We start from the raw sequence: 64091 nt of genomic DNA on the forward strand, positions 1-64091 counted from the left end.
TTGTCCTCTTGAAGGCAAATCAAATCCTCTGTGTTGAGGACTTCATTATGGTCAGCAACAAGCTCCTCGATGTCATCTGCATCCACTTCGAGTCCCGTAGGTGCTGGCAGACCTTTTATTACAACAAAAGGCACGAGTCCGATGATTCCACGGACGGGGAATAAAACGCGACAAAAGAAGGCATGCGGGGCGATCCATCCAGCACATTCGCGATCCCGGAAAGCACCAAACTTACGCCATCGCTGCTAACAATCACCTCGGCAAAGCAAAGTCTTGAACTTGCCAGCACAAGACACAGCGATGCGTCATAATCATGTCATTAGTGACGTGACAGTGACTTGTTGAAATGTCCCAGTATCGGTGATGAGGGGATCAACACGCACATTCGCGATCCCGGAAAGCACCAAACTTACGCAATCACGGAGAACAATCACCTCCGGCAAAGCAAACTGTTGGACTTGCCAGCACAAGCGTCGTAATTTTGTCACTGGTGAGGTGACAGTGACTCGTTGAAATGAAATGAAATGAAATTGAAGTGTCTTCTCCGGCTGGCGGAGGTCGCGAGCGGCGGCCCCGCCCCAGCTGTCAACTCGCACGTGACAATTTCGCTGTCATTAGTCATGTGAAAGCATCGACTAAATAACACCTTTGTGTAAAGCTTTTAGGCAAAGGATGGTAGCAATGGTGAACGGTACCGGGCTCTTTATTTGTAGAATGGTCGTAGAAAGTTAATCTCAGGGAAGTGTCACACAGCGTGAGAGATGTGTCAGGATGAGATTCACATGACGGCCATGGTGTGCATATGTGATGCGACAAACGCACACCGCGTTCGTGTTTCTTAATGATCTCCTTCTTCTCCTCGACGGTGATTATTAGGGGATCATCTTGCATTCATTTCCTAATAGTAAAATTATCTGCAAAAAGCTCCTCTGAGGTAATCGATGCGTGAATTCAGAGAGAGGGGGTGTGGAAAGGTGCGCCGGCTGGAGCGCTGTTCGGTCGTGTGCTTTCGCAGAAGATCCAAAGATCACTCCACCAGATCCGAAGATCACTCCGCCAGCCGTGGTGGGTGTATATCACGAAAAGTAGTGATACTCACGGCGCTGCCACAATGAGTGATGTGTCGTTCGCGAGAGCCTGTTTTCCTAACAAGAAAATGGTGGCCGACTGTTTTGTCCTCTATTCCCCGCCCCCAGTCTTCGGTTAAAGCCACGTGATTGGTCAAGAACGCAGCAGTGAGGGGGGTTAAACATTGAGGTGAGGCAGATGTGACAACCACTTTTGATAGTTTCATTTCTTTTTATCTAGGTTTCCATTTATTTGATCCCCGGGTAACGTGACATAATCGTAACAATATATATAGATATAGATATTATTTTTTTACATGACAATTCCAATGTTGCTTATTCCATACATTTGGGGAAAAAACTCACCGAAAATATTGTTATGATTATGTCACGTTACCCTGGGATCAAATAAATGGAAACCTAGATAAAAAGAAATTAAACTATCAAAATTGGTGGTCACATCTGCCTCACCGTTTGGAAATCTGTGTTCGAACCCCCAAACCTCCGAAGGACAGAGAACGGCTAATCCTTCGTTAGTCTGACATCTAGTGGTCAAATGAATATTTCCGTCACAGCAAATAAAGTGTGTGTGTGTGTGTGCGTGCGTGCGTGTGTGTGTGTGTGTGTGTGTGTGTGTGTGTGTGCGTGTGCGTGTGCGTGTTCGTGCGTGTGTTTGTGTGTGTGTGTGTGTGTGTGTGTGTGTGTGTGTGTGTGTGTGTGTGTGTGTGTGTGTGTGTGTGTGTGTGTGTGTGTGAGAGACACAACAGTTCTGTAACCCATCCATTGTTGTTGAACATGTTTGTGTACATCGAGCAGGTGAGGCTTATGTGGACACAGATGTCATAAGCGGGTGGTCCAAAGCAGACCCCCCCAACCCCCTACCCAAAACACAAACACACACACACACACACTAACACACGTGTACACAAACCAATTTTCCTGTGAAATCCATCGGGTATTTATTTGCATGTGATAAGCATTGAATTCAGTGTTCTATCTTTTTTTTTGGGGGGGGGGGGGTTCTTGGAGGGTGTGGGTGGATCAACTTGAACGCTTGCACATTTACGCTTTCATCATCGCACTTTATTGTGCGACTTGTGCTCGAGGACGTGAGTTAACAGAGCAGAGCAAGCTCTTGTTTCCAAATTACTCGGAACACAATTATTTGAATAGTCAGTGAACGCACCTGCACACACATACAACAGCGTTTGCATACACACATACGTACACACACACACACACACACACACACGTGACTTTTTTTGTCACCGCACCGAATAACCTTCTCCAGGTGGAAGGTTGCCAGGCAACTAATCCAGGTAAGGATGATGCGAATTGGACATCTGCTCCGGACGATATCTGAGCGTGGACGTTCCCGAAACAAAAGCAGCTGGTGGACCCATTTGTCACCTTTTTCGGTATTGGATTGGATTGGATTTGCCTTTATTAGTTTCGCAGTGGAGAAATTTACATTACACAGCAGCAAATTTATGAAAGGAATGAAAGTAGAAAAACAAAATACAGGAGCTGCTGGAAAGGCAACCACTCTCGCGGCGCCATCTTATAATCAATAAAACAAAAAAACTAAATGACAAATAACATTACAACACAAAGACACAGAGAGTTATTCATTCTTCTGTCATGAGCCAGTTGACAGCTGGGCAGGGCCTCCGCTCCCGCCGTACGCCAGCTGCTGTCAATTTCCTCATCACTGACTGTTTGACATTTAAACCCGACGCTGGCACTCACCCAGCGTCGGAAGATACTTCGCCTCGCGCCCTGCCACTTTCATCGTGTAATCAGTACATGATTTGCTTCGCCCGAGGAATGATTCTAGCCACGAACGCGTTTGTTTTATTGCACCGTGTCGTAGGTGGTTCTGCACCCCCGTGTGCCTCTTTGTTTTCTTAGTTAGTGTGGTTGGGTGGATTGCCGCCGCTCACCCACTACCATTGTCATTTAGTCATTCTTTGTTTTGTTCTACAAACTTTTTACCGGGTCCGCGTCTCCTCGGACCCGCGCTTTCTGTTAATAAATCTACTGCCTGCACCAACGCCTCTGTCCTGCTTAGCGATCCACCACCAATCCCTAACGTTCCCGCTCGTCAGCTGCCACTGTCGCCGCCGGATCGTGACAGAATCTTCCGACCAACATGGATCCCGCAGACAGTAACCGTATCTTCTCCATCCTCGCTCAGCAGGCGGAGCAGCTCGGTCAATTGGTGCCCGCCCTCGCGGAGGTCCGCCACGACATCACCCGATTGGCCCAACGGGTAGAAAGACTTGAGACCAGTGGCGCCTCCGCCTCGGGGGCCGTCCCTTGCCAAACTATGAGCCGCAAACCCAACATCCCACACCCCGCCCGTTACGGAGGGGAGCCCGGACGCTGTGCGCAATTCCTGCTGCAGTGCTCCATAGTATTCGAACAACAACCCTCCGTATACACCACTGACGCGGCCAAAGTGTCATATGTTAGCAGCCTGCTTGCCGGACCCGCAGCCGCTTGGGCGTTGGCCGTCTGGGAGCTCCGAGCCTCCTTCCCGGACTTCATCGCCGAGCTACGGCAGGTGTTCCATCACCCGGTGAGTGGGCAGGAAGGAGAGGCCCAGCTGTGGATCTGCCACCAGGGCAACCAATCGGCGGCGGAATATTCAGTCGCCTTCCGTGTTCTGTCAGCCGCCAGCGGGTACGACGACCGTGCCCTGCGGGGGATGTTTCGGCGCGGGCTCAACGCGGTGCTGAAGGACGAACTGGCCACCCGCGACGAGTGCTCCAGCCTTCGCGAGCTGCTCTCCCTCACGCTGCAGCTGGACAACCGGATGCGAGAAAGGGCCCGGGAGCGTGCTGCCCAGGCTAATCCCGAGCCGCTGGCAGGGACCCGAGGGGGCGGTGCCCGGACCTTTCTGCGTGGGGGGCACGCGGCAGTGGAGTCTATGGAGATGGGGGGGCGAAAGGGCCGCTGCGCGGCAGCCGGAGTGACGCAACACCGGCCTGGGTTGCCAGCTCTGTGGGAAGTTGGGTCACCGAGCCCTGGACTGTCCTAGTTGGGGGCTTCCCTGGAAAGCCCTCCAGTGACTGTAAGTTGCCCCGTCCTCCCAAACTACGGCTCCCTTTAAGGTCCGCGGGTGGGTTCACGTCCCGGAGACTTGAGCTGGATGCCGTAATACACGGTCCCACCAGGACCATGTCTGTTCGGGCCCTAGTGGATTCGGGGGCCGAGGGCTGTTTCATAGACCCGCGCATCGTGTCTGCGTTGGGTTGTCGGCTTGTCCAGCTGGGGGCGAGTCGGAGCGTACTCGATCTCGACGGGCGGTTACTCGCCGAGGTTAAGCAAGAAACCGCGCCGCTTCGACTCGTACTCTCGGGCAACCACGTAAAATACCGGCGGTTCTTCGTGATGCCTTCACGCTCGGTTCCCATCGTGCTCGGGTTACCTTGGCTGGGGACCCACAATCCGGACATTTCGTGGGACGGACCTACCATTCAGGGGTGGAACCCCCTCTGCTACGCTCACTGCCTCAGGTCGGCCGCGGGCGGGTCGTCATCGTCTCGCAGCTACCCAGCTGAGGTTAGTAGTTTAGAGGGGGTCCCGCCCTGTTATCACGACCTACGACAGGCGTTCAGCAATGACCGCGCCCTGTCCTTACCACCGCACCGTCCTTATGATTGCGCCATTGACCTCCATCCCCAGTTCTCGTCTTTACAATGTCTCCCAACCCGAACAACAGGCTCTCCGGGACTACATTGACTCTTCACTCGCAGCCAGGCTCATTCGGCCGTCACGGTCACCCTTGGGAGCGGGGTTCTTTTTTAGCGCCAAAAAAGATACATCGCTGCGTCCATGCGTGGACTATCGTGGACTCAACGAAATAACTATCAAGAACAAATACCCGCTCCCATTGATTGACTGCGCCTTCGCGTCCCTCCAGGTCGCGACCGTTTTCACTCGACTGGACCTCCGGAGCACGTACCATCTCATTCGGGTTAAAGAGGGGGATGAGTGGAAGACCGCATTTAAGACGCCTCTGGGACACTTCGAGTAATTGGTTATGCCATTTGGTCTCACCAATGCACCCGCTGTGTTCCAGAATCTGATTAATGACGTCTTGAGGGATTTTCTGAACATTTTCTGTTTTGTATATCTGGATGACATTTTAATTTTTTCAGAATCCCTCGAGGCACATCGCCAGCACGTCCGGCTGGTTCTGCAGCGGCTGCTGCAGAACCGACTATACATCAAAGCCGAGAAATTTGAATTCCACACCTCCTCCTTATCCTTCCTGGGCTTCATCGTGGAGCGGGGGCAGATCCGGGCTGACCCCGCCAAGACCGAAGCGGTGGTAGAATGGCCCACGCCCACCTCTCGCAAGCAACTACAACGCTTCCTGACCTTCGCCAATTTCTACCGCTGCTTCATCCATGACTACAGCCGGAAGGCCCTCCCTCTCACCCAACTCACCTCCACTAAGACCCCGTTCAGGTGCACGGAAAAAGCGGACGCCGCGTTCCGCCTGCTGAAAGGGGCGTTCACTCACCCCCCAGTTCTTCGCCACACAGACCCCAACGCCGCATTCATTGTGGAGGTAGATGCCTCGGACTCAGGAGTTGGGGCGGTACTCTCCCAACGCTCCTCAGTCGACAAGGAGCTCCACCCCTGCGCCTTCTTCTCCCGCCGCCTCAGCCCCGCAGAAGCCAACTACGACATGGGCAACCGGGAGGTGCTCGCCGTCGTATTGGCCCTTCAGGAGTGGAGGCACTGGCTCGAAGGGGCGAAAGAGCCGTTCACCGTGCTTACCGACCACAAAAACTTGGCGGTCATCCGGGCCGCCAACAGGCTGAACGCACGCCAGGCACGGTGGGCGCTCTTCTTAACCCGCTTCTCCTTCACCCTCACCTACTGTCCAGGGACCATAAACACCAAGCCCGACGCCCTCTCGTGGATCCACGAGCCAGCAGCCAAGGAAGACCTCGCGGAACCCATCCTGCCAGATCGTGGGGGCGCTCCAGTGGGAGGTCGAACGGAGGGTCATGGAGTCATTAAGAAGTACCCCGGCTCCTGATAACTGTCCCACAGGTAAACTGTTTGTTCCCCAGTCGCTGCGCTCGGAGGTGCTCCAGAGGGGGCACGCATCCAAGGTGGCGTGTCACCCAGGGGTGAGCCGCACCGAGCACCTCGTCTCCCAGCGATTCTGGTGGCCGTGGCTCCGCGACGACGTGGCGGACTTCGTTAAGGCCTGCCCGTCGTGCGCCTGCGGCAAGGCTTCCCATCAGCCCCGGCAGCTGCCGTCCGCTATCGAGATGGCGACACTATTGGTCAAACGCGTCGTCCGTCTCCACGGGATCCCTGCTGACATCGTGTCGGACCGAGGACCCCAGTTCGTATCCCGGGTCTGGAAGCGTTTCTGCAGGTCCATGGGGGCGCCGGCCAGCCTGTCCTCCGGTTACCATCCACAGTCCAACGGCCAGACCGAGAGGAAGAACCAGGACCTGGAGGCGGCCCTGCGCTGCGTGTGCCTCCATCGTCCTTCGGCCTGGTCCATCCATCTCCCGTGGGTGGAATATGCCCACAACACCCTGGTCTCCTCAGCCACAGGTCGGTCACCGTTTATGTCGGCCTATTGCTACCAGCCGCCGCTCTTTCCCACACAGGAAGGGGAGGTGGAGGTCCCATCAACACAACACCATCGGCGGGCCCATCGTGTATGGAGGGAGACCAGGGCAGCCCTATCACGCACGGCGGCCCGGAACCAGAAGGTTGCGGATCGCCGTCGCCGTCCCGCGCCAGCTTACCAGGTGGGCCAGAAGGTCTGGTTGTCAACAAGGGACCTACGGCTGGCCGGGACCACTCCCAAATTGGGTCCGCGATTCGCGGGCCCCTTCGCAGTGGAGGCCATCATCAACCCGGTCGCGGTCCGACTCCGGCTGCCCGCCTCCATGAAGATCCACCCGGTTTTCCATGTCTCTCTCATCAAACCGTGGAATCCAGCCCCTTGGCCCCTCCTCCCGCCTATCCCCCCCCCCCTGCAGATGGTGGACGGAGGACCGGTCTACGCAGTGCGGGAGATCCTGGATTCTTGGCGCAGGGGAAAGGGCATCCAGTACCTGGTCGACTGGGAGGGCTACGGACCGGAGGATCGTCAATGGGTCCCGCGAGCCTGGAACCTGGACCCATCGCTCCCGTCCAAACCGGGTGGGCCGCCAGGAGGCGTCCGTTGAGGGGGGGGTACTGTCATGAGCCAGTTGACAGCTGGGCGGGGCCTCCGCTCCCGGCGTCCGCCAGCTGCTGTCAATTTCCTCATCACTGACATTTAAACCCGACACTGGCACTCACCCAGCGTCGGAAGATACTTCGCCTCGCGCCCTGCCAGTACTTTGATCGTGTAATCAGTACGTGATTTGTTTCGCCCGAGGAATGATTCTAGCCACGAACGCGTTTTATTGCACCGCATCGTAGGTGGTTCTGCACCCCCGTGTGCCTCTTTGTTTTCTTAGTTAGTGTGGTTGGGTGGATTGCCGCCGCTCACCCACTAGCATTGTCATTTAGTCATTCTTTGTTTTGTTCTACAAACTTTTTACCGGGTCCGCGTCTTCTCGGACCCGCGCTTTCTGTTAATAAATCTACTGCCTGCACCAACGCCTCTGTCCTGCTTAGCGATCCACCACCAATCCCTAACGTTCCCGCTCGTCAGCTGCCACTGTCGCCGCCGGATCGTGACAACTTCAGCACTTTCTGTACACTCTTTGTTTCACACAGCAGTTCCAGATGAAAGAGGAGAGGATCAAAGCGTCTCTTAACCAGTAGATCAGTATCTGGTTTGTTTTATTTTTTTAATTAGCTAGCTTGCTAATCGATAATAATAATAATAATAATAATAATAATAATAATAATAATAATAATAATAATAATAATAATAATAATAATAATAATAATAGTAATGAGTTTTTCTGTAGGTGAGCAGCGGCAGCCACATGCGGAAGCTTTCACTCAACCCGGAAGAAATTCAAATAGATAGAAAGCTAGCTAGCAAGCCAATAGATAGCTAATAGCTAGCCAGGCAGATAGCTAGCCAGCCAGCCAGATAGCTATTGTACAGTATTACAAAAAAAGACAAAGAGGCTTAATACTTATAGAATAGACATAGCACAATATTTCTTACAAATTCTCCATAAACAAAAGTCAAAAGAACAAAATAGAAAAAAGATAGATAGGTAGGTACATAGATAGATAGATAGATAGATAGATAGATAGATAGATAGATAGATAGATAGATAGATAGATAGATAGATAGATAGATAGATAGATAGAGAGAGAGAGAGAGAGAGAGAGAGGGGGGGGGGATGGATGGATGGATGGATAGATAGATAGATAGATAGATAGATAGATAGATAGATAGATAGATAGATAGATAGATAGATAGATAGATAGATAGATAGATAGATAGATAGATAGATAGATAGATAGATAGATAGATAGATAGATAGCAAATCAATAGCGAGGTAGGTAGCCAACGAGATAGCTCGCTAGATAGCCAGATAGCCAGCTAGACAGCTCGATAGCTCAAGTCAGCAACATGATGTCAACAGACCAGGAAGGACCCATTGTCTCAATGAGACATCGTATTATGCCAATCCGAAGCGCACATAGCTACGTCCAACTAAACACCAATCATCATTATCCAAAACCAAAGCTGCTTTGCGTTCATTTTCGCTGCTACGACCGACACTAGGAAAAAAAACGACTTGGTTGGACCAACCAATAGAAAGGGAACAAGCCTCGGGCATTTGCATGACTCTTGATTATCAGTAACTGTCAAATGAAATAGCACAATCCCCCACACACACACACACACACACACACACACACACACACACACACGTACAAATGCACACACGCACCCATTTAGCCTCTGGGACTACTCAGGCAACCATTTGAAGGTCGTAGAGCGAGGCGGTTGCAGTTTTGCAGGCTCCACAAATGCAATCATGTCGCTAGCGTGTAGAAACAGACGGTCGGGTGTTCACGGTGCCGAAACAAAAGGCCATGTCAACGGCCAGGCGATTTTTTTATTTTTAAAAAATACAAACTACAGTAAATATGAAAAAAAATATATACAAATAAATAAATAATAAGAAATAAAAATAAATACAAAATAAAAATAAAATAATAGAATAAAATAAAATAATGGGGTCAAAGTGCACACGTGCCCATTTGGTTATATCATGTTATAAAAAGGCCATACTGTAGTGTTGAACAAAATGTATATTTGTTTTCTATTTGTTGTTGGCAGGGTACGGGGGGGTTACGAGCATCCACATGGGGAGAGAATACTGTAGCTGTAAGCTGTTGGGAAGGTTATCGGCATCACCGTAGCATGATCGGCGGCGACGCTAGGACCAGTTCGGACTACCTGTTGCCAGTCGGCAAGGTAACCGCATGAGGTAACCAGGATACTGACGAGTGTTCGCGCTCCCAGCCTCTCGTTTTAAAACAAATATTGACTGAACAGGAGCAAATAAGCTCTCAGGTAAAGAATGAGGGGGAAGATGGGCTTTGTCACGACGAGCCAGTTCTCGGTGATTAACTTTCATGAGGAAATTTGCTGGCTGGGAATTGAGAAGGTTTCTTCAGTTCAGGCTTCGTCAGTTCGTCAACGAAGCCTTTTGGATAAGAAGCGAAACGCCCGACACCTTCAAAGAAGTACAGATGATGGCTGAAGAAACCTTATCATCGATGGACCACTGCTGTACGACAGAGCTTACACAGACCTAGTTGGGAATTGTTGCTGGGGACGCGGGGGGGGGGGCGTTTACAAAACGAAAGGGATCGTCGCTGATGTTTATTTTTTATTTTTTTGCAATAAACTGTGTGCATAGGAAAAGGGGCAAGGCAGTGTATGCTAATGCTAATGCTATGCAAACATTTTTTTTTGCATTGCCTGGTTGGCTGAAGCACACATTTTTTTGAGACAAAGTTCACAACCAACTGAAGTTGTAGCAACACAGCGGGGGTTGAATCCTTTTTTTCCTGTGAAGGTTTTTCTTAGAAAGCATTATTTTGAAAGGGTCGTCGGCACCGTTGTTGCATCTTGGCTGGTTTACTCGAAGGCTCTGTGTGTTTGAGTTGGCTATTCCTCCCTCAAATTGTCTGTATTTGGCTCAAAATGCTCTTCTTAACCGGAACATCGAAGAGGGAGCATTAAACTCTAACGTTGCTTTATTTTAGAGTTTTGAAAGATTTGATTCGATTTCACTGTTTTTTCATTTTTTCCCCCAAATTGAAACTTTTTTTGAAGACATCTGCATTCATTCCCCCCACTTCTTTCACTTTTTTTGCGAACTCCACCATGCAAAGCAGCTAAGCTAAAGGTTTAAAGGTTCTCCTATATCAGACATGGGCAAACTACGGCCCGCAGGCCACATACGGCCCACTCGGCTTTTTAATCCAGCCCACCGAATTTGTCCAAATTATAGTAAAAACAGTGTCTGAAACTCATGACAAAAAGTTAGCAGACATCAGGGCAGACAACTCTGAAAAGTTGCCTGCCATAATGCTGCCTGCCCTATTTTTCACAACTTGAAACACAGTTAAAATGACTAATCGCAAGAAAAATATTGTTGCAAAGTATATATATTTTTTAAATTAAGGATGTACCTACCACAAATGCTACCTTGCTTAATTTACAGTAAATATCCCTGGCTGAAGATTTTGCTCCAGTTGTCATTTGTCGTCATGGTGCACAATGCAATGTTTGCGTTGCATAATCGGCCACAAGCCACAAAGCGCCTTTCATAACTCTCAAGTACACTTTACAGTCACGGTATAATGTCCGTTTATGTTTTGTAGCATCACAAATTTTGTTAGCTTCTTTTGAATCTTTCTTATGGGCTGAGGTTTTGTGCATCTATTTTGTAAAATTATATGCAAATGCAGGACGTTATAACACTCGGGAAAGTCCGAAGCACGAAGCGGGCTTCTGATTGCCTGCCGTGCCGAGTATGTGTCACATCTCGTCGCCGTCCTGGGCGCGCCCCGCCCCTCCTGTCACCTCCTCCGCTGCTCCCGGGGAGACGGCCCCTCCCATCATCACGCACCTGGGTCCCCACAGCTGATTGTCATTCCCTTGATTGTGCCTTCTGACTATATCTACCGATCGCGCTAGACAGTCGCCGTCGGAGTATTCTGGAAGCTACCCTGCTACTTCCGTGCCGTCAGATCAGCTGTCACCGATCTCGCTCACTCACCTCATCCTGCTGTCATTTTTTCATGCGTGCCTCAGTAAAGACTTATGTTCACGACTATCTGTCTCGCCGTGTATTTTGGATCCGCACTCCCCGCTTTCCTTTCGTCACTCGAGCCCAGCCCTCGAGCCTCAAGTGACGTGACATAATACTCCGACCAACTATGGATCCCGCCGGCGAAGACAGATTTCTCGCCGCCCTCACCGAGCAAACGGAGCGTTCGAGCCAGCTGGCCCGAGCCATCGCGGAAATCAGCCAAATTACCACCATGCTGGCTCAACGCTTCGAGGCGGCTGAGGCACGCATTTCCGCACTCACGGCTAAGCCTTCCCCGCCCGTGAGTAGGCACGCTCCTCAATTTCCTCTTCCCTCCCGCTACGCAGGCGAAACCGGGCGCTGCGCTCAGTTTTTAATGCAGTGCACGCTCGTGTTTGAGCAACACCCATACGCCTGCGTTAGCGATGAGGCGAAGGTAGCCTTCATCACCAGCCTGCTCACGGGAGAAGCCGAGACGTGGGTGCTGGCCATCCGCGAGTCCCGACCGGAGCTGCGCACCTCGTACACGGACTTCGTCGCCGAGTTACGCCGGGTTTTCCATCATCCGGTGACGGAGTCCGAAGCTGAGGGGAGATTACTGGACTGCGTCCAAGGGGCCCGTTCAGCCGCGGAATACGCCGTCGACTTCCGCATCCAGGCCGCTGGCAGCGGCTACGGCGACCGAGCATTGAGGGGGGTGTTTCGTCGCGGATTGAACACCGATCTCAAGGACGAGTTGGCTACCCGCGACGCTGGCACCACCTTCGACGACCTGGTTGCCATAGTCATCGGCCTGGATCACCGACTTCGAGAGCGACAGAGGCAGCAGCGCGGCCGGCGCCTCGACGAGCCCCGAAGGTCTACAACACCTGGCGGCGAGCGTGTGCAGCGCCTGGAGGAATCCCCCGAACCCATGATCCTCGGGGGAAGGAACGACCACACTACCCCGGGGCTCGTCGCACCCAAGGCCCCCAGGCGAAGACCTCAGGTCCACGCAAGTCCCCGTCAAGACGGCGACCACAGCGACCTCTGGAGGTCAAATCCACGACCCCCGTTACGCGGTTGGAGCTGGACAGCGAATTAATCGGCCCGTCCAGCTCCCAAACCGTGCGGGCCCTAGTGGACTCGGGGGCCGACGGGTGCATCATTGACCCCCAGCTGGCGGACTCGTTGGGCTGCTAGCTGATCGATCTCCACCCCCCAAAGGAGATGGTCGACCTGGACGGCAGACTGTTAGCCCGAGTCAACCACCTCACGGCCCCGCTCAAACTCCGGGTCGCGGGGAACCACGTCGAGCACCGCCAATTTTTAGTTATGCCCTCCCGGAATGCGCCGTTGGTATTGGGTCTCCCCTGGCTCAATACCCACGACCCGTCAATCTCCTGGGAGGGTCCCACCATTCAGGGCTGGAGCCCCTACTGCTACGCCAACTGCCTACGGTCGGCTACGGCAGGGCGAGACGCCTCCCGCGGTGGACCGCCTGAGGCCATCTGCCTCAAGGGCGTGCCACACTGCTACCACGACCTGCGGGAGGTGTTCAGCAAGGACAACGCCCAATCCCTGCCGCCCCACCGACCGTATGACTGTGCTATTGACTTGCAGCCAGGGGCTCCATTACCGGACTCCAGACTTTTCCACATCTCACAACCGGAACGGGAAGCCCTGAGCACTTACATAGACTCCTCCCTCGCGGCGGGACTCATTCGGCCGTCACGGTCTCCGCTGGGCGCAGGGTTCTTCTTTATTGACAAGAAGGACGGAACCCTGCGTCCGTGTGTCGATTATCGGAGTCTGAACGACATCACCATCCGTAACAAATACCCCCTCCCCCTCATGGACTCAGCCTTCACGCCCCTTCAATCAGTAACCATTTTTTCCAAATTAGACCTCCGTAGCGCGTACCACTTGGTCCGCATCCAGGAGGGGGATGAATGGAAAACTGCATTTAAGACACCGTTAGGACATTTTGAATATCTGGTGATGCCGTTCGGACTCACGAACGCGCCCGCCGTCTTCCAAAATTTGATCAATGATGTGCTCAGGGACTTCCTCAATGTTTTTGTTTTTGTTTATCTTGACGATATTCTCATCTTTTCTCGTTCCGCAGAGGAGCACCGGCAACACGTCCGACGGGTCCTGGCGCGGTTCCTGCAAAACCGGCTCTATGTGAAGGCAGAGAAGTGTGAGTTCCATGTCCGCTCTCTGTCCTTCCTAGGGTTCATCGTGGAGCGGGGGCAGCTCAGGGCCGACCCCACTAAAACCAAAGCGGTGGTGGAATGGCCGATCCCAAAGACGCGGAAACAGCTTCAGCGATTTTTGGGGTTTGCCAACTTCTACCGCCGCTTCATACGCGGGTATAATCAGAAGGCACTCCCCCTCACTAACCTCACGTCCACCAAGATTCCCTTCAGGTGGACGCCCGATGCTGAGGGGGCATTCAATCGCCTCCGTCTAGCCTTCACCAATCCCCCTGTTCTGCGTCATCCCGACCCGGATCTCCCGTTCACGGTCGAGGTTGACGCATCCGAGTCCGGAGTAGGGGCCGTCCTGTCCCAGCGCTCTCCCACAGACCAGAAGCTACGCCCATGCGCCTTCTTCTCCCGCCGGCTCAGCCCCGCTGAGGCCAACTACGACGTCGGCAACCGGGAACTGCTGGCGGTCGTCCTGGCCCTGCAGGAATGGAGACACTGGCTTGAGGGAGCGAAACACCCCTTCACCGTCTTCACTGACCATAAGAACCTGGCGGCATCCGGTCGGCCAAGAGACTGAACTCCCGTCAGGCCCGATGGTCACTCTTCCTCACCCGTTTTAACTTTTCTCTCACCTACTGCCCAGGGTCACAGAACACCAAGCCCGATGCCCTATCCCGCATCCATGAGCCGGCAGAAAAGGAGGAGACCACCACCAACATTCTGCCGGCCCAGCGCATCCTGGGTGCCCTGAGGTGGGAGGTTGAGAGAAAAGTCCAGCAAGCCCAGGGGACGACCCCCATCCCCAGGGGCTGTCCGAAGGATCGCCTGTTCGTTCCCCCCCCCCCTCTTCGCACGGAGGTGCTCGTCTGGGGGCACACCTCCAGGATTGCCTGTCACCCGGGATTCAACAGGACGATCCAACTCATCGCCCAACGATTCTGGTGGCCGGGGTTCCGGAGGGACATCACCCTCTTCGTGAAGGCCTGCCCGACCTGTGCCTGTGGGAAAGCCTCCCATCAGCCCCCGGCAGGACTCCTCCGGCCGCTACCGGTACCGTCCAGACCCTGGTCCCACATCTCCGTCGACTTCGTGACAGGCCTCCCCCCCTCCCGTGGCAAGACGGTCGTCCTTACCGTTGTGGACCGATTCTCCAAGTTGGCCCACTTCGTCCCGTTAACCAGGTTGCCGTCCGCCATCGAGACGGCTCAACTCCTGGTTAACCACGTCGTCCGTCTCCACGGGATTCCGACGGACATCGTGTCGGACCGGGGACCGCAGTTCGTGTCCAAGGTATGGAAACGTTTCTGTCGGTCCCTAGGGGCGTCGGCGAGCCTGTCGTCTGGATACCATCCCCAGACCAACGGACAGACGGAGAGGAAGAACCAGGACCTGGAGGCGGCCCTCCGGTGCGTGTGCCTCCACAACCCGGCGTCGTGGGCCCTGCACCTACCCTGGGCGGAGTACGCCCACAACTCCCTGGTCTCCGCAGCCGCAGGTCGGTCCCCATTTATGTCCGCCTGTGGCTATCAGCCTCCCTTGTTTCCCACTCAGGAGGGCCAGGTGGATTGAACATCACCTCAGACGGGCCCACCGAGTCTGGAAGGAGACCAGGGACGCCCTGACACGCACCGCATCCCGGAACCAGCGGGTGGCGGACCGTCACCGGAGACAGGCACCCAACTACCAGGTCGGGCAGGAGGTGTGGCTGTCAACGAGGGACCTTAGGCTGGCAGGGTCTTCAGCCAAGCTGGGCCCACGCTTCACGGGTCCCTTCCCCATCGAGGCCATCCTCAGCCCAGTCTCGGTGAGGCTCCGGCTGCCACCCACCATGAGGATCCACCCCGTTTTCCACGTTTCCCTCCTCAAGCCAGTGGAAACCTGCTCCTTAGCCCCCACGCCCACCCCCCCCCCCCCCCCCCCCCCCCGGATGTTGGCCGACGGACCGGTCTACACCGTGCGGGAGATACTGGACTCCAGGCTCATGGGCAGAGGAGTGCAGTACCTGGTCGACTGGGAGGGCTATGGACCGGAGGAACGACAGTGGGTCCCACGTGCCTGGATCCTCGACCCGTCTCTCATCCGGGCGTTCCATGCGGCTCACCCCTCCAAACCTGGTGGGCCGCCAAGAGGCGTCCGTTGAGGGGGGGGCACTGTCACATCTCGTCGCTGTCCTGGGCGCGCCCCGCCCCTCCTGTAACCTCCTCCGCTGCTCCCGGGGAGACGGCCCCTCCCATCATCACGCACCTGGGTCCCCACAGCTGATTGTCATTCCCTTGATTGTGCCTTCTGACTATATCTACCGATCGCGCTAGACAGTCGCCGTCGGAGTATTATGGAAGCTACCCTGCTACTTCCGTGCCGTCAGATCAGCTGTCACCGATCTCCCTCACTCACCTCATCCTGCTGTCATTTTTTCATGCGTGCCTCAGTAAAGACTTTTGTTCACGACTATCTGTCTCGCCGTGTATTTTGGATCCGCACTCCCCGCTTTCCTTTCGTCACTCGAGCCCAGCCCTCGAGCCTCAAGTGACGTGACAGTATGCAAATTTCAACTGCAGTTAGCCTATGTCTGTGTGCTTTGCAACTATACATGTGTACTGTTTGCGCGTGAAGGCAAGGGCGTCCGTGGCGAGTTTGTAGAGCGCAGAGTTTAACACAAGTAGATATTGATTGATCTTCAGTATTTCGTTGTGTAATAATATATTTTGAATGTTGAAAATTATTCCATTTTTCAATAAATGTTGATTTCTTTAACTTTGCACCTTCGATTGAAACTTATTAAAAACAGATGCAATCTTGATAAATCACAGTGCGTATGTTGTTTTAATCTATTTCCATTTCCTCCTCCCAGTATCTGCGATATAGTATGTAAATGCCATATCTTGCATATTCCTTGAGTCAAATGTATTATTATTATTATTATTATTATTATTATTATTATTATTATTATTATAAAAAACCTTTTTACAGATGTTTTCCTCATTCAAATTGGAAAAAATGACAGTAAATGATGTGACGACAATGAAATTTCTATAACGTATTTGAAAGCACTTTTACGGTAAATTGTCATTGACAGTTTTGAAAGGCGCTTAAAATTAAATGTATTATTATTATTATTATTATTATTATTATTATTATTATTATTATTATTATTATTATTATTATGATAAAAAAATAAAAATAATAATAAATACATTTACAAAAATTGATTTGGAGCCAGATGCTTTTATTCCATTAAAGTAAAAGTCTTAAAGTATTTTTTTTTATTCCAGTGTACATAAATTAACAAACAAAAGCGAGCGCGAGGGATAAAAACTCAAAAAACGCACAGTACTATCCGGCTAGGTAGAGAGCTAGCTATTAGCAATACAGCTAGATAACTAGCTATTTGATTCAGGAAACATATTAGCTATCTGGTTAGCTAGCTATCTATTAGCTATCTAGAATTCTATTACCTAGCTAGCTAACTTTTTCTCTTTTTGAGTTATTCCGGGTTGAGTGAACGCTGGAGCGTGTGGCTGCACAACCGTTCTCAATGCGAGGGACGACTGCAAACCGCATCAATCCAAATGACAGATGGGTAGGCAGGTGTGTGCGGGTGCGAGTTGCGGTAATGTTTAGTTAACTATTAACAAAACCTGGCCATTAAATCCATCTCGGACTTCTGCAGCGCTCGCCCGGAGCCTCGGGTGATGACGTACAAAATGGATGGCGATGGAAAAACCAACCACCATCGATGTGCCACTTGGAAAATGATTATCCAAAAGGCGCCAAGGGGGACTGGGGTTTGGGGGGGTGTTTACACAAATTAGCATCCCTGCTTCTGGAAATGTCCATTCTTAATATTCTGTTTGATATATAATGGAGTCAATGTGAAATGTTGACTGTGCGCGTAGATTCATTTTTTGTTGTTAGAGTCTAATTATGTAAATGTTAGTCTTTTCTCCAGTTGCCAAAATTCACCCTTTTCAGTTTGTTGACTAAGAATCATTAAAAGAAACACACAACTCAGGTTTTTTGTAGGCACTTTGAATTTTTTTATTGATAATTTCAGTTTAAAATAACATAGAGGATTGTCGGCCATTTTGTGATCAAGTCAACAAAATGGTGGATTTTTTTCAGGTTTCATTCATATTTTCTCAAATGTGTATCTTAGAGACCATCCCAGCTGACGTTTTGTACACCCTGGACTGCTTGCGGGCACACTCACATTCTCACCTGTAAAGTCTTTACTGAAATTAGCAAGCAGATTTTACGACAGCTTCAATGCTTAAAATATATTTCTAGTTTTCTTTTTATTGATAAAAGAACTGTTGAATGTGTACACATGCAAATTAGATGTCGAACAAGTTTTACTGCTGTTTTTCATCATGCAAAATATGACCCGGGTTGACGGTAGAAGTTTTAAAATGGAAATGAATTCTTTTTTAAACTGAGGAGGGGGGGGGGGGGGGGGTGGTTGGACTGGACTTGAGGTCTCCAGTGATCAATCCGTACTTGCGTAACGCGAGCCGAACGAACAAAACGTCACCTTCAGGTATTGTACGTGGGGCTCAACGTCAAGCAAATACGGGTGAGTGGGAGAAAAGACCACCCTACCTCCCCCAAGGGTCCTCCGGAGACTCCAAATTGCACGCAAGTTGCGCACGGTGGCTCTCCAAACAGCTGGTGCGTCTTTGGCACGCCGGACTTTTTGGGAGGGGGTGGTGGGGGGCGTTAGGTGAAGTTAGAAAGTAAAATAAAGAAAAAGTGGAAGGAAATGGACATCGGCGACAAACTTACCTTGTAAAAGAAGGACAAGAAGAAGGTGATGGAGGAGCCTTCGTATTTGTTTGGCCTCACCTTGTGCGTGCACTCCGCTCTTGTCAGGAACAGGAAGAAGCTTTTATACTTCTACACCCCCATCTCTCTCTCTTGCTCTCCCATTCTCTCTCTCTCTCCTTCTCTCTTAATCTCTCTTTCTTTTTTCTCTCTCTTTCTCCTTCTCTATTACTCTCTGCACTCTCTCTCTTTCTCTTTTTCACTCATACACTGTCTTTTTTTCTATTTCTCTCTCTTACTTTCTCTCTTTTCCCTCTCTCTGTTTCTTTCTCTCTTTTTTTCTTTTCTTCTCTCTCTCTCTGTTCACTCTCTCCGTTTCTTTCTCTCTATCTGTCTTTCTCCCTCACTCTCTTTCTGTCTTACTCTCTCATTTTTCTCTTTCTCTCTGTCTATCTCTTTTTCTCTCTCTCTCTCCCCGACTCTCTTTCTCTCTCTCTGTTTCTTTCTCCATTTCTCTTCTCTCTCTGTCTCTCTTTCTCTTTTCTCTGTCTGTCTCTCTTTCTTTCGCTTTCTCTTTCCTTCTCTTCTCTCTCTCTCTCTCTCTCTCTCTCTCTCTCTCTCCCTTGCCCTCTTTCTCTTTTTTCCCTCTCACTTTCTCTCTTTTTTCGCTCTTTGTCTGATTCTTTCTTTCTCTCACCCGCTTTCTCTCTGTCTTGCTCTCTCCTCCTCCCATCAAGATGGATGACAAGCAGAGAAAGTGCTCGGGGCGAGCGCAGACACCTGTCGTACGGTGCGTTGCCCTGATCCAATATTGACACAAAGGGAGGGGGGAGAGGGGTTGGAGTGAGGTGAACCCCCCTTTACCCCCCCCCCCAAACACACACACACACACACACACACCTTAATAGTCATCTCTCCTCGCTCTCTCTCCGATGTGCCAGGCAATGTCCGTGTGACCTTTTCGCCTATCCGAGCGTCTTGTCGGGATAAGACGATCAACAGGCGTTTTATTGACACTTGCGTTCTTCTGAATGATATCGTATTTTTGTTGCAACAAGAAATTAGGTACGAGTGGGAAGTCTGTTGAGTTAAAAAAAAGTTTTAAAGGATGAGTTAAAAAAAGTTTTAAAGGAAGCGACAGAAATGTCTGTTACGAAAAAAAAATATTTTGGGTAAAATTATTATTGCAGTAAAAAATAAATAGGATCAATGTTCGATTAAACATGACTTTTTTGGGATTTATAGTTAATTGTATTTGAGAGATAAAATTCAGTTGCGCAATATTCGATAAGATGAATACTGGTATAATTGGTACTGGTACAATTTTTCACCATTAAATAAAAAAAAAATAAAAAAAATAATTTTTGCTTTGATTCAGAACATACCCTTTAACCCCCTCTAGCAGACTTATTTTTCAATTATAACCAAAACAATATTTTTTTTCTAGATTCTAAGGTATTTTCAAAAACACAAGTATAGGAGCTGTATCAACCATGTTGTTTTAAAATTTATTTTCGAGGTTGACAATGTGAAAGGCATGAACCCCCCCCCTCAAAAAACAAAAGATAAACATTCGTATAAACATGAAACTTTTTGGGGGGGCTTTGAATGTGTTAGTAAATTATATTTGAGAGATAAAATTCAGTTACGCAATATCCGATAAAATGGTGAGATCAAATTCAGTTGCGCAATATTCAATAAGATGAATACTGTTTTGAGCAATTTTTCACCATTAAATTAAAAAGTGAATTTTTGCCGATTCAGAACATGCCCTTTTACACCCTCATGCAGTTTTTTCTAATTATAACCACAATAATAATTCAAATTAAAGGATAAAATACATCATTATTTTTTTGGTAGATTCGAAGTTATTTTCAAAAACATAAGTTGGAGCAAAAGTCATCAACCATGTTTATTTATTTTCCAAGTTGACAATGTGAAAGGCATATGACCCCCCCAAAAAAATTAGAATTCCCTCATCTGAATCACAACAGAAACTTATTTGGACCTATCTATTATCATAGTCGCTTTTTAAAAACAAATAAAAGAAAAAATAAAACAACAGTAGCCATGAATATAAAGTGTTGCCTGTGTAAATTATAGCCTATACATAAACGTACGTAAACAAAACCAACAAAATGGACGACACGACCGGTAACGCAACGGAGTGGAAGAATACACAACAGTACAAAGAAATACTGTCCTGCCAAAAATACTGGAACTCAAAAGGCCCAATAGCGTTGAAGTACTAAAAACTGGCCTGAAACCCAAGAGACGCCCGCCCACCATTGCTGATAACAGGAAGTTGATGTTAATTTTGACGTGGTGGCGGACAAAAAAAATAAAAATAAAAAAACTATCCTGGAGTTGAGCTCCTATTGGTCAGTCATCGCTGTCCTCCTTGTGTATGCCTCCCAGCCCGACTTCCTGTAAGCCTCAGCAGCGACCAGCCGATCAGAGGCCTCCAGGATCCCGCGTCCAACGATGATGACATCAGAGCCCTTGTTGTAGATGACCTTTTGTGGGGTGGTGTACTGTTGGCCTAGAACATCTCCTGGAAGGGGGAAAAGATAAGCAAACAGGCACCTGGATGACTCATCCAAAAGCGCCACCTTTTGTCTAAATACAATTATTACCCTACCAACCCTTCACCCACCTCAAGGCAAGTCTCATGTTTCACGTCGCAATGTAAAAGAGTGAGTGTACAAGCTATAAATAATCATCCAAATTTGCTATCCCATCAACATAACTCAAACACACACATTTATATTCAACCCGATGGCAACCCAATCGAGTATACACGTCAAGTGAAATAGTCGAAAAGGATCCACACCTAAAAAGGAATAACGTAAATAGATTCAGCCTTTTCCGTTCCGACCAAACGATCGTAAATCAAAATGGCTATAAGTCAAAATCCATTCAAAATGTTAAATAGACACTTGGAGGCTGGCTCAATGACTCGCAAACTCCCCCCCTGTGGTGCCATCACATGGTCGATTGCTGTGTGAGAGAGATGCTAGCTGGCTGACCAAAATTGGCATGCACGTTGCCGGCCTGCTAGTGTGTTGCAGTGCCAGGCTTAGAATAAAAAAAAATCAAAATAGAGTCTGGAGGTTGTGGTCATAAGTACGGGTGGTCGTAAGTCGAGCTGGCCATAAGTCGGATGTTATCTGTACGTAAATATATCAATCAATAAATACATAATACATAAATAAACAAAATTGGAGTCCACCCATAAGTGAAAACACACCCCCAGCCTGCATTTGCACCCCGGGGGTCATGTGGATGAACTCGGGCTTGTTTGTGATCTTGGAGCCGCAGATGAAGCCGAAAACAAAGTCGGAATGCTCGGCGGCCATTTTGACCTGTGGAGACACAAGAATGCGTTTTCAATGACTTCCTGAGTATTGTTGGCGCTGAGCATCATTTGCTAGCATGAAGCTAAAGTGACTTTTCAAGGGGTTTGGTGATATCTGGGGGCACCACACTACATGAAGGGAGGTGGATAAACATTAACAGTTTATTTTAATTGGAGATGGCTTGAAGTGTCCTTAAACATACAAAAGAAATAATTACAAAATTATAATAAATAAATACATAAATATAAATGAATAAATAATAGTCTTTTTTTCCCCTTATCTCGTTTTGGAAAAAAAAAATACAGTGGGATGTAATTTATAATTGTGACGTTTCACACAAAAAAATATAATAACTAATAATTTTGCTTAACAAAACGTATATAGAGTTAAATTTATATAGAATTATCATGATTACATTATTAAAATTTGATTTGCTGGAAAAAAAAAAAACATTTTGAAAAGCTGAAGAAACCACAAAAACTGTCAATATCAATTTATATATACAGGTAACATCCAATTTACGACCGTCTCAACATACGATCACCCGTACTTACGACCACGACCTCCAGACCCACCAGAGGGGGGAGTTTGCGAGTAATTTAGCCTTTGAGTCTGTATTCAACATTTTGAATGGATTTCAACTTGCGACCATTTTGACTTACGAACGTTTGGTCGGAACGGAACTCGGTCGTAAGTTACCTGCATATACACACACACAGTGTGTGATATATATATATATATATATATATATATATATATATATATATATATATATATATATATATATATATATATATATATATATACAGTAAAGTCTCGTTATATCGATATTCAAGGGAGTCCGAAAAAATATCGATATAACCGGGACTATCGATATATCCGACCCTGTTTGCATGTAATTTTCTCCGTGCGTGCATAGAAATAGTATCGATATAACCGGGACTATCGATATATCCGATATCGATATAACGAGACTTTACTGTATATACACACACACACAGTGAGACCTCAATTTACGAACGCCTTATAATACGAACTTTTCATCATACGAACGTCAAATTTATGAAAATTAAGCCTTATAATACGTACTATTTTCATAATACACACCCACCACGGCCGGTCCATTAAGCACACGACCTTCGGATCTGGCGAAAGTGATCTTCGGCAGAAGCACGACCGAACAGCGCGGCGCTACTTTCCATACGCCTTCTCATTGAATGCACATGTTGATCGCCTACTTGGAGCTTTTTGCTGATAATTTTACTATTATGGGACCGGAAAATAAACACCACAGGCTCGTGTTCAGCCTCAGTTCAAATGTGGTGCGTCACTATGAATAAATTGAAGAAACTACAAGCCGTACACGTCTACTCTGCTCTGTTTATTTGTCATCCAAGACTTGGGGTGCCTTCAGGTTCGAGAATAGCGCTCGACTTCTTAAGACTCTAGGCTGTTTGGAAAGCATTGTCTAACTGACTGAGCGGTGACAAACACTTCCGAACGTTTTTGTGTTGCTACACTTGAACGCACCCCTCTGTCAAGTTGCGATAGAAGTGATTGTGATTGGCTAAACGGTAGAGTCATGTTTCATGGTAAGCCAATCAGAGCTAGTGTTTTCATACACACCGGAACAGCGTGTCAATAGTCGCGCTAAATTGTCACGTGCGAGTTGACAGCTCGGGCGTGGCCTACGTTCACGACACTTCATTTCATTGTCGTTCTGCAATTTCATTTCATTTCAACGAGTCATTGTCACCTCACCGAATGTGCATCGCTACGTCTTGTGCTCCAAATGTTTGCTTGTGCTTCAAGTGTTTGCTTTGCACGAGGTGATTGTTAGACGCGAGTGTGCCATTTTATTCGCCCCGCCCGCCTTCTTTTGTCGCGTTTTATTCCGTGTCCGTGGAATCATCGGACTCGAGCCTTTTATTGTCATAAAATCTCTGCCAGCACCTACGGGACTCGAAGTGAATGCAGATGACATCGAGGAGCTTGTTGCTGACCATAATGGGGTCATCAACACAGAGAATTTGATTTGCCTTCAAGAGGACAAGCAGGAGCAGGCCATTCAACAGTTGACGTGCAGGCTTTTATTGAACAGTTCGATTCAGAAAAGGCTATAAGAATCATCAACATGATGAATGATAATGTGATGCCTCAGTTTCATACGACCTTACAAGTCTGAAAGCAACAGCTGTCAATTAAGAGCCATGAATGACCATCACAAATGCAAATACAGTGACTTTATTATACAGTGCAGTGTATTTCTTTCATTACAATACAATAGCACGTTTATTATACATAGGATAAGGTAGGTTGTGTGTAGTTTTAAGGCTTATTTAGTTGAAAAGTATATTTTATGGAAAACCGGGAACGGATTATTCCCATTTTAATGGTTTCCTATGGGAATTTTTTGGGGAAATACACATTTTTCGCCTTACACACTCTGTCTGGGAACCAATTAACTTCGTAAGTTGAGGTCTCACTGTGTGTATATATATATATATATATACACACACACACACACACACACACACACACACACACACACACACACACATATATATATATATATATATATACATATATATATACACACACACATATACGATATATATATATATATACATATATATATATATATATATATATATATATATATATATATATATATATACATACACACACACACACACGTCTATATATACACACACACATATATATATATATATACACACATATATATATATATATATATATATATATATACACACACACACACGTATATATGTATGTATATATACATATATATGCGTATATATACGTGTGTGTATATATACGCATATATATATATATATATATATATATATATATATATATATATATATATATACACACACACGTGTACACGTACAACGGAGCCTCATCAAAAATGAGCGAACACTCAACATCAGCATCCACAATGCTAAGGTAAAGGAGAACCGGGAGATTTTAAAAGATCTCATCAATGCCACCTGCTTCCTTGTCAAACAACAGCTGGCATTTCGTGGAAATGATGAAAGTAAGGGCTCTGCTCATCGTGGCAACTATGTTGAACTATTACATGCTTTAGCTCAGAAAGATGACAGGCTAGCGAGTCATTGTGGGACATCCACTATATTTTCTAGCCTGTGAAACAGAATACAGAACTATTTAATTGAAGCAGTTGGTGATGTCATTAGAAATGACATTAAAAAGGAGATCGGTGCAGCCCCATTTGTTGCTGGAGAAGTAGACGAGATTGTCATTCTCAGCACTGAAAACATAAAGTCGGAACAGGACTGATCAAGGACGACTTTCTTCACTGGCAGTGATCTCCGTTGAGACAGAGAGACTTTTAAAACTGAAGAAAGATAAGGAAGGCTTCTACAAAGAAGTTATCGATGCCTTTCTTCAGAAGGAGCGGCACATGGACTAAAGGTAACACGATAAAAACATTTTTTTTTTTCTATGCTACAGTTTGTATCTATAAAAAATGCTGACATGAAATTTTAAACAAAATGCGTTAACTGTTGCCAATCAAATGGTAAATAAACTACTCTGTAGAGTTCATATGTTTGTAAATCTGACTATGATGACGTCAGTGCCTCACCAGCCATGAACCTCACCGCACGTCACTGATATTATATATATATATATATATATATATATATATATATATATATATATATATATATATATACACAGTAAAGTCTCGTTATATCGATAGTACCGCTTATTACGATATTATTTTCGTTTCCCTTGCACATTTCTAGTCTTTTTATGTATAATTAGTACCGTTTAGTACGATACCCGGTTGTTACGATAATCCAGTTATTACGGTGCTCCTTTTCATCCCCCGCCGGCCATTTTTGTTGTTTACATCGATATATCCGTCGCGCCATTGGTCAACTTGGTCACGTGAGCCGCCATCGGTCGCGCTATTGGTCGACTTGGCCGTGTGACTTTGTCACGTGACACGCCATCGGTCGCGCCATTGGTCAACTTGGTCAGGTGTCTTGGTTACGTGTCACGCCATCAGTCGCGCCATTGGTCGACTTGGTCAGGTGACTTGGTTACGTGCCCAGCACTCGTGTAGCAGAGCCATTTTCATTTTCAGACGCTAGCTCGTGTGTAGCAGACGAGATTGAAGTGTTTGTGTTAAAAGGTAAAAATGGGAAGCAGAAGAAGATTGATGACTTTTTTAAATTGTATACATAATACAGTAAGATGTAAGCGTTGCAGTTTCCCTGTTGTGTTATGTACATGCCCACTGTACTGTATATGAATGCAATCGTTTTTTGCAACAATGTTTCTTGTTTTGTCTGCTGAAGCGCGATGATTTTGAAAATTATTAACATTCCATACTGTGTATTAAAGGACAGCCGATGTCACTTTTTATTCAAATGCAAATAAAAATGACTTCACGCCAAGACGTCTTGCATTGCTTGTGAATCCAAACAATGGCTTCAGATTCGGATAATATGCTTTCTTGTTACACATCCAGTTATGAATATGTTTCAAATACACTGTAGTTCTGAAGATTAAAGCATACATGTTTACAATCATTAAAGAATTATATGTGCCATTTTGAGGCAACATTGGGGGAACAAAAAAGCGAGCTAATGGCCAGCTCCGTTTCTTATATGGCGCTTGGCTGCCCTCTTTTGGCGGCTTTTGTTTAATGCAGTTCGGCGCAGGATCGGATATATCGATAGTCCCGGTTATATCAATATTTTTTCGGACTCCCTTGAGTATCGATATAACGAGACTTTACTGTACATATATACATACACATATATATATATATATATATATATATATATATATATATATATATATATATATATATATATATATATATATATATATATATATAGTGAGACCTCAACTTACAAACACCTTATCTTACAAACTTTTCGTCAAATTTATGAAAATTAAACCTTATAATAAGCACTATTTTCATAATACACACCCACCACGGCTGGCGGAGTGTTCTTCGGCGGAAGCACATGACCGAACATCACTCCAGCCTGCGCTACTTTCCACACCCCCTCTCATTGAATGCACACGTCGATCGCCTAGTTGGAGCTTTTTGCTGATAATTTTGATGGGACCGAAAAAAAAAACACCACCACAGGCTCGTGTTCAGCTTAAGAAGACACAAAATAAAATCACTGTCGCTGAGAAGGAGATAATGAAAAACACGAACGTGGTGTGCGTTTTAGTGGCCGAGCACGGCTATGCTAAGTCAACCATTGCTCCCATTCTCCGGAACAGAGAAGCCATCAAAGGTGCGTCTGTTGAAAAAGGTGTTTCCGTCCTCTCAAAGCGACAGTCTCGGGCAATCGAAGAAGTTGAAAAACTTCTGTTAATTTGGATTCACGAAAAGCAGCTATCCGGCGACAGCGTGAGTAAAGCTATTTTATGCTAGAAAGAACGGCTAATTCACGCCGATATCGCCATGCGCCAACCTGGAAGTTTGGCGCTTATTGAGGATTTTAAAGCCAGTAACGGGTGGTTCGAGAACATCTGAGGGCGAGGAGGAGAAGGCAATGTTGGCAAAGTGGAATGATGTGCAGGCTTTTACCGAACAGTTCCATCCAGAAAAGATTGGCTATGACAATCATCAACATGATGAACGATAATGTGATGCCTCAGCTTCGTAAGACCTTACAAGTCAGAAAGCAACAGGTGTCAATTAAGAGGTTTTTAATCAGCAAAAATGAGGAGTCTCCAAAGAAAAAAGAAGAGAAGCCACACCAGAGGTTAAGTTACCAACAGTCCTTATGTAAGGTAAGTATCCTTCCATATTCCATCAACGACCATCAAAAAGGTAAATAAAACTTTATTTTACAGCACAGTTTATAAAGTCCTCATGTAATGTGCCTCTCTTTGTGACTTTATGATACAATGCAGTGTGTTTCTTTCCCCAATAGCACATTTATTATACATAGAATAAGGTATGTTGTGTGTAGTTTTAAGGCTTATTTAGTTAAAAACTATATTTTATGGAAACTCGGGAACGGATTATTCCCATTTTAATGGTTTCCTATGGGAATTATTTTTTTGAGATACACACTTTTCGCCTTACACACTCTGTCTGGGAACCAATTAAGTTCGTAAGTTGAGGTCTCACTGTATATATAATATTTTTTATTTGTATTTTTTAATCAGTGGCAGTTTGGCGAGCCAGGGTTGCTTACCGTCGCTTGAGTGTACTCGTCGGTCGCCAGCGAGCCTTGCGAGCTCATCTGCGCAATGAGCAGACACCCTCGGCCCAGAGGCCGTCCTACAGACGCCAAACCCTTGACAACGCCGGATCCCGGCACGGCGTGAGCGTTCACCATGTGGGACCATGACGAGATTTGATACACACCACCTGCGGAACACAAAATAATTCCGATTTTTACGATTAAAAAAATAAATAAATAATAATTTGCAGCTGTCACCTTCATATTGATGCTTGACGGTATTCCCAATGTCGGCGAATTTGCGATCTTCGAAGATGAGGAAGTTGTGCTTGTCAGCGACGTCCTGCAGCTTCTGGCCAAAAGCCTCTGTGTATTCCTACCGCATCGCCACAGACACAGCTGATTACCTTCAGAATTTTAAAATGGTTCCAAATTCTCCGCTCAACATCGGCGACGACCTTCAAGATGTCGACGTGTGTCTTCAACACGCAAATCTTGGGACCCAGAAGGTCTGCCAGCTGCAGAAGGTCTTCGCCGCTTGTCACGTCCGCAGAGACGCAAAGGTTGGTCTGCTTCTCCGCCATGATGGTCAGGAGCTTCGACGCTAAAGGGTGAACATCTGTGGACGTGATCAAAATAATTTTGTGAAATGTCTTTTTTTTTGGGGGGGGGAGTTAGCATCGTACTGTGCGCAACCTACTTGGCAGTTTGGCTCTGGATTCATAGCTCAGATCCAAGCGTTGCTTCTTCGACGCCGGGTTATCGTCTCCATTTTCCTCCTTGGCGCTGAAGCATGCGGTCACATAAAATGGCTCCCATTCGCCGACGGATGGTAAAAAGGTGTACCTGAAGGTATTGTTGTCAAGGATGAAGTTGCGAACGCTTTGGGCGGTGCTGGCGTCGATGCGTTCGGCGGCTTTGAGCACATCCAGCAGCTTGAACATGGAGATGATGGGATGGAGGCGGATCCCCTTGGAAGCCAGCATCTCCACCGCGCCTTGTTCGCGGTCCATCAACACGATGGCATCCGTCACCTTTCGAACACAAGCGTTGCACAAGTCAGTTAGCGCTTTGGAATTTGGATGTCAACTAGAAGACGTAAAAAAAAATAATCATATTTGACAGGTTTTTAACTCATTCACTGTCAGACGATGTGAAAAAATGTGTCCACTTCAGTGCCAGGGTTTTTGTCATTGTCACTTGAATTCCAGGACCCACAGAATATTGAGTTTTAGGACAACATAAACATTCAATGCGGCGTAAGAAACCTTAGACTCTCTTCTTTCATCTGAAAAAAAGAGTTAATTCCTAAATTATATGGGTCTGGAGTTATCTGAGCTTGAAGTGGGGGCATCTATACAAAAACGTAAGAAAAACCAAAACCCGAACAAATTCAGGAATGGCGCCTCTACATCATGCTTTTCAATTTCAAATAAATTCGGGTAATGGTAGTGAATAAGTTAATCAACTAACCAAGTTAAGTTAATTTCTTAATTATATGGGTCTGGCATTATATAAGCTTGAAATGGGGGCAGCTGTTCAAAATACATTTTTTTCACATTATTTGTTTTTCTTCTACTTCAAAATGGTGCCGCGAGAGTGGCTGCCTTTACAGCAGGTCCTGTATTTTGTTTTTCTACTTCTTCCTTTCTTCACTTTGCTGCTGTGAAATCTAAGAAACATAAGACTAATAAAGGCAAGACTAATAAAGCTAATCCAATACAATCTAATCAATTAAAAAAAACAGACACTGAAGAATGGAATGGGAAATGTTTTGGCTTTCGAACAAATCGATTTCTGGAATGGATTATGGTCAAAAATTGAGGTTTAACTGTATATATATATATACACTTTACTATATTACAGATTACCTCACAAACAGGCCACAGTACGTGAGGGTAAAGAACTGTGAGTCGGGCAGGCTTCTCTGCAGCACCGGAGCGCCGCAGGGAACAGTCCTGGCTCCATTCCTCTTCACCCTCTACACCTCGGACTTCAACTACAACACCCCAACCTGCCACCTTCAGAAGTTCTCTGACGACTCAGCTATTGTCGGCCTCATTACAGAGGGAGACGATCGGGAGTACAGGGGACTGACAAAGGACTTTGTGGACTGGTGCCAGCAGAATCACCTCCAGATAACCACGGGGAAAACCAACGAGCTGGTGGTGGACTTCTGCAGGAAACAATCCTCACCTGCACCATTGAACATCCAGGGTTCGGACATTGAGAGGGTGACCTCCTACAAGTAGCTGGGTGTTACTCTCAACAATAAACTGGACTGGTCAACAAACACGGATGCCCTAATCAAAAAGGGACAGAGTCGCCTCTTCCTACTCAGGAAACTGAGGTCTTTTGGAGTTCAGGGGTCACTCCTAAAGACTTTCTATGACTCTGTGGTGGCATCAGCCATCCACTATGGCACTGTCTGCTGGTCAGGCAGCATCACCACCCGGGACAGAAAAAGACTGGAGCGCCTTGTCAAGAGGGCCAGTTCTGTCGTGGGCTGCTCGCTGGACTCTCTAGAGGAGGTGGGCAACAGACGGACGCTAGCTAAACTAAAAGCTATGATGGACAGCCCCTCCCACCCCCTCCTGCCCACCCTGACAGCACTGGGTAGTTCCTTTAGCCAAAGACTATTACACCCGCGCTGCAAGAAGGAGAGGTACCGCCGCTCGTTCCTACCGACTGCTGTCAGGCTTCACAATTCTCAATGATCACATGTGAAAAAAGAAAAAAAAACTGGACACTGTAAATATGGGTTGTTGCAAATGCATTTCTTGATTCTGCACTATGTACAGTTTTTCTTATGGAACGGTTTTGCACATTTACATCTGCACAGTATACGGTTGACACTTTATTTTGTTATGTTTAGAATATCTTGTTTTCTATCCTTTTACCCCCACCCCATCCCTTTTCAATAGCTGCTGTGGACTGCAAATTTCCCCATTGTGGGACGAATAAAGGTATTCTGATTCTGATATATATGTCTGTGATGCCCAACAAGAATGCCTTTTTAGAGGTATTTCAGTCCAATTATCGCACCTTGAGTCCCTCTTTGTACAGCACTTCGGCAGTTTCAAAGATGCTACTGCCGCTGGTCACCGTGTCTTCAATGATGAGGCATGTATCCCCCACTTTGAATGAGCCCTCCACAAGACGCTTGGTTCCTTCAGACAGACACAACACGTGGACTTTATTATGATTACTTTTTTGAAGATCGTGCATCCTTACCATAATCCTTGGCTTCCTTGCGCCTGATGAGCATGGGCAGTTCATGTGTGGAGCAGATAATGGTGGCCATGGGCAAGGCGGTGTACGGGACACCGCAGACGGAGTCAAACTGGAGCTTCTCATCTTGAGATCTTTGGTACATGAGCTTCGACACCTGGAAATGTCAACAGATGAAAGAAGATATTATTGCTGCTTTCCAATAACACCGAAAGTGTCACCAGAGAATGTATTATGTATCACTGAGCATGTCCACTAGCAGCGTCCGAGACGCTATTAATGCTCAGAAACATTGTTTATCTTTTTTTTCCGGACATTTTCACATAAAATCGTTGCATTTTTGGGTCGCACCATCAGACAACAAAAAATGTTAATTGTGAATTTACTTTTCGCAGAGAATGGGTAATCCATTCTGACACTAATACGACTGTATCGATAACGACATTTCACAGCAGCAAAGTTATGGAATGAAGAGGAAAGTTAAGGAAGAAGGCGCTTATAAATACAATGTATTAACCAAGTTAAATTAATTCCTAAATTATATGGGCCTGGCATTATAGATTATAGATTATAGAAATGGGGGCAGCTGTTCAAAATACAATTTTTTTCACATTGTTTGTTTTTCTTCTACTTCAAGATGTTTATTATTATTTTATTTATTATTATCATAAGTAGAAAAACAAAATACAGTGGCTGCTGCAAATGCAGCCACTCTCGCGGCGCCATCTTGAAGTCAAAAGAACAAAAACAAAACAAAAAACACATAGATGCAATATCCCAATTTTTAAAATAAATACATAAATAAATGAACTGCACATCTGTCTCAAAAACATGACTTTTTAGCCGCTTGAACAAGCCTATTTATTAGTGGTTGCTGGTACAAAAAATATATATGCATGTTATTTTTTTAATATATTTTTTTCACATTTTTATACAATTTAGGTTCAGTGTTGCGATATTTTATTGATCTCACAAACTTCCCCATACAATGTCGTGATCATTATCATAACATATGTGGAAATATTGTTGTGAACGACAAAATGTAATATGAATATAGCTTGTTTGAACTGGAGGAAAATGGGGGGAAATTCAATGGCTGCACAACTTCAGAAATGATCGATTTATTTATTGATCCGCGCGGTATCATGAGTGGGGAAAAACGTCACGTGACCAAAGATGAGAAGGTTTCTTCAAACCTTGAAGAAAACTTTTCATCGATGGACCACTCCTGTACGACTGAGATGTTACACAGACGTCACGTGACCAAAGTAAAGAAGGACATAATCGATTAATGTGGAAAGAAGAAGTGTAACTAGGTTATAATATTTAGAATACATGTTTCAGAATATCCGGGGGAAAACATTATGACATCTGCGTTTAATCAAGAACCCAACTCGATGGACATGTGGACACCGCACACGTGTTTACCTGATTCAAGAGAACCGGATGGGACACGAGCACCCTCAGGTCGATGTAAATGGGGGTCATCAAGCCGCTCTTGAGTTTATATTCGCCAAATTTGACCGCGTTCACATCTTGCAGCTTCAGAATAAACGCGTCCACGGAATCCTTTGCCATGTTGGTCAAACCGGTGGAGTGGAAGTGCTCGTGGAGCGAACGAGAGACGTCGACACGACTTCCACCAAGCTAGCGGAGGGGAGACTACCTACTTCCGCTTCTACTCCCGACAATTCGCGTGAGTTTTAACTAATTTTTAAATGTGGAACAGGGGCGGGGGGCGGTTATGTATTTTGTTTTTACTGCTCAGCCAATTTGTGGTTCTACTGCTCAAAGTCAGAGTTCACCGATACAAATCACAACACACGTCACAAAGTTAGCCGTAGTACCAAAACCTACCAATAGGGGTTAGTACTCTACCACGGCACATTGATGCAGCAGGAAATGAATAAATTAATCAATAAACCAGGGGTCCCCAAACTTTTTCCTGTGAGGGCCACATAACTTTTCCCTTCTGTGATGGGGGCCGGTGTCAGTTTGTAACAGAAAAAGTGTGACGATCGTAGGTGAGCTAAGCAATTGTTTTCCAGAAAGCCACACATAACCAGATAAGCCTTTCCAGGTTCTTTCCAGAAAAAAAGTCAGGAAACAAATAACACTTGAAATAAATAATCACGAAATAACCCTCTCTGAGTTCTTCACAGGAAACAAATAACACTATTTATGAAATAAATAACTAAATTACTCTCTCTGGGTTCTTTATTGAGAAAAAAACAGGAAATAAATGACACTATTTATGAAATAAATAATACCTAAATAACGCTAACAGATAAAAGTTCAGCTCAGTTGTCAGAGCAGAATATCTGACATATATGAGCAGTCTCTTAAAGTTCTTGTGTTCCTTCCTTATAATCCTTTTGTAGGTTCCAGTAGGCTTGTAGACACCGCTGTTTGCAGCTCTCTCTCATCCACTTCCCTGTGAAAACCACAAAGGAAGCAGGTTGAGAAAGTTACCTAAGTGATACAGCACCTACACAGCACAATACATTTCACTACCAGTATGGCCGTAAAGATGGATTTTATCCCAGTAGATTTTATTGTGATTATATTTGTTTATGCTCAGAATGACTCATTCAAATCAGAAAAGTGAGTTTACCTATATGTATGTTCATCAGTGTGAACTGTGGGTCTGCATCTGGCTGGTGAGAAGTTGAGTTGCGCTAGTCATTCTGGCAGCAGTCCTAGCGTTTTAACACTAACCAAAATGGTACCTTTTCGTAGCGATTGCAAATACTCACGAGAGAATAATGATGCATAGCTGTGTCAATCATTGGTCTGGGAACTCGACAAAGATTTTATTCTGCGTATGCTCTTAAAAAGGCTTTATAAGCTCGTTTCGCAGGTGACATCAATCAGTGAAATTTTCCCAATCATGTCTTTGCCTCACACACACATTTGGACACTCAACAAGTTGAATATCAGGTTCCATTCTAGTTGCATCCAGTCTCAAGCACTGATACAAATGTTCATCTGTCAATCTTGTTCTCATCAGAGATTTCAGCAGTTTTATGTGAGAAAAGGTTTTCTCGCAGATATACGTGCTGCCAAAAACTGTGGATATTTTGCATTGCGTGTTTTTCGATGTTTGGATATGTGTCGTTTGGGAGGGCGGCATAGAAGTCTATGAGACTGTTGGGCTTGAATGCGTCTTTCAGAACATCACAGTTCTGTAACTGAGGTCCAACTTCTCCAAGGTTTGGTACACTTGGTCAAAAATATCCTCTCCCGTTGTAGTCCTTTTGAGACTTTGGAGGGCTGCCATCTCCTCGCATATCTCAAAGTTTGCGCTAACTCGAATAAAAATGAGCAGTTGCGCTGTGTCTTGCACGTCCGTGCTCTCATCCAGTGCTAATAAAAAAAGCCACATGCTTTCGTCTTCTGCTGCAGCTGGGCATATACATTACTCCCGATTTCTCTGGTGATTGTATTCGCCGACAGACTTATGGCATTCAATGCAGATTTTCTTCTCGGGACACAACTCCTCCGCGACAGCATCCAGACATTTCTTAACAACCTCTCCGTCCATGAAAGGCTTTCCGTTGCTTACAATCAGTTTACTAACCCGAAAGCTGGCCCGAACAGATGCCTTCTTCAGCTGAGCTTGGCGTACAAATGTATTATGCTGAGATAGTAGTCCACTTTTTCGCTTTGAGAGTTTGTCTGCTCTTATTTGGCCTTGCATGCTATCGTACTTGTCTTTGTGACGGGATTCATAGTGTCGGCAAAGATTGTATTCTTTGAATACTGCCACCACCTCTTGACAGATGAGAAAAAAGCCTTTTTTGCATTGAACAAAAAACTAATCGTTTGTGCACTGCAGGTTAAATACCCTGCATTCTGAATACATTTTTGTCTGACCTAACCTTTTTGCCATTATTCCGTTCTCTATTTAACAGGAAGTCTTACAAGAGAAAGCGGGTCTGGGACCAAATAGAGCGCCAAACTGAGTGCTCCTGAATGTACCACCGGACTCCCCTCCACTTCCTCATCCGTCACTTTCTTGTGTCGCGTCGCATTGTGACCGACTCCTATAGCGTTCTACTGTGAGCAGGCGTGTTTGTATTGTTCAATCACGATTATAAACAACATACATTGATTACATTGGTTAAAATAGGAACAGATAATGATCGAAAACCGACCTTTGAATGGTGTTGTTCAGGGGGCCGGGCCCAGTGGTGGGCCGTCAGAGCCAGCAAGGCCTTCTCTGCTGGCCTAACATAATCAGACATCATTATCATAATTATAATAAAAGTCAATTTCATAAAAAAAGTATTTTTTCTAAATATATATATAATTATTCTACATACTGTTTTCTTGATGTTATATTATATCCATTTGGTAATGCTCCTTTCAGTGTTGTAGTTTTAGGTCAGAGTTTTTAATGCAATCAGAATTCAGCGAGCTTGTGTCGCCAGGCTGTATGAAATCTGACCGACGCCTTCAGAATCAACAGTGAGGGCGTCTGTGCGCTGTACATGAACGGGTACATGTAGTTGATATATAGTTGCGATAGATCAGATCACGAGTTGGCACAGTAAGGCCAGCTAGAGGGCCTCGCGTTGAACATGACATGTACGCGTCCTATGATTGGATACTCACTTTACCTCAGCCCTCAGCGGAGGCAGCGCTATACAAATCAACCAAGCTACAACAGATCAGACCCGGAAACTTTATCAGAAAAACCAAGTATATCTACTCGCTTTTTTAACCCACAATGGCTGAAGGAGAGGACAACTCGCTGTCGCATGTACGCCTATTCTCAAGAACAAATGAAAAAGATTTGTTTACTTTTATTTTCAACAAATAGTTCGTTTTGTGAACGTCTTGTCATTTTTTTATATTAAACTGACATTTTGTAATTTAGCGTAAAATCTTGTTAAAGATTGCATATTCTTGGTGGACTTAATAAAACTTTGTGGACAAATGATTTTAAATTTCCTTTTATTTTTAAGTGTTTGCAGTATCACGTATAGTGACAAGTTCTAATTGCTGATGCAGATTTATTGATGTGTAATTGCTCCGGAAAATAGCCTGTGTTGTAGACGATTAAGGTGATGCCACGCCCAGTACTGCGTGCGTGTGCTTTTGTAAATGATATCTCCAGCCGTTGTGTCATAAATTATGGTATTACGAGGGATATTTGTTCAAGTCGGACTAAGCAGGACTTCACTGAAGGCCTAGGTGTGAAATGCACGGACCGCCACTGGCCGGGCCAAATGTACACGTACACGGCCCGTGGGCCGTAGTTTGGTGACCACTGCAATAAATAAATAAATAACTAAATAAATAAACAAATAAATAAATAAATATTGTATTTGTTCGTGAATGAAAACCAAAGAGAGAAAGAGCGGCAACATACTGGTGCAGCGTGTTCTACCGGAAACAAATTCCTTGTGTGTTCTACATACTTGGCAATAAAGATTATTCTGATAAAAAAATAAAAATAAAGTACTGTAGTGGTATTAACAGTGGCACTAGTACCAGAAGTAGTTCCCACTTTTAGCTTTATCGCTTTTCATTAGTAATAGTTTCAAGTAATTGTTGTATCATGAGTTTGTATTAGTTGTTATTATTCATTGGGTCATATTTTCCGACGCATTCCAACGCGGGACCATTTTGAGAAGCACACCTTCCTCTCATCGCTCAAAGAAGACGTTTTCTATCACCTCATGAGCGCCTTTAGAGTAGAGTAGAAGACATGACTGTTGTGGACCAAGACGTAGCAAGCATTAGCAAGGATGAAGTGAGGAGGGCGCTGAAGAGGATGAAGGGGGTAAAGGCACTCGGGCCTGATGATTTACTAATCGAGGTATGGAAGTGTCTTGGAGAGGTGGCGGTGGTGTTCCTGACTGGGTTATTCAACAAGATCTTAGATGGTGAACAGATGCCTGAAGGATGGAGACAAAGTGTACTTGTGCCCATTTTTAAGAACAAAGGAGATGTGCAGAGTTGTACCAATTACAGAGGAATAAAGTTGATGAGCCATACAATGAAACTCTGGGAAAGAGTAGTTGAAGCTAGACTAAGAGCAGAAGTGAACATTTGTGAGCAGCAGTATGGCTTCATGCCAAAAAAGTGTACGACAGATGCAGTGTTTGCTTTAAGAATGCTGATAGAGAAGTACAGAGAAGGTCAGAAGGAATTGAATTGTGTCTTTGTAGATCTGGAGAAAGCGTATGACAGGGTGCCCAGAGAAGAGGTGTGGCATTGCATGAGGAAGTCTGGAGTGACGGAAAAGTATGTCAGAGCGGTACAAGACATGTATCATGATTGTAAGACAGTTGTGAGGTGTGCTGTCGGTATGACTGAGGAATTCAAGGTGGAGGTGGGACTCCACCAGGGGTCAGCTCTGAGCGGAGCGGCTGGAGAAAAATGTCAGGTGTGATGTGTGATAGAAGGGTTTCAGCTAGGATGAAAGGAAAAGTGTATAAAACTGTGGTCAGATCAGCCATGATGTTTGGACTGGAGACGGTGCCACTGAAGAAAAGACAGGAAGCAGAGCTGGAGGTAGCAGAGCTGAAGATGTTGAGGTTTTCTTTGGGAGTGACCAGGTTGGATAGGATCAGCAATGAGTACATTATAGGCACAACTCATATTAGAGGCTTTGGAGAGAAAGTCAGAGGCCAGACTGAGATTGTTTGGACATGTCCAGAGGAGAGAGAGTGACTATATCGGGAGAAGGATGCTGAGCCTTGAACTGCCAGGCAGGAGACCGAGAGGAAGACCGAAGAGGAGGTTTATGGATGTGGTCAAAGAGGACATGAAGGTAGCTGGTGTGAGAGAAGAGGATGCACAAAACTGGGATAGATGGAGGACATTTATTCGCTGTGGCGACCCCTGAGGGGAAAAGCCGAAAGGAAAAGAAGAGGAGATGTTTGTCTCACTTGTGTAAATGTTCGTCTCCGTCTACCTCACTCCAACCGCGGCGTACGTACTCCCGTGAGGTTCTGCTCGACATCGGCAATTCATTTTTAAAACCAAAACCAGCTGAAAGAGAAGTGCTACGCAAGTATGGATTGCTCAGGGCGCTGGCTCGTCCATTGACCCCCACTCCTGCACTGACCCCCACTCCTGCACCCAACCCAGAGTGGAGGCGCCACAAGCGCTGTATGAGGAAACAGAAGAGGGGGAAGCGTGGAGGTATCCGCACAAGGCTCGCGGCTAGCCCCCACCGGCCGACCATTCCTACCATTACGCTGGCCAATGTACGCTCGCTGGACAATAAAATGGACTACATCAGACTTCTCCTCTCAACTTCCAGTCAAGAAGCAGATAAGGGTGTGGCCTGATGGGTCGTCAGAGGCACTCAAAGACTGCTTCTCCAACACTGACTGGAACATGTTCAGAGAAGCGGCCACCTACAACAACACCACCGACCTCCAAGAGTACACAGACTCTGTTACCTCCTACATGAGGAAGTGCATGGATGAAGTGACTGTCACCAGATCTGTCACCATCCGGGCCAACCAGAAACCATGGCTGACAGGTGAAGTCCACAGGCTCCTTAGGGCTAGGAAGGCTGCCTACAAAGCTGGCGATGAGCTGGGCCTGAGGACAGCCAGGGCCAACCTGTCACGTGGCATCAGGATGGCCAAGAGACAGCACTCCAGGAGGATCACCAACCACTTCACAGACAGCAGAGACACCAGAAACCTGTGGCATGGGATACAGACCATCACAGACTACAAGCCCTCTCCACAGATCTGAAAGAACTTCACCACTCTGCTGAACCAACTGAATGACTTCTTCGCCCGCTTCGAGGCAGACAACAGCACTCCAGCACAGAAGACCCCACCACCTCCCAGCGACCAGGTGCTGACACTGTCCCAGGACAGCGTGAGGCGATTCCTCAGAGGGACCAACACACGCAAAGCCCCCGGTCCCAATGGCATTCCTCGCCGTGTACTGAGAGACTGCGCGGATGAGCTCACAGATGTCTTCACAGACATCTTCAACACCTCTCTGAGCCAGGCTGTTATGCCCACGTGCTTCAAAGCCACCACCATCATCCCAGTACCAAAGAAGTCGTCCCCCACCTGCCACGACAACCGCCCAGTCGCACTCACTCCCATCCTCATGAAGTGCTTCGAGCGGCTAATTATGAACCACATCAAGGCTGCCCTCCCCCCTAACCGGCCCAACCGCTCGACCGATGATGCCATCTCCACTGCTCTCCACACAGCGCTCACCCACCTGGAGACCAGAGACTCTTACGTCAGAGACAGTTGAGATGATCGTGGACTTCAGGAAACATCCATCACCACAGCTACCCCTCACACTATCCAACTGCCTGGTGTCAACCGTTGAGACCTTCAAGTTCCTGGGAATCACAGTCTCCCAGGACATGAAGTGGGAGGTCAACACCAACTCTATCCTGAAAAAGGCCCAACAGAGAATGTACTTCCTGAGGCTGCTAAAGAAGCATGGTCTGCCACAGGAGATGCTGCAACATTTCTACACGGCTGTCATCGAATCCATCCTGTGTTCTTCCATCACCGTTTGGTTCGGGGCCGCCACAAAAATGGACAAAATCCGACTTCAACGGACAGTTAGGACGGCGGTAAAAATCATTGGCACCGCCCTACCCACTCTCGAGGACTTGCACACTGCAAGAATCCAAACTAGGGCGCGGAAAATCCTACTGGACCCTCCGCACCCTGCCCACCACCTTTTCCAGCTACTCCCCTCAGGCAGGCGCTACCGATCCATGCGCACCAAATCCAGCAGACATTTAAACAGCTTCTTCCCCCAAGCCATTAACTCTTTGAACTCTTTCAACAGTAGCCAAAATGGAACTGTATAGTGCCACTTAGCAGTTTTTTTTTGTTTTTTTTGACAACGATACTAGTGCAGCGTGTTCTACCGGAAACAAATTCCTTGTGTGTTCTACATACTTGGCAATAAAGATGATTCTGATTCTGATTCTGATTCTGAGAATGCTGTTCATCGACTTCAGCTCAGCATTCAATACCATCATCCCCCAACAGCTCACCGACAAACTGAGCAAACTGGGCATCAGCACCTCCCTGTGCAACTGGCTATTGGACTTCCTGACGGGGAGACCACAGGCAGTCAGAGTTGGAAACAACACCTCCAGCACCATCACGCTGAACACAGGGGCCCCCAGGGGTGTGTGCTGAGCCCCCTCCTCTTCACTCTGCTCACACATGACTGTTCACCATCATCACCCAGCTCCACCCTCTTCATAAAGTTTGCGCATGACACAACTGTGGTGGGCCTCATCAACAATGATGAGGAGACAGCCTACAGGGACGAGGTCAGCCGCCTTGCCACGTGGTGCAAGGACAACAATCTCCGTCTGAATGTGGAGAAGACGAAGGAGATTGTTGTGGATTTTAGGAGAGTGCGCCCCCAGCATGCTCCACTAACCATTGACGGTGCTGCAGTGGAGAGAGTGAGCAGCACCAAGTTCCTGGGAGTGCACATATCCGAAGACCTGTCCTGGAGCTACAACACGTCATCACTGGCCAAGAAATCCCACCAGCGCCTGTACTTCCTCCGCAAACTAAAAAGAGTTGGAGCCCCGACCCCCATCACGACGACCTCCTTCTATCGCGGTACCATCGAGAGCATCCTGACCAGCTGTATCACTGTGTGGTACGGCGCCTGCACCGTGTCCTGCCGTAAGACTCTGCAGCGCATCGTGAGGACAGCTGAGAAGATCATCGGTGTCTCTCTCCGCCACCTTCAGGACATTTACAACACCCGCCTCACCAGCAGAGCCAGCAGGATCGCTGGCGATCCCACCCACCCCTCCCACAGCCTCTTCAGCCTGCTGCCATCGGGTAGGAGACAGCGGAGTCTCCGAGCCAAGACCAGCAGGTTCAAAGACAGTTTCTGCCACCAGGCAGTCTGGAGACTCAACTCCCTCCCAGCCCTGCCCAGCCTGCCCCTTCCCACTGCCACACTCACCGAACTCTGAGGACATGCTACACACTGTAGTATCATCCTGAACTCTATTTTTTGTTCTTTCTCATTTTTTTCTGAAAGACCTCACTTCAACCCCTTCAACCCTTTCTTCTTGTTTGTTTTTGCATTATTACATTACGTCACTTTATATATGTCACTTCCTCACTTTACATACGTCACTACCTCACTTTACATACATCACTACCTCACTTTACATACGACACTACCTCACTTTACATTCAGAAATTACATGTATAGTCTTGTCAATTGTATGTCTTTTTTAGCCATGTTAGCCAACTATTAGTGCCTTGCATGCTGGGTCAGAGAGGACATTAATTTCATCTGTGCTGTATGTCATGCATATTAGCATATTTGACAATAAAGCCGACTTTGACTTTGACTTTGACGTTGCTATCACAACCGTTCCTTTAAAGAGTTTGTTGGTTCTCTTTATTTGTAAGTAGGTTCGTTGTCAGATCTCCCAGGCACGTGACGCGCAGAGCTTGATCGTGGCGTGGAGTCGAGCAAGTCGCTTTGAGTCTGTGAGTCCGTGTCGGCCATGAAGCGTCTTCCCGAAGTCCGATGGTGGACATAAGCGATGTCCGACGATGTCCGATCGTGGACATATACGATGTCCGATCGTGGACATAAGCGATGTCCGACGATGTGTGATCGTGGACATATACGATGCAGCTAGTTGCAGAGTCGCCAGGCGAATTGGACGATGTTGGCCATCAGGGTGCGGCAGGTTTCACGGTGGGGTCGGGGCGCCCACGGGTGGTGGCGGCCCATCGGGAGCTCGGCTCGAGGGGTCTTGCTGTGAAGATGCCGGGTTCACGGGCGGCTGGGAAATCTGGTTCTTTCCATTTGGAGAGTTGATTGGGCTGATGAGGAGGGAAAAAAATGCTCCTGGCTGGCTCGCCAATAAAGAGTTTGTTGGTTCTCTTTATTTGTAAGTAGGTTCGTTGTCAGATCTCCCAGGCAGGTGACGCGCAGAGCTTGATCGTGGCGTGTAGTCGACCAAGTCGCTTTGAGTCTGTGAGTCCGAGATGAGTCTGAGATGATTCTGCCCCGTGGTTCGCCCAATCTCTCTGTCCCGCGACAGCTCCTTTTATACAATTTTCAAGCGTGTGCTATGTGTCAGGGTGAGACGCACATCAAGGAGATCAAGGAATTGAAAGACATGAAAGGGTTGAAAGGCGCACTTCAAAATCATACACCCGTGTGACGCCACACCTTCACCACATTAGCGCCTTCAGACGATTTCCAGCAAACCTTGGTGCCCATTTTATTTTTAGTATTTTTCTCTAAAAAGATCCAGTTGACTTTTTTCATCCTGGTTCTTCAGTCACAGAAGACATTTTTTATTGCATTGGAATCCTTTTTGACACACAATTATACAAACGTAGATATTTTTTTTTCATTGAAAGATGACAGTATTATTGCATCATCTTTTTCTCCTATATTTGTATCCATAGCTTCACGTCACCAAAACGTTCCGTTGAGTCCCAAAGGCGCAGCGTTTAGCTTGTCTCCATTTGTGTTTTCCACAACTCTCTGTTAACTTTGTAAAGAAGGAGATAGGAATGTCTAATTTTCCTCCAAAGCCGAGTTAAAACATAAAGGTGACTAACCAAAAAGGAAAAGGTTTCTTCAGCCGTCATCTGTACAAAAGTGAAGGTTTCGGACGTTTCGCCTCCTATCCAAGAGGCTTCGTCAGCGAACTAAAGTCTGACTGGTCGTATCGGCCCCATTTATATATCCCTAATGTCCAGACATGGTGGCGCCGGACATAGCTATGATAGGTCCCTACTCTCAGGTCCTACTTATTTCAAACCGATAAACACGTTAAGGCAAAAATTAGTGCATCCAAAAGATAGGCTACCAAATGAAAAACAAAGTAATGTAGTTTATTCCATACATTGTAAGAATGAAAATTGTAAAGAGCAGTACATTGGGGAGACTCAACAAATTCTCAAAAAAAAAGACTTTATCAACATCGCAGGGATAATACTAGTGGGCCTCAATCGGCAGTACATTTGCACCTAAAAGCTAGCAACCACTCATTTGACGACAATGAGGTTAAAATCTTAGCAGCGAAAGAACATAGATGGTTTGAAAGGGGGGTAAAAGAAGCGATTCTTATAAAACAACAAAATCCTTCATTCAACCGGTCTGGTGGGGTGAGGTTCAATTTGGATCGTTCATCCAATAGCCTGCTTAGGCAAAACAGGTTAGGCAACTTTCGCAATGCTGATGAGGTGATACCGGGGGGAGTGGGGGTAATAGGCCAGTCGTTAGTCAGGAATGTAGGAACAATCAGTGGGGCCACAGGGAGGGGTCCCCTGCCCCCCCAACCTGAGAGTAGGGATCTATCATAGCTATGTCCGGCGCCACCATGTCTGGACATTAGGGATATATAAATGGGGCCGATACGACCAGTCAGACTTTAGTTCGCTGACGAAGCCTCTTGGATAGGAGGTGAAACGTCCGAAACCTTCACTTTTGTACAGATGACGGCTGAAGAAACCTTCTCATCGATGGACCACTCCTGTACGACTGAGAGCTTACACAGACAAAAAGGAAAAGGTTACATTTTTTTGTTTGACAATGTCACCATTGTTTTGAGCTGAAATGTATGTTCATTTCTCAATTGTTTGCTGGTATTCCGTGCTATGATCCCAACTGGGGATGAGTTCCATGCAGCAATCCGTTTCTCTGTGTTCCTCCACAGAGGACAACAATGGCGCTTGTCTCCCCCGGCCACCCTACTCAGAGGCTCCCTGGCCTTAAAAGCCTTGCGTCGGCAAACAAAGATGTTAGAATTGGTTATATACACATGCTAAAAACATCCTATGTTATTTCATTTCTACTCATACTTATGAATTAGTAAGTCCATATATGTATGTAGTTTAGTTTTCTGTATATGTGAATGAGTATACATGTACTCAGCTTGTACTTAGTATAGAAATCTAGCTATCAAGTTTCAGTCTAATAATAAACATTCATGATTGTATCTAGCAGATGATAGGTCTTTTCCAAAGTGACATCACTCCTATTGTTTATAAATGTTTGAGACGCACGCTTGAGCGCGCTCTTGCCTCTCTGTCCCTTGGCCTAGCTTCTCCCCTGGAGAACATCCTCGAGCTGCCTGATAATACATATTCCTTTTTTGTGTATCACCTTGCTTCCTGCTGATTTAATATTTAGACTATACAAATGGAGAGCTGAACCAGGAAGAACAACATTGAACCCAACAAAAGATTTTAATAAGGGGTTAGCCACCATTAGCAAGGTTCCAAATTGCTGCTATGCAAAGCAATGCTATGGTCCCAACTTTAGGCGAGTTCCATGCAGCAATCCATTTCTCGGTGTTCCTCCACAGAGGACAACAATGGAGCTTGCTTGGAAAATCAAGCCATGATAAGCCCCCCCCCCCCCCCCCATTGAGACCGACGTCCTCGGCGGGATGAAGGATGCGAAACAGGCCAGAAAGGCCTCCCTTTGGGAGAGGGCATCCGCGTTGCCTTGGCACATGCCAGCCCTGTGGACCACAGAAAAGTTAAAGGCATTGTAGCAGTCCTAACATCACGTCAATGTATTTTGCTGTATAATTTGGTTTGAAAACCTTGTGTTGCCCAAAAGCCGCCAGAAGAGGGTGTCCAAGCTCCATATAAGGAATTTATCAGCCTGTGGAAACGGAGGTGGCCACAGGAGGTCGCCATTTTGTGCCTCTTTTGTGGTGATCGTTTCTCCCCAATGTTGCCTCGAAGTGGCATGGAATAAATTTTTAATCAATTGCAAACATGTATGCTTTCCTCTTCAGAACTATTTGAATCATATTCATAACTGGAGGTGTAACAAGAAAGCATATACTCCGATTCTGAAGCCATTGTTTTGATTCTCTGCAAGACATCTTGGCGTTACGTCACAAACTGGGGGCGGGACTTTGTGAAAATGCCCAATTTGCAGCTATTTTTTTTTGCAGATTTTGGACACTTTAAGTCAGGGGTGCTCATTAAGTCGATCGCGATCTACTGGTCGATCGCGGAGGTAGTACTGGTCGATCGCGGAGGTAGTACTGGTCGATCGCAGCGTGACAGTAAAAAAAACATTTGTCAGCCTATCAAACGTCCCGTCACTTGATTGACATACAGGGCAACCATTCAAATGACAACTGAATTTTTACCTTTAGGTCGCCGTGCATGCGTAAACAACGGCGCTAAACCAGCAAAATATACAAGCTAGTCAGCGAATTACCTCAGATTTTAAGCCCTTGCTAAAACATATGGTGATCAAAATGAGTGAGAAAGCGGGACCAAGTAAGGGGGCAAAACATATTACTTTCATACGGAATGGGAAAATGTGGAGCGCCATTTTCGGACTGTTCATGGAAAATACGACATTGACTTCACGCCGAAAAGCCAGCTGAGAAAGAGAACGGTGGATGAACTAAAATCCCAGTTGTTCGGACAGCAGTCATTTTTCACTCAACATACTTCAAAAGCGAAAGCCGCCACCGAAGCGTCTTTCCGGGTGAGTCACGCCATCGTTAAAAACAATAAGTCCTTCCAAGACGGAGAGATGGTAAAAGAAACATTCGTTGAAGCAGCTGACTCCTTGTTCAGAGACTTGGACAGTTCTGTAACTTACGCACACAGGAAAAGTACCCCAACTTGAGGAAATGTGCTACCTCCTTGACTGCATTATTCGGCTCCACTTATTCATGTGAGTCAGCGTTTTCCTACATGAAGATCAGTAAGTCCAAATACCGTTCCACCATGAATGATGAACATTTGGAAATGTGCTTGAGGCTGGCTGTCAGCAGCTACTGTCCGGACTATGCATCCCTGACTGATTCAATTCAGTGCAAGTCATCAAAGTAAACTCAGGTAATTACAAAAAAATGTTAATAGTTATTTATTATGTTATGTATATGTAGTTATTATGCGTGTTGTGCAATATTGGCTTATTCAGTTATGCAAGGTACATCAACATACATTGTACATACAAAGAATCCTTAAAACATTTGAAAATAATTATGTTTTGCATTTTTGTCATGGGTAGATCATTTTGACTTGGTAGTTTTTGTAAGTAGCTCATATGCTGAAAAAGTGTGAGCACCCCTGCTTTAAGTCATTTTTATTGGTGTTTTGCATTTGAATAAAAATATACTGCGTGTTTTGGGTATTTTACATGCTATAAAACATTTTTCTAATGTCAGTTAAGAAACAAAAAAGTGACGTTGGTTGTCCTTTAAAGGCCTGCAGACTCAAAAACCACGTGGTTACTCTGATGTTTGTCTCCCTGTTTCTGGCCATCCATTGTAGAGGAGCATGATCAGAGACCCCTGTGAAACGTCTTCCCAGGAGATAGAAGCGCAATGACTCCAAAGCCCATGTAATGGCAAGGCACTCCTTTTCCACTGTGGTATAGTTCTTTTCCCTAGGCAATAGCTTTCTGCTAAGGTAAAGGATGGGATGTTCCTCCCCTCCATGTACAGTGGGGCCTTGGCTTATGATTGTAATTGGTTGCCAGACAGAGTGTGTAAGGCGACAAGTGTGTATCGCAAAAATTAATATCCCATAGGAAACAATTAGAATGAGAATAATTCGTTCCCAGGTCTCCATAAAATATAATTTTCAACTAAATAAGCCTTAAGACTACACAAAATATACCCTATTCTATGTATAATAAATGTGCTATTGGATTGTAATGAAAGAAATACACTGCACTTTATAATAAAGTCACTTTATTTACATTTGTGATGGTCGTTGATGGCCCTTAATTGACACCTGTTGCTTTCTGACTTGTAAGGTCTTATGAAACTGAGGCATCACATTATTATTCATCATGTTGATGATTCTCATAGCCACAGTCTTTTCTGGATGGAACTGTTCAATAAAAGCCAGCACATCAAGCCCTGAATGGCTTGCTTCTGCTTGTCCTCTAGAAGGCAAATCAAATCCTCTGTGATGAGGACCTCATTATGGTCAGCAAAAAGCTCATCAATGTCATCTGCATCCACTTCGAGTCCCGTAGGTGCTGGCAGAGATTTTATTACAACAAAAGATTGATTCCACGGACCTGGAATAAAACGCGACAAAAGAAGGCGGGCGGGGGCGATGCGTCCAGCCTATCAAGCTAGGCAAAATAAAATGGCACACTCACGATCCCGGAAAGCAACAAACTTGCGCGATCACGGCGAAGAATCACTTCGGGTGAAGCAAATTCTTGTGCTGGCAAGTCCAAGAAGCTGGCGAGGCGCGAGGCGTCGTAACTGGTGAGGTGACAGTGACTCGTTGAAATCTCTCTCTCTCTCTCTCTCTCTCTCTCTCTCTCTCTCTCTCTCTCTCTCTCTCTCTCTCTCTCTCTCTCTCTCGATCGACGTGTATATTCAGAGAAAGGGGGTGTGGAAAGGCAGGCAGGCTGGGGCGCTGTTCGGTCATGTGCTTTGGTGTTCTTCCGCCGAAGATTACTCCGCCAGCCGTGGTGGGGGGTGTGTATCGCGAAAAGTAGTGCTTAATCCAAGGTTTAATTTTCATAAATTTAACGTTCGTAAACCGAAAACATCGTAAGGCAAGGTGTTCATAAACCGAAGCCCCCAGACCAACCTCAGATGCATCAGCTTGAACAATGAAGTCAGAATCAGAATCAGAATCAGAATACCTTTATTCGTCCCGCAATGGGGAAATTTGCAGTCCACAGCAGCAATTGAAGAGGGATGGGGTTGGGGTGGGAGTGAAAGGATAGAAAACAAGATATTCTAAGCATAACAAAATAAAAATGTCAACTGTATACTGTGCAAATGTAGATGTGCAAAAACCGTTCTATAAACAAGACTGTACATAGTGCAGAATCAAGAAATGCATTTAGATATATTGCAACAACCCATATTTACAGGTGTCCATTTTTTTTTTCACATGTGATCATTGGGAATTGTGAAGCCTGACAGCAGTCGGTAGGAACGAGCGGCGGTACCTCTCCTTCTTGCAGCGCGGGTGTAATAGTCTCTGGCTAAAGGAGCTACCCAGAGCTGTCAGGATGGGCAGGAGGGGGTGGGAGGGGCTGTCCGTCATAGCTTTTAGTTTAGCTAGCGTCCGTCTGTTGCCCACCTCCTCTAGAGAGTCCAGCGAGCAGCCCACGACAGAACTGGCCCGCTTGACAAAGCGCTCCAGTCTTTTTCTGTCCCGGGTGGTGATGCTGCCTGACCAGCAGACAATGCCATAGTGGATGGCTGATGCCACCACAGAGTCATAGAAAGTCTTTAGGAGTGACCCCTGAACTCCAAAAGACCTCAGTTTCCTGAGGAGGAAGAGGCGACTCTGTCCCTTTTTGATTAGGGCATCCGTGTTTGTTGTCCAGTCCAGTTTATTGTTTAGAGTAACACCCAGGTACTTGTAGGAGGTCACCCTCTCAATGTCCGAACCCTGGATGTTCAATGGTGCAGGTGACGATTGTTTCCTGCAGAAATCCACCACCAACTCCTTGTTTTTGTCGGTGTTGATCTGGAGGTGATTCTGCTGGCACCAGTCCACAAAGTCCTTTGTCAGTCCCCTGTACTCCCTATCGTCTCCCTCTGTAATGAGGCCGACAATAGCTGAGTCGTCAGAGAACTTCTGAAGGTGGCAGGTTGGGGTGTTGTAGTTGAAGTCCGAGGTGTAGAGGGTGAAGAGGAATGGAGCCAGGACTGTTCCCTGCGGCGCTCCGGTGCTGCAGAGAAGCCTGTCCGACTCACAGTTCTTTACCCTCACGTACTGTGGCCTGTTTGTGAGGTAGTCTGTAATCCAGGATGTGAGGTGATGGTCGACTCCGGCATGCTGCAGTTTGTCCCCCAGTAGACTTGGCTGGATGGTGTTGAAGGCACTGGAGAAATCGAAGAATGTGATCCTCACCGTGCTCCCAGCATTCTCCAGGTGCAGCAACGCCGTATGGAGGAGGTAGATGATGGCATCCTCCACACCGATGCTGGGCTGGTAGGCAAACTGCAGCGGGTCCAGCGATGAGCTTGCCAGCGGTCGCAGGTGGGCGAGGACGAGTCTCTCCAGCGTCTTCATCAGGTGAGACGTCAGCGCCACCGGTCTGTAGCTGTTGAGCTCTTTGGGGTTGGCAATCTTGGGCACTGGGACCAGGCATGACGTTTTCCACAGCTGTGGAACTCTGCCCAGCTTCAGGCTCAGGTTGAACAAGTGCTGGACAATGTCACACAGCTGGTCGGAGCAGGTCTTGAGGAGTCGGGAACTGATGTCATCCGGACCTGCTGCCTTCCTCACCTGCATCCTCCTCAGTTGGTTCCTCACCTGCGCAGTTGTGACAGACAGGCAGGAACCAGGAGGCAGAGTGGCGGCTGAGGGTGTGGCAACGGTTGGGAGGGCAGATGTTGGTTGTGGAGAGCTGGTCGTGAGAGGGGGCAGGGAGGGTAAGGCCACAGTGAGAGTTGGTGCAGGTGCAGCTACAGGTGAAGTTGACGGTGGGCCGGGGGCGGCTGGCGTCTTGTCAAACCGATTGAAAAAGCGGTTGAGTTCATCTGCCCAGTCCTTGCTGAATACAAGGTTTAATTTTCATAAATTTAACGTTAGTAAACCGAAACGTTCGTAAGGCAAGGTGTTCGTAAACCGAGGCCCCCAGACCAACCTCAAATGCATCAGCTTGAACAATGAAGTCCTTGCTGAAGTCTGGTGCCACCAGGATCGGACTGGAGCACAGCGCCTGTTTCAGATTGATGAAGGCCTTTTCGGCCCCTGTGCTCCATTTCACCAACCGGGAGTGTTTTTCGGTCGTCAATTCTGTCATGGGGGCTGCTATAGTAGCAAAGTCAGCAATAAATCGTCTATAGTTGCCACCCAGGCTGAAAAACGACCTCAGTGGTAGCCTTTCTGAGGGGAACAGCCTCTGGAAACCTAGTGGCATAATCGAGCATAACTAAAATATACTAGCGTCCCTTATCACTTTTTGGTAGAGGTCCAACTATATCCAGCCCAAGCCTCTGAAAAGGGGTCTCCATGATGGGTAAGGGAATGAGCGGGTTTCTGTATGTGGGCTTTGGCGCCACCTGTTGGCACTCAGGGCAAGAACAACAATAGTTCTCCACATCCTTGTGCACCACTTTACCGTTGCAAGATTCTCTCTTTTGTCTTTTCTACCCCTAGGTGTTCCCCTAGCAGGTGTGTGTGTGCCAAGTCCAGTACTGTAGCTCGGTGTGGCTGTGGCACGAGAAGTTGTTCATGTACCTCATCATTTTGCTTTGTTACCTGGTATATTAACCCACGGTCAACAGCAAAATGTGGCTATGTGGGACTTGTCCTTTCCCCTCGTACCATGCCCTCTAAAACCTGCACAATTTTCATGGCGTTGGCAAGGGTATGATCCTGTAACTGGGCTGTATCATACTGGCCTGTTAGAGGAGGCAGCTTCTGGATCCCTGGGTTCTCTGAACCACTGGAAGCCTGGAGATTTACTGGGGCTGGAGTCTCCTGGCCCGTCTCTGGGCCAGACTCTTTCTCCGGTGGTGCATTTGCTGTCCCTAGAAGAACACAGGCTGGGGAGAGTGAATCTGAGGGGTAGGCTTGAGTATTCACTACACGCGTCTTACCTCTCCCCTTCCGTGGTAGTTGGGCCAGTTTTTCCTGTGTTTTTCTCCACAGTGGGTGAAAGGCCGGGCAGTCGCATCCAATCAGAAGAGGAACAGGGAGAGAGTCAACCACACCAGCTACCGCGTGGATGATTCCCCTGGTTGGGGTCATGGTGAATTCGATGGTGGGGTACTCTCTGGTGTCTCCGTGGACACAGGAAACCAGAAGGGTTTTCTCTGAAGACAACCTGGTTGGATCCACCAGCGTTTGGCACACCAAGGTGACCAGGCTTCCGGAGTGCAGCAGGGCTTCAACATCCTGTTTTTTCACTGTCACTGGACAGGTGGGGGGTCTTGTTAGTGAGCTTTCATTCACCCCCAGTAGGGAAGGATAACGAGCAGGGTGGGCAATGGAACAGTCAGCGGTCGGCATGGACTCTTCCGTTGGTTTTCCACACTGCCACGAGATGTTTCTCGTCTCTTCGCATCTGTAGCATTGTTTGGGCTCAGTGCCCCTGGGCGTCCGACCCTGCCTGAGTGGGCTTCTGACGCCACCTGGAGCCATCTTGGCTGCGTTGGGAAGCTTAGGCCTCTTTGTGCAGGCCGTTCAGGTCTGGGGTGAGGATGTGTTGCTGGTTTCCTTCCTGGTCGTTCGCAGCATCTCCGCTGTGGCCTGGTACTGCTCCACTGCTGCCACTGTTTGACAGGCAGTAGTCAGCAACTGCTGACTGATTATCTTTTTTGCCACATAGGGCAGGGCCCGTAAGTAGTGATCCAGGGTCCTCAGCTGCCGCGTTACTTTCCGGTTCCAGCCACTTCCGGGCGATGCGGGCCAAGTCGTGCATCTGTGCCCGTGGAGGCTGGTTTTGCTGGAACGTCCAGGTGTGGAAGCGCTGTGCCATCCCGAACTTGGTGACCCCCATGTCTGAATTTCAGCTTTTAGATAATTATAGTCTTCTGCTCTGTCTGCGGTCAAGTCCTGGACAGCATTCAGAGATTCCCCTGTCAGGAAGGGTGCTCGCAATCCCACCCATTGCTGCTTGGGCCACCTTTCTCTCGTGGCTGTTTCTTCAAATGCATGCAGGTACGCCTCAATATCATCCGTCACCCCAATCTTGCCTATGAAATCACCTGCCTTCACGCGGGGCATATTCCTGGCGGCCATTTGTTTTTGTAAGAGCAATTCCTCTGCCTTCAGTCAATTTGCTCTCTTTTGCTCCTCTAGGAGAGCCAAATTGGCCTGATACTGGGCATCCTGACTTACAAGAAGGGGTTTCAAGATGTCTTCCATTTTTGAATCTGTCATTGAAGATATTGTCAATTTGGAAAAAAACAAAACACAAACATCAATCCATGTCAATGCACTTATTAACGCTTGCCCAGTGCCCGCATTCTCCACCATATGTGATGCCATGAGAGGCTAGCTCTCAGCGGGGCAGGACAAGGAGTGCAATGAGCGACAGGTTTGAATGCAAAGAAAGATTTTAATAAGGGTTTTCAGGGGGAATTCACAGGCAAAAAGGCAAGAATAGAGTCCCTTCCAATTCTTAAATCATAAAGTCTCTTTTGAGGTGAAATTGAAGATGGGGTTCTTTTGGATATTGGATATTGGATATTGGATATGCCTTTATTAGTCTCACAGTGGAGAAATTTTACATTCCATGTGTTCTCGGCCTCACCCCTCTTAATGTCCTTCCTAGGTAGCCTAGCCACCATTAGCAAGGTTCCAAATCCGGTATTCCGCGCGAAGGTCCCAACTTTGGACAAATTCCATGCAGCAATCCGTTTATCGGTGTTCCTCCACAGAGGACAACAATGGAGCCCTTCTCCCCCGGCCAACCCACTTAGAGGCTCCCTGGCCTTAAAAGCCTTGCATGGCAATCAAGCCATGATCAGCCACAGGTGTGGGGTTTGGACTGCTGCCTTCCACCAGATGGGGCCAAAACTCTCGCTGGGTGGAGCCATCTTAGGGAATATATTTCCCCTCCAGGACCCAGCCCCTCGTGACATCACAATATTTAATTCAATTTGAAATTGTTCAATGACTAAAGGTTAACTAAACTGTTAACTCTAATATTAGCTTGTAATTGTTGGGGTAATTCGCTATACGAACATCTTTAAACATCTTTTTGCATCGTTTGTTTACATTTTGGACTTCCTGATACGTCATATCCTGCCTCCCTTTACATAATGTCATATATATTGATAAGATTTTTTTTTAGGAATTCTAATTACGGTTGATCTGCGTATCGGTGGGCTTGTAGTGCAGATAAAATTGGTCAAGTGGACCGTTTTTTAGCCGGCCCAGGTGTGGAGTTTCTACGCGTTACTCGTGAAGGCCTTTATGGATTACGACGTCTGTTCCCGCATGCCGGGAATGACGTGCGAGCGCCGTTAGGGTTTTGTCTCCATCTGGACAATTATGTGTTATTTTTTTGTTTAATTGCAGCTGCAATAGATCGGGGATTTTCCGTAATATTAATGCATTCATCAACATTAGCATATTATCAGCATTGCTTGCTATGTGGTGCTCCGGGGTTTCCGAGGGAGTTTCATTGTCCATAGGACAGTTCGTGGGCAGGGGGGTAGGCTGATGGGGGGGGGGGGGGGCATTTTGGAGGAGCCGTTTGTGTGTGTCTTCTTGTGTGCTTCTGTGTACGTATATGTCTCTCTCTGTGTGGTGGCTGTGCTTTGTGTGTTTTGGACTGAATGACTGGAACCATGCGGAGCGCCTGTACCCTCACACCTCTGACAGTTCATGCAAACGACCAGATGGCTGGAGGGGAGGCCATTTTTTTTAAGACAAAAGGCGAGCCTGAGGTGTTGAGCTCGGGTGGGTGGGGGAGATACTCGGGTGAGGGGAGCCCTTCTCCACAGGCACCCCCACTCCCCCCAGGAAGCAACCCTCAGGGGAGGCACAGTCATTGCAACTTGAGTCAGCAAATCAATTCACCGAGTGATATTGACAGCGTTGGTTCAAGATTCACAGGAGCAAATCAGGACCTTCTGCTCTATTGTATCCATCTGATCATCTTTTGGGGACACCTGGAAAAAATGTTTTCAAGATTAACAGCTGCATTCTAGAATTGGCTAATTGATTCGTTCGCCGAATGGGTAAATGTTGTACCCTTTAAAGAAATAAATAAACAGAAAGAAAAGGAATAAGGCGGTTGCGTTAACATTCACAAACGTACATCTGTGTAAGCTCTCAGTCGTACAGGAGTGGTCCATCGATGAGAAGGTTTCTTCAGCCGTCATCTGTACAAATTTGAAGGTTTCGGACGTTTCGCCTCCTATCCAAGAGGCTTCGTCAGCGAACTAAAGTCTGACTGGTCGTATCGGCCCTATTTATATATCCCTAATGTCCAGCCATGGCGGCGCCGGACACAGCTATGATAGGTCCCTACTCTCAGGTTGGGGGGAGCACTCCCTGTGGCCCCACTGATTGTTCCTACATTCCTGACTAACGACTGGCCTATTACCCCCACTCCCCCCGGTATCACCTCATCAGCATTGCGAAAGTTGCCTAACCTGTTTTGCCTAATCAGGCTATTGTATGAACGATCCTGTCGCGGTTTGCGAGGTGGTGATGGCGGGTTCGGATCCCAAAAAGGAGGCAGGAGGGAGCAGGAGGTTGTTTGACAAATTGTATTAAAATAAAGGTCAGCAGTAACAAAATGTAAAACATCAAAATGATCTGAATGGAAAAAATACAAAGTAGCAACAGAAAACCAAGTGTAAAAGTCCGCCGAGGTTAAACAAACACGTACACGATGCATGCTGCAACCAAGCAGCAAACAAACAATGAATCGGCACCGGATGGTCGTGCCGGGTGTTCTTTTAAATGTCAATGATTAAACGACCAACACCTGCGAGGCTGCAGGCAGGGCTGACGTCGCTACCCACTGGTCGCCAATCTGATCGGGACGACCAGCACCTGTGCAGGCGGGGCCGACAGCGCCCCCCGTTGGTCGCCAACCAAATTATGACAGTACCCACCCCTTCAAGGGGCTGCTTCCAGAAGTCCCAACAGTCTCCCAAAAGGTCCACTCGCCAGGGAACGGTCGGTGGAGAGGGCAACCGCTGCCTCTCCAGCATACGATGGGCGGCGGCCTGATGGGAACGGGACTCGGCCTGGGGTGGACGAAGACGCGGCACGGATCGTCGTGGGCGTGAGTGCGATCCCTCTCGCACGTTCACGCGACGGCGCATGGCTCTGCGTGGACGTCGACTGCCAGGCGCAGAATGGCACCCCGTACAGCCGTATGGGACCAGGTCTCGGCCGGACGCCGACGTGGGCGTGAACTGCCCGGCTCCGGGGGAACGAGACCAGTCCAGAGCCGCTCCGGGATCCAGCGGTGAGTGGGGTCTCGGACTGACATTGACGCGGACGTTGCACGGCTCGTCGTGGATGAGACTCAATTCGTCATGCACGACGACAGCGTGGCTGGACGTGGGCGTGCAATGCCAGTCACCCAGGGTCACCCTGGACGGCCACCTGGAAGGAGGTCTCGGCCGGACGTTTACGTGGACGTTGCGGCTCGTCGAGTGACGCGATTCAAACGCGACGAGGCTTTCGCTAACGTGGACGTAGCATTGCCAGGCACAGGGTGGAAATGAGACGGGTCCGATGTACCTGCGGGATCCGATCGTTGGCCGATTCATTCTGTCGCGGTTTGCGAGGTGGTGATGGCGGGTTCGGATCCCAAAAAGCAGGCAGGAGGGAGCAGGAGGTTGTTTGACAAATTGTATTAAAATAAAGGTCAGCAGTAACAAAATGTAAAACATCAAAATGATCTGAATGGAAAAAATACAAAGTAGCAACAGAAAACCAAGTGTAAAAGTCCGCCGAGGTTAAACAAACACGTACACGATGCATGCTGCAACCAAGCAGCAAACAAACAATGAATCGGCACCGGATGGTCGTGCCGGGTGTTCTTTTAAATGTCAATGATTAAACGACCAACGCCTGCTTTTTGGGATCCGAACCCGCCATCACCACCTCGCAAACCGTGACGGATCCAAATTGAACCTCACCCCACCAGACCGGTTTAATGAAGGATGTTGTTGTTTTATAAGAATCGCTTCTTTTACGCCCCTTTCAAACCATCTATGTTCTTTCGCTAAGATTTTAACCTCATTGTCGTCAAATGAGTGGTTGCTATCTTTTACTTGTATCCATCTGATCATCTTTTGGGGACACCTGGAAAAAATGTTTTCAAGATTAACAGCTGCATTCTAGAATTGGCTAATTGATTCGTTCGCCGAATGGGTAAATGTTGTACCCTTTAAAGAAATAAATAAACAGAAAGAAAAGGAATAAGGCGGTTGCGTTAACATTCACAAACGTACATCTGTGTAAGCTCTCAGTCGTACAGGAGTGGTCCATCGATGAGAAGGTTTCTTCAGCCGTCATCTGTACAAATTTGAAGGTTTCGGACGTTTCGCCTCCTATCCAAGAGGCTTCGTCAGCGAACTAAAGTCTGACTGGTCGTATCGGCCCTATTTATATATCCCTAATGTCCAGCCATGGCGGCGCCGGACACAGCTATGATAGGTCCCTACTCTCAGGTTGGGGGGAGCACTCCCTGTGGCCCCACTGATTGTTCCTACATTCCTGACTAACGACTGGCCTATTACCCCCACTCCCCCCGGTATCACCTCATCAGCATTGCGAAAGTTGCCTAACCTGTTTTGCCTAATCAGGCTATTGTATGAACGATCCTGTCGCGGTTTGCGAGGTGGTGATGGCGGGTTCGGATCCCAAAAAGCAGGCAGGAGGGAGCAGGAGGTTGTTTGACAAATTGTATTAAAATAAAGGTCAGCAGTAACAAAATGTAAAACATCAAAATGATCTGAATGGAAAAAATACAAAGTAGCAACAGAAAACCAAGTGTAAAAGTCCGCCGAGGTTAAACAAACACGTACACGATGCATGCTGCAACCAAGCAGCAAACAAACAATGAATCGGCACCGGATGGTCGTGCCGGGTGTCCTTTTAAATGTCAATGATTAAACGACCAACACCTGCGAGGCTGCAGGCAGGGCTGATGTCGCTACCCACTGGTCGCCAATCTGATCAGGACGACCAGCACCTGTGCAGGCGGGGCCGACAGCGCCCCCCGTTGGTCAACGCCTGCTTTTTGGGATCCGAACCCGCCATCACCACCTCGCAAACCGTGACGGATCCAAATTGAACCTCACCCCACCAGACCGGTTTAATGAAGGATGTTGTTGTTTTATAAGAATCGCTTCTTTTACGCCCCTTTCAAACCATCTATGTTCTTTCGCTAAGATTTTAACCTCATTGTCGTCAAATGAGTGGTTGCTATCTTTTACGTGCAAATGTACTGCCGATTGAGGCCCACTTGTATTATCCCTGCGATGGTGATAGTCTTTTTTTGAGAATTTGTTGAGTCTCCCCAATGTACTGCTCTTTACAATTTTCATTCTTACAATGTATGGAATAAACTACATTACTTTGTTTTTCATTTGGTAGCCTATCTTTTGGATGCACTAATTTCTGCCTTAACGTGTTTATCGGTTTGAAATAAGTAGGAATTTTGTGTTGCCAAAGGACTCTTTGAAATTTTTCAGAAACTCCTGCAATGTAAGGTACTGCTACTCTTCTCCTTTTTGTATCTTGAGAATTATTGGTTTCATCCCTTATTCTTTCTTTCTGACATTTGTTGAATGACCACTGAGGGTACCCACAGTTACTGAGTGCTCGCCTGATATGTTTTGACTCCTTTTCTCTACCTTCAATGCTAGTTGGTATTAGTTTAGCCCTATGCTGGAGGGTTCTGATAACTCCTAATTTGTGTTGTAAAGGGTGGTTAGAGTCAAAAAGTAAGTATTGGTCGGTGTGCGTAGCCTTCCTAAAGACTTCTGTTTTTAGCGCTCTGTCCTCTTTTATAATTACTTTACAATCCAAGAAGGCTAGTTGGTTCTGTTTAATGTCCTCACGAGTAAATTTAATGTTGATGTCTACAGAGTTGAGGTGATCTGTGAAGGATTGAATTTCTTGTTTTTTAATTATGACAAAAGTATCGTCCACATATCTAAACCAGTGTCTAGGTTTTGTCCCCGGGAAGGATGTGAGGGCCTGTTTCCCCATCTCTTCCATGTACAGATTAGCCACTATGGGTGAAACTGGTGAGCCCATAGCACAACCATGAATTTGTTCATAAAATTTTTCCCGAAATTGAAAATACGTAGTATTAAGGCAGATTTCCAATAATTTGCAGATGTGATCCGCTTTAAGTTTGGTTCTTTCATGCAGAGAAACGTCCGCCAGCAGTCTCGTCCTCACCACTGAGACTGCTGCTGGGGTTGGGACATATGTAAAGAGAGAAGTCACATTGGCACATGATGCCAAAGTTTCCTCAGGTTCCAATATGAGGTCTTTGATCATTGGAAGGGTCCCTTTTTAGTTGCTCACAAGTGTTAGAATCACTGATTAACCGATTTATTTTGTCTTCATAATCCAATGTGTTGAGAAGCACTGTGCATCTGTCCTTGTCTGCTGGCAAAATAGTAATATTTTTGTCTTTTTGTAGAGTAGTTAACGCCTTTCTCTCTTCTAGTGCTATGTGGGACGGAGGTAGTTTGGCACGACTGAGAAGGGCTGATATTTTAATGCGTAGATCATCTGCCTCTGCATACGAAAGTTTATTTTTATTTTCGCTGACGAAGCCTCTTGGATAGGAGGCGAAACGTCCGAAACCTTCAAATTTGTACAGATGACGGCTGAAGAAACCTTGTCATCGATTCAGAAACGTATCGTGCAAACAACATTGTTCCTGCCTGCATGTAATCTGCCGCACAGTTCTCTTTTCTCCTTTCACAGGACGAGAGCATCTGCCCTGGGGAAGGAGCCATGTCATTGCAGGTGGACGCGTGGGAGCCGTCCAGATGACTATCCCGTCACATCGAAACACCTGCCCGACTAGGCCACATCCCGCGGCCAGAAGGCTTTCGTCTGTGCTTGACATAACACTATTTTCCCATATTTTTCCTTTGATTAATGCCGTCCAATTGAATCGAAAACTAAATTAAACAGGCAGGCAAATAGATAGATGATTAAATGAAAAAATAAATAAACAGAGGCCAAACTAGAGTCTCGATATAACGAGACTTTACTGTGTATATATATATATATATATATATATATATAGTAAAGTCTCGTTATATCGATATCGGTTATATCGATAGTACCGCTTATTACGATATTATTTTCATTTCCCTTGCACATTTCTAGTCTTTTTATGTATAATTAGTACCGTTTAGTACGATACCCGGTTGTTACGATAATCCGGTTATTACGGTGCTCCTTTTCATCCCCCGCCGGCCATTTTTGTTGTTTACATCGATATATCCGTCGCGCCATTGGTCAACTTGGTCACGTGTCTTGTTACGTGAGCCGCCATCGGTCGCGCCATTGGTCGACTTGGTCACATGAGCTGCCATCGGTCGCGCTATTGGTCAACTTGGCCGTGTGACTTTATCACGTGACACGCCATCGGTCGCGCCATTGGTCAACTTGGTCACGTGTCTTGGTTACGTGTCACGCCATCAGTCGCGCCATTGGTCGACTTGGTCAGTTGACTTGGTTACGTGCCCAGCACCCGTGGTGCAGAGCCATTTTCATTTTCAGACGCTAGCTCGTGTGTAGCAGACGAGATTGAAGTGTTTGTGTTAAAAGGTAAAAATGGGAAGCAGAAGAAGATTGATGACTTTTTTAAATTGTATACATAATACAGTAAGATGTAAGCGTTGCAGTTTCCCTGTTGTGTTATGTACATGCCCACTGTACTGTATATGAATGCAATCGTTTTTTGCAACAATGTTTCTTGTTTTGTCTGCTGAAGCGCGATGATTTTGAAAATTATTAACATTCCATACTGTGTATTAAAGGACAGCCGATGTCACTTTTTATTCAAATGCAAATAAAAATGACTTCACGCCAAGACGTCTTGCATTGCTTGTGAATCCAAACAATGGCTTCAGATTCGGATAATATGCTTTCTTGTTACACATCCAGTTATGAATATGTTTCAAATACACTGTAGTTCTGAAGATTAAAGCATACATGTTTACAATCATTAAAGAATTATATGTGCCATTTTGAGGCAGCATTGGGGGAACAAAAAAGGGAGCTAATGGCCAGCTCCGTTTCTTATATGGCGCTTGGCTGCCCTCTTTTGGCGGCTTTTGTTTAATGCAGTTCGGCGCAGGATCGGATATATCGATAGTCCCGGTTATATCGATATTTTTTCGGACTCCCTTGGGTATCGATATAACGAGACTTTACTGTATATATATATATATATATATATATATATATATATATATATATATATATATAATATATAATATATATATATATATATATATATATACAGTAAAGTCTCGTTATATCGATATAATTACGGGTATATAAATATAATATATATATATTATATATATATATATATATATATATATATATATCAGTAAGTGGCCGTAGTCGATAGCTTCTCGTGGGTTAAATAATAAATATTATATAATTATAATATAAATATATTATATATATATATATATATATATTTAATATATATATATAATTATGGTGGGCCGTCAGGGCCAGCAAGGCCTTCTCTGCTGGCCTAACATTAATCAGACATCATTATGATAATTATAATAAAAGTCAATTTCATTAAAGTATTTTTTCTAAATATATATATAATTATTCTACATACTGTTTTCTTGATGTTATATTATATCCATTTGGTTATGTCCTTCAGTGTTGTAGTTTTAGGTCAGAGTTTTAATCCAGAATTCAGCTAGTTTGTCGGTATGAAATCTGACCGACGCCTTCAGAATCAACAGTGAGGGCGTCTATGCGCTGTACATGAACGGGCACATGTAGTTGATATCTCTCTACAAACCCTGTGGTGTTCAGGTTCCAATATGAGGTCTTTGATCCTCTCTACAAACCCTGTGGTGTTCTCTACGCGATATTATGTGTTACCAACCAACGGAGCTAAGATAGCTTTTAAATATTTGGCTACATTGTATGTAGAGGAGTCAATGCTACAAACAATGGGTCTGAGGGGGAACCCTTCTTTATGTATTTTTGGCAGGCCATAGATACATGGCGTGGCCTCTCCCGGGTATAATCTAAAATACATCTGTTTGTCTATATGTTTTCCTTTCTCTAACTTTTGGCGACAGTCTATCATTTCTTTCTTGTATCTATTGGAAGGGTCCCTTTTTAGTTGCTCATAAGTGTTAGAATCACTGATTAACCGATTTATTTTGTCTTCATAATCCAATGTGTTGAGAAGCACTGTGCATCTGTCCTTGTCTGCTGGCAAAATAGTAATATTTTTGTCTTTTTGTAGAGTAGTTAACGCCTTTCTCTCTTCTAATGTTATGTTGGACGGAGGTAGTTTGGCACTACTGAGAAGGGCTGATATTTTAATGCGTAGATCATCTGCCTCTGCATACGAAAGTTTATTTTTATTTTCGCTGACGAAGCCTCTTGGATAGGAGGCGAAACGTCCGAAACCTTCAAATTTGTACAGATGACGGCTGAAGAAACCTTGTCATCGATTCACAAACGTATCGTGCAAACAACATTGTTCCTGCCTGCATGTAATCTGCCGCACAGTTCTCTTTTCTCCTTTCACAGGACGAGAGCATCTGCCCTGGGGAAGGAGCCATGTCATTGCAGGTGGACGCGTGGGAGCCGTCCAGATGACTATCCCGTCACATCGAAACACCTGCCCGACTAGGCCACATCCCGCGGCCAGAAGGCTTTCGTCTGTGCTTGACATAACACTATTTTCCCATATTTTTCCTTTGATTAATGCCGTCCAATTGAATCGAAAACTAAATTAAACAGGCAGGCAAATAGATAGATGATTAAATGAAAAAATAAATAAACAGAGGCCAAACTATATATATATATATATATATATATATATATACAGTAGTCTCGTTATATCGATATCGGTTATATCGATAGTACCGCTTATTACGATATTATTTTCATTTCCCTTGCACATTTCTAGTCTTTTTATGTATAATTAGTACCGTTTAGTACGATACCCGGTTGTTACGATAATCCGGTTATTACGGTGCTCCTTTTCATCCCCCGCCGGCCATTTTTGTTGTTTACATCGATATATCCGTCGCGCCATTGGTCAACTTGGTCACGTGTCTTGTTACGTGAGCCGCCATCGGTCGCGCCATTGGTCGACTTGGTCACATGAGCCGCCATCGGTCGCACTATTGGTCAACTTGGCCGTGTGACTTTATCACGTGACACGCCATCGGTCGCGCCATTGGTCAACTTGGTCACGTGTCTTGGTTACGTGTCACGCCATCAGTCGCGCCATTGGTCGACTTGGTCAGTTGACTTGGTTACGTGCCCAGCACCCGTGGTGCATAGCCATTTTCATTTTCAGACGCTAGCTCGTGTGTAGCAGACGAGATTGAAGTGTTTGTGTTAAAAGGTAAAAATGGGAAGCAGAAGAAGATTGATGACTTTTTTAAATTGTATACATAATACAGTAAGATGTAAGCGTTGCAGTTTCCCTGTTGTGTTATGTACATGCCCACTGTACTGTATATGAATGCAATCGTTTTTTGCAACAATGTTTCTTGTTTTGTCTGCTGAAGCGCGATGATTTTGAAAATTATTAACATTCCATACTGTGTATTAAAGGACAGCCGATGTCACTTTTTATTCAAATGCAAATAAAAATGACTTCACGCCAAGACGTCTTGCATTGCTTGTGAATCCAAACAATGGTTTCAGATTCGGATAATATGCTTTCTTGTTACACATCCAGTTATGAATATGTTTCAAATACACTGTAGTTCTGAAGATTAAAGCATACATGTTTACAATCATTAAAGAATTATATGTGCCATTTTGAGGCAGCATTGGGGGAACAAAAAAGGGAGCTAATGGCCAGCTCCGTTTCTTATATGGCGCTTGGCTGCCCTCTTTTGGCGGCTTTTGTTTAATGCAGTTCGGCGCAGGATCGGATATATCGATAGTCCCGGTTATATCGATATTTTTTCGGACTCCCTTGGGTATCGATATAACGAGACTTTACTGTATATATATATATATATATATATATATATATATATATATATATATATATATATATATATATATATATATATATATATATATATATACAGTAAAGTCTCGTTATATCGATATAACGAGACTTTACTGTATATATATACATATATATATATATATATATATATATATATATATATATATATATATATATATACAGTAAAGTCTCGTTATATCGATATTCTCGGGAGTTAGAAAAAAAAAATATATATATATATATATATATATATATATATATATATATATATATATATATATATATATATATATATATATATATATATATATCAGTGGTGGGCCGTCAGGGCCAGCAAGGCCTTCTCTGCTGGCCTAACATAATCAGACATCATTATGATAATTATAATAAAAGTCAATTTCATTAAAGTATTTTTTCTAAATATATATATAATTATTCTACATACTGTTTTCTTGATGTTATATTATATCCATTTGGTTATGCTCCTTTCAGTGTTGTAGTTTTAGGTCAGAGTTTTTAATCCAATCAGAATTCAGCTAGTTTGTGTCGCCAGGCTGTATGAGATCTGACCGACGCCTTCAGAATCAACAGTGAGGGCGTCTATGCGCTGTACATGAACGGGCACATGTAGTTGATATACAGTTGCGATAGCCAATCAGATGACGAGTTGGCACAGTAAGGCCAGCTAGAGGGCCTCGCGTTGAACATGACGTACGCGTCCTGTGATTGGATACTCACTTTACCTCAGCCCGGGAACCCGGAAACTTTAGCAGAAAAACCAAGTATATCTACTCGCTTTTTTAACCCACAATGGCTGAAGCAGAGGACAACTCGCTGTCGCATGTAGGTAAGCCTATTCTCAAGAACAAATGAAAAAGATTTGTTTACTTTTATTTTCAACAAATAGTTCGTTTTGTGAACGTCTTGTTGTTTTTCTTATATTAAACTGACATTTTGTAATTTAGCGTAACATCTTGTTAAAGATTGCATATTCTTGGTGGACTTCATAAAACTTTGTGGACAAATGATTTGAAATTTCCTTTTATTTTTAAGTGTTTGCAGTATCACGTATAGTGACAAGTTTTAATTGCTGATGCAGATTTATTGATGTGTAATTGCTCCGGAAAATAGCCTGTTGTAGACGATTAAGGTGATGCCACGCCCAGTACTGCGTGCGTGTGCTTTTGTAAATGATACCACCCACTTGCAGTTTTTTTTGACGACGATACTAGTGCAGCGTGTTCTACCGGAAACAAATTCCTTGTGTGCTCTACATACTTGGCAATAAAGATGATTCTGATTCTGATATCTCCAGCCGTTGTGTCATAAATTATGGTATTACGAGGGATATTTG

The 64091-nt window shown here is 45.9% G+C and overlaps 1 protein-coding gene across 3 annotated transcripts; it reads right to left on the bottom strand.

Moving 5' to 3' along the window:
• Positions 1–20193: 20193 nt before the first annotated feature.
• Positions 20194–32918, bottom strand: umps (uridine monophosphate synthetase). 3 transcript variants are annotated; one of them, XM_089003079.1, is made up of 10 exons: positions 32525–32913; positions 31100–31253; positions 30911–31035; positions 28712–28899; positions 28566–28651; positions 28324–28484; positions 28124–28241; positions 27878–28053; positions 21545–21659; positions 20194–20848 (listed from the first exon to the last, which is right to left on the bottom strand). In XM_089003079.1, exons 1-10 carry the CDS (start codon positions 32672–32674, stop codon positions 20670–20672), a joined length of 1452 nt encoding a protein of 483 aa, XP_088859205.1. In that variant the 5' UTR covers positions 32675–32913; the 3' UTR covers positions 20194–20669. The 3 variants fall into 3 exon arrangements, with proteins under 3 accessions (XP_088859205.1, XP_088859204.1, XP_088859206.1); XM_089003078.1 differs by having other exon boundaries at positions 28566–28899; positions 32525–32917; XM_089003080.1 differs by lacking the exon at positions 21545–21659 and having other exon boundaries at positions 20702–20848; positions 32525–32918.
• Positions 32919–64091: the final 31173 nt, after the last annotated feature.

This window comes from Hippocampus bargibanti, linkage group LG08 (genome assembly GCF_051943395.1).
Source record: "Hippocampus bargibanti isolate YZ-2025 linkage group LG08, ASM5194339v1, whole genome shotgun sequence".
Lineage (NCBI taxonomy): Eukaryota > Metazoa > Chordata > Actinopteri > Syngnathiformes > Syngnathidae > Hippocampus > Hippocampus bargibanti.

What these genes read in the sequence shown, in the direction of transcription:
- umps (XM_089003078.1), bottom strand. Translation starts at nt 32,674, where the DNA reads ATGGCAAAGGATTCCGTGGACGCGTTTATTCTGAAGCTGCAAGATGTG. An exon ending in ATCCGGTTCTCTTGAATCAG is followed by an intron (nt 31,254 to 32,524) that starts GTAAACACGTGT and finishes TGACATTTCCAG; the next exon opens with GTGTCGAAGCTCATGTACCA. An exon ending in CACACGTCGACATCTTGAAG is followed by an intron (nt 28,242 to 28,323) that starts GTCGTCGCCGAT and finishes GCGATGCGGTAG; the next exon opens with GAATACACAGAGGCTTTTGG.